General features: G+C 52.0%; 1 protein-coding gene across 1 annotated transcript; it reads left to right on the forward strand.

Annotated features, from left to right (window-relative positions):
* Positions 1-15,785: 15,785 nt before the first annotated feature.
* NGFR (nerve growth factor receptor) lies at positions 15,786-47,820 on the forward strand. Its single transcript, XM_065422765.1, has 6 exons — positions 15,786-15,803; positions 23,484-23,625; positions 34,652-35,011; positions 43,985-44,228; positions 46,943-47,103; positions 47,519-47,820. The coding sequence occupies exons 3-6, from the start codon at positions 34,726-34,728 to the stop codon at positions 47,818-47,820; spliced, it is 993 nt and encodes a 330-aa protein (XP_065278837.1). The 5' UTR covers positions 15,786-15,803; positions 23,484-23,625; positions 34,652-34,725.
* The last annotated feature ends 23,017 nt before the right edge of the window (positions 47,821-70,837 follow it).

Here is a 70,837-nt window from a genome sequence, read left to right on the forward strand (position 1 = left end):
GTGAGGGAAGCCAGGTTTCGGCTAAGAGTCAGAGACCACTTACTGCCTGGATGAGCCTCCAGTGCAGGGGATGACCAGTCCCGGGGAGACTACCCACAGAAGACCAGCTTGAAGACCAGCCCTGAGTAGGAAGGCAGGGTCTTGTCAAAGACTCCTCAGATAACCCTGTTTTTGAGTTCAGAGCATTCCTTTCCTTTTGCACCGTAATGCCTTGGCTAATTCAAGCGATCCATAGCCAGGGGGCTAAAGCACCACTGCATTGGACCCTGTGAGAAGCAGCATCTGCCCATCGAAGACCCTGTGAGTGAGTAGGCATCCGGTGCTGTACATTTGTATTGCTTTGAGGTGTATTATGGTCGCTCCTCCACCCCACTCATGGACCAAGGCCCAATTGTGCCAGGTGCTGTACAAACCCAGAGGACAATGATGGTTCCTGCCTTGAAGCGTTTATAATCTAAACCCAACCTTAGCTCTGCTTGGGCCACATTCTGTAAATCAAAAGCATGCAGCACTGACCTCAGTTCTGCGCCGATCAATGTCAACTCCCATTGACTCCAGGGGGGGTAGACGTCAGCCGGTGCTGAGCACGTGTGAGAATCCCCTCCCCGAAAACCAGAAAGAAGGTCTCTCTCGCAAGGGTGTTTTGCTAGCTGGGGGCCTGGCTCTGCTTCCGTTGAAATCAGTGGAGGTTTAGCCACTGGCTTCGGTTGGAGCCGAATCAAGGAGGGCGTAAGAGTGAATGAAAGCAGCTCAGGATTGAGCCTGGTGGCTCAGCCACACAACGATGGCAGGTTAAAAATGTGAGTTTGCAGCCCCTTTTTTCCGTGCACTAGAGGAAGCGGCTGCTCTGTGGGATGGGCCTGAAAGGGCAACACCCCCCATGTGCGGTGGGTATCATAGGGCAGGGCAGGCTATGTCTCCGCTAATCCAGGCCGTGGCCCCACCTATGCTCTGCCCCGAGGCCCCACCCTCGCTCCCCCTCCCCCCTAAGCTGGTGGGGGTCTGCTCTAGCTGGGGGGGCAGACGTGGCCAGTAGCAGCTCGGGCTGGCTAGCAGTCCAGGGGGCAGGCTGGTGCTCGGGCCGGCTGGGGTTCCCCTGGCTGGGGGGGGAGGGCTCAGGGCTCTGGCTGCCAGGGGAGGGCCTTGGGTGGAAAGGGCAGGGCTGGGGGCTAAGCCTCCGCAAAGGGGAGGTTCACCTGCCACCCTTGACACACACCCCCTCCACAAGTTGGGGTGTGGATCAGAACTCGGTGTCAGCCGCATGGCCCCTTTCTCCTTCTCGCACATATGGTGCCCTGACCTGGCTGCTTCTCTGAAACGGACAATCCCACTTTGCTTGCCCCAGATGTCATGGTGCCCACGTCAGAAATGCTTTGAGGAGGCAGTGAAGGGGGAGCAGAGAGGGAAATAAACCTGATTTAAAGAGCGGGAACCGTGAGGCCAGTGACCCAGCAGAGAGAATGAGTAATGGACGCAGAGTCAGTCATATTAATGAATCTTGCTGTCTGGAGGCTGCTGGGTTGCAGCATTTCTGTCTATGTCCAAGCAGCAGGAGGCAAGCGCTCGGCAATATACAGCTGTCCATGGGAAGATGGTGGCCTGTGATTTAATGAATCTTGTAGTAAACGATTTCAGAGCGGGAGGATGGGAATCTCATTCCAAACTGGAATCTAAGCCATTTCCTGACCGCCACTGAAGAGAATGCAGGAGAGGGTCCGCCTGCTACTAGCTACTCCTACCCGCCCCTCCTCCTGGTAGCAGATGGAGAATCAGTCCTGAGCGGAGTGAAATGTCTGTCTAGAGAGCGGTAAGGATGTGGGATGGTGCAAGGAGGAACAGTTTTCAGAGCAGATGGAGGGAAATACCAGTCAAGTGAAACCAGCTGCCGGGGAAAGTCCAAGGAGGACCAAGCTGGACCCCCTGCTCCCTGCCAAAGGGCTGTTAAGATGTAACAAAGCTCAAGGATCATTTGTAAGGTTATTTCCCCAGGTGTCAGTTGCGATCTGGTCTTTAACGAGGAAAAGACTCAGGGCAGGGAGTCTGCGGGGGCTGATTGGGGTCGTTAAAGCAAAACACTCCACCCGATAAAAGGGTGCAAAGCCCAGAAAAGGAATTAGACGGTGAAGCCCAGGGCTTTAAAGGCAGCTTGTTTGCAGAGGGCTCCTGGTGGGAATGAGAGGTGCTGGATGGTCCTTGGCACCTGGCAGGGTTTGCCCCAAGCAGAGCTAAGGTTGGGCGCGGGAGCTTTTTGGGTTGGGAAGGGAAAGGTGTCGCCTGCCTCCTGAGAAACGCTAGGGTCAACAGATCCATGGGGGCTGGACACAGCACAGCAGATGGAGTCAGAATCCAGAGCCACCACTGGGCCTTTGGCTTAGCACAGAGGACCAGCGAGAGAGAGAATGCACAGAGCAGACCCAAGGCAAAGCCAGGCCGGGGGCAGCCCAGCGGGCAGGGGAAGAAGAGCTGGCTAGGAAGGGTCTGTCTTCGGTGAAGCGTTCACCTGAGTTATTAGCACTTGGGTTGCTCCCCCTCGAGTTAGCCTCGCTCGAGCCAGAGCGGCCCCGCTGCGAGGCAACGCTCGAGCTGCTGCTGCGCTCACTTGTGTGCCGTGCTGAGACTTCTGGGAGCGCATCCCATGGTCCTTTGTGCCCAGCGGTGGCTCCAGGCACCAGCGCTCCAAGTATGTACCTGGGCGGCAAGCCGCGGGGGGCGCCCTGCTGGTCCCTGCGAGGGCGGCAGTCAGGCCGCCTTCAGTGGCTTGCCTGCGGGAGGTCCGCCGGTCCCGCGGATTTGGCGGCAATTCGGCAGCGGGTATGCTGAAACCGCGGGATCGGCGGACCTCCTGCAGGCATGCCGCCGAATCCGCGGGACCGGGGACCTCCCGCAGGCATGCCGCTGAAGGCGGCCTGACTGCCGTGCTTGGGGCGGCAAAAAAGCTAGAGCCGCCCCTGTTTGTACCGCAGCAAGCTGACCCGTTCTAGGACTTCTTTCCCAGTGAATTGTGGGAGAACTTGTCTGTCCTTTCTGGGTGCACAGGGGGGAATTGTGGGAAGGTATTGGAGGACTAGAAGCGCTTGAGTAAAGCTAACCGGCGTCCATGCTGTCAAATGATCATGTTCGGAGCTGACGGGTTGTGCTCATTTGAGTTTTAGCCTATACCCCCTTACGGGCCAGCCAAATGGAGTTAAAAGCACCCCCACTCTCAGGTGGGAAGTTTCTGTTTGTGGACAGGACTCCGGTTAGGAGAGGCAACACTCGAATCACCTTGGCAGTGAAAACAAGCCTGGTAAAGGATACAGTCTGGAAATGGGAGGCTGAACGCGCAAATATGCACGGGGGGGATAGCTCAGTGGTTTGAGCATTGGCCTGCTAAACCCAGGGTTGTGAGTTCATCCCTTGACGGGGCCATTTAGGGATTTGGGGCAAAAATCTGTCTGGGGATTGGTCCTGCTTTGAGCAGGGGGTTGGACTAGATGACCTCCTGAGGTCCCTTCCAACCCTGATATTCTCTGATTCTTTCCACTTGGAGCAAAATCCCAGAGAGCTGTTGAGGAGGCTGTGTTGTCTAGTGGTTAGAGCAAAGGACTGGGAACCAAGAGGACTCTGAGTCATTCTTGGGCGCTTTGCTACCAAGGCAATCGGTGCCTTAGAAATATTACAGATGACCTGGAGCAAGCCTCTGTGGTTCTGGCCACTAGACAGAGTAAAAGACCATTTGAAGCTGAGGTAGTTTGAAACTGGTTAGGTCACAATGGTGCAAACCCCATTTGACACATGAGGAGGGTTACATTGATGTAGCTTTGCTGGTGCACCTATCCCCCGTGAAGCCAGGCCTTTCCCTTTCCCATTAAACATAACCCAAGAACTAGGGGTCACCAATGACATTAAGAGGCAGCAGGCTTAAAACAAACAAACAAAAGAAAGTACTTCTTCACATAAGGCACAGTCAACCTGTGGAACTCCTTGCCAGGGGATGTTGTGAAGGCCAAAACTATATTGGGCTTCAAATAAAAATTAGATAAGTTCATGGAGGATAGGTCCATCAATGGCTGTTAGCCTAGATGGCCAGAGATGCAATCCATGCTCTGGGTGTCCCTAGCCTCTGATTGCCAGAAGATGGATGACAGGGGATGGATCACTTGATGATTGCCTCTTCTGTTCACTGCCTCTGGGGCAGCTGGCACTGGCCATTGTTGGAAGACAGGATACTGGGCTAGATGGACCATTGGTCTGACCCAGTATGGCCGCTCTTGTGCTCTTATGTTCTTATTAGATGGTAGAGACCAGTGCTGGTCCCTATGCTGGGTGGAACCCCCCCCCTCTCCATCCTACCTGAAGATACTTCAGAGACAAAAGAGAACAGCATAGTAGAGAAGCTAGGGTGACCAAATGTCCCGATTCTATAGGGACAGTCCCGATTTTGGGGTCTTTTTCTTATATAGGCTCCTATTACCCCCTACCCCTGTCCCGATTTTTCACACTTGCTGTCTGGTCACCCTACTAGAGCAAGCAACACCTTGATCCCCAAACTGAAGGGACAATCATGATTTAGAGCAAGTAACTCCAGAATAATTAATTCTACCCTGCCTTTCATCACAGGCTCTCTAAGCACTTTGCAAACATGCATTCAGACTCCCAAGGGACAAGGCTAGTATTATCCCCACTTTACAGAGGGGGAAACCATGACACGGAGAAGTTAGCAGCCAAAATGTCAAAAGTGGCCACTGATTTGTGGTCACAGCTTGAAACGCTTTCGGTCTGGCTTGCAGAGGCGCTGCCTCCCTCGGCTTCCAGTTTGAGATGTGCTTGGCACACCTGAAAATCAGACCTCAAGGCACCTCCCATCGGGCGGGAAACTGAGGCCACCAAAATCAGAGGTCACTATTGAAAAATGTAGCTGTGACTTGCTTTGCTCGTGACTTTGGGCCAGGAGCAGAACCCAGGAGTCCTGACTCCATGTCCAGCGCCTGCCTTTTTCCTTCGTATCTAGGCAACAAAGGACCTGAAGTTCATTTCCTTCCACCAGCAGAATTCCTGGTCTATCAACAACATAACTGAATCAATCAGTTCCCAAAACCGGGGCCGGTGAGAAGAGAGCCTGCCATACCCTTGGCATGTGGAATCGATCAATACCTTAAATAGAAAAATATTGATAATGCAATCTCCAAGCTGCTGCAGCAGACATATTTATGCCCCTAATTATACACACCATAAGGAGCGTCCCCTGAATTTAGTATGTTGTTTTTGATTTTGTAAACTCTTGTTGCTCAGGGAGGGGGAAAAAACTCATGTTCTATTTTTATGTCTCTCTATTTTACCATTGTTCTATCCCGTTCGTGAATCATCTTTCTTGGACAGATGGGTCCTAGCAGACCCCATCCTTGCTCCTTATAAGGAACTGAAGATTCATTTCATGCACTAAATGACTGTCCCTCCCCCCGGCTATACTTTAGCAATGGATCTTCGTGAAAGGATGATTTATATGAAACAAAGGGAAGACGGGAAGCCCTGAACTTAAGAGATTAACAAGTGAAAAGGGGGGAAGCATTAGGAGAAATGATAGGGCTGTCTAATGAGAACCTAAACTGGACACTCTGACATTGATGGAAATCAGAGTTTTGTTAGTTAAGAGAATGCCAGACCCCATTTACCTCCCCAAAGTGATGGGCATGGAGTACAAATTGATCTCGCTCTTGTTATTCATCCCATGATAGGTACCAGTGTTACTGAAGTCCTACAGTTATCCCCAGAGAAGCAGCGAGACATCCCAAGATCCAGCATGTGGTCCCACCTCTGCATCTCAGCCTTGATCTGCAGAGACCACCTCTAGGGATGGGAGAGGATTCCGGTCTGCCTCTGCCTTATTCGTGCAAATCCAGCAGTGTATAGGTGCTGGAATCCGGGCTGGTCCCTGATGCAGGGGGAGGTTTCCCCAGGCAGCATAACCTCCCCACACAACCCTCCCCTTTGTAAATGCAGCGTGGAACCAGGGGCAGGAAGAGGCATGTCAGAGGTGGGAAGGGGTGTGTCTGGAGTGCTAAACTCTGGTTATTCTGTGTTGCTGGACAGCTCCATTGGGAACCATTGGAGGCAGCGTAAATTAGACCAGCTCTTTATAACAGCCAGACAGTCCCTAGCCAAGCCCAGAATCTGCTTAACTTTAAGCACATGCTTAAGTCCCGTTGACTTCAACATATGTAATTTATCAGGGCCTATATGTCATTATAAATTCCTTGAGCAATTCAGACTGTTCTGTACCTACAGTATGCAGTATAGTTGTAGCTATGTCAGTCCCAGGATATTAGAGACAATGCGGGTGAGGTAATATCTTTTATTGGACCAACTTCTGTTGGCAAGCGAGACAAGAACAAAATAGATCAATCTAAAACATCAGGCAAAAAACCCTCACAGGTTGTGACTTCGGATTGCAAATACTTCTGCTGCATAAATTGGAATGCTGCAGATTTTAGGATTTCTTTTATAAAAAGAGAAAACAAATAGGAGTTTTATTTTATTTTTTTGCAAATTGTCACATCATAAAACACATTTCCATGAATAGTTCTGGTGCCACGTTCTGATTTTTGTTGGTAGTTTATAGAAAACCAATATTTCTAAAACCTGCAATTTTTTTTGACATCTGCATGGTCCTTATTAGAGCTAGATGAAACACTTCATGTGGAATGTTTTCCTTCTGGAAAATATGGATTTGTTAAAACCAAAGTTTTTTGGGGGGGGAAATGATTCTCCTACCCCCCTCCCCCATGATGTATGCAGTGTTCCCAGGATATGAGACATGGTGGGTGAGGTAATATCTTTGTATTGGACCAGCTTCTGTTGGTGAAAGAGACAAGTTTAAACTGGTCCAATAAAAGATATTACCTCACCCCCTTGTCTCTCTATATTTCCCACATGAAATTTCAAAACTGAAAGTTTTCACTTGTAATTTACTTCACGTGTTGTTTCTTTTTGGTTTAAATAGGCCAAAGCAAAAGAATGATTTTAAACTAAGTGGATTTGGATCAAAATTGTTTCTTGAGTCAGGTTGAAACTTCCTCTGGGAAACCAAATTTTGAACAACAACTTTTCATGGGGATAAAAACTGGATTTCCAACTAGCTGTTGTCTCCATTACTGATACATTTAAAGAAATGACTGGGTGTAGACAGATACCAAAACAAAGTAGCAGACCAGCATAATTTAGTATGCATTTCTGAAAATGGATGAACATTCATCCAAAAGCATCAAAAATTAAATGTCTTTCAACTCCTGTAAGTTGCAATAAAACTGGGTTTCTGTTTTGTTTTTGTTTTTTAAATTGGAACAGTTTAAAATTTGTTTTTTCAAATATATTCAGTTTAAATAAACAAAGCAGAAATCCTGTTTTTTACAATATAATTTGAAAATCAAGCATTTTAATGGAGTTATCTGATACCATTGTACTGTCTCTGGGAGCAGAATTTCATAGCTTCATACTTATTCTTTGTTTTTAGTCAGTACCCAGGGACACCAGTCTTGCACCAGAACCTCAGTGTGCTAGGCACTGTACAAATTCACACTCCCTCCTTCAAAGATTCGTAATTTCAAAGTCAGAAAGAACTAGTGCCTAATGCAGGCCAGAGGCAAATGCTTTAATTTCTTTTCTCTTGTTAGCCTAACAGCCCAACAAGGTAGGGGCTTGACCCCAGGACCTTTAACACCAAAGATCAGCTTGCTACCACTTGGGCTAAACCAATGAGTCTAAAGATGATGACTAATTTGGGGTACCTCAATGACTGGGGGCCCATTTGAGACACCTCAGCCTGATTTTTCCCCCCCAGAGTTTTCCATGACTTAGAAGCACAAATCCCATTGACCTGTCTTCTGAAGTCATATAGGCCCAGATCCTCAAAGGCTTTTAGGTACCTAACTCCCATTCGTTTCAATAGGGAAGGAGGGCTAGACACCTGTCCCTTTATAGGTTCTGGGCCGAGGTGCTTTTGGAGATCCAGAGTGTCTAAACGGGAGCTGAATTCTTCTGTCTATAAATGGTCTCACTCTCCATTTTACATGTACAATCTCAATGAAGATGGAAGTGAACCTGATGCCAAGCAACCTGATTTCATTTCAGCCCCAGCTGTGCATACTCTAGGTAGTAGTGTTATCTTTTTCCGTGTGTGTGTATCTGTATTATTTATTCATCATTATTTACAACTTACTGTAATGTGTTACAGTCTTTGGCGGGCCTGTAATTACCTATTGCTTTTGAGTAAAATCAATAAAAAGTTTGAAGGCAGGAATTCACACAGTGTTTAACGCTAGCTATTTCTGGGGGGGCTCTGAGTTCACATGGCACTCGTGCGTGGTGGGAGGAAAGCAGACCAGTGTTTTACCCCTTGTTGGTGTCTGGAGCTGGCTTGGATAAAAACTAAATTCAGAGAGAAAGACCACTCTGATGAAAACTCGCGCCAGGCACGCCGTGCACTTAGGCTCCATCCTTGAGAAATGCTTAATAGAGCACTTTGTACATACAAAGTCCTAACTAATTCACCCTTCGAATACTCCTCTGAGGTAGGTGTCTGTGGGCTTTTCTACACGGGGAGTATTCCTGAATAGCTATTCCAGAATAAGGGGCTGGCCATAAATTCTGTAACGCTTTAAGGGGTGGATGGATGGGTCTTTAATTCTGGGTGTCTGTTTCAGTGTTGCAAGGGGGTGGATCAGTCTTGAAAATCACCAAAAAAAAGTAATGTAATTTATGGACAGACCCTAACTCCCTATGAAGATGCTTTTTTCCAGAATAAGAGACCCTTATTCCGAATTAGTTTACCTAATATTCTATACAACACCATCGAAGAGTTGTTGTTGGGGGGGCCTAAATTTTGCTCTGAATTACACTGAAAGCAATGGGATCACGCCAGATTTGAGTGGAACTGTCAGCAGGGTAAAACCCAGCATCTGGCTGTCTTGCGTGCACACAAATGTAGCCACGATTTCCTGATGTGCATCTCTCTACCCATCCATTCTTCTGCCGTCTTTCTCCTCCCCTTTCTTACTGCTGTTTCATTCTCTCTCTGAACCGTGCCCTCTTATCCCCTCCCTGATGGATAAGTGCTGACTCAGTAGCTGATGAATTCAAAATGTGATGAGCCCCATACACATACAGTCTTCCTGCTGCAGCACAGGGGGGCCCTGCAGCTGGATTGCCACAGCGGGGCTGAGTTCAGCCCCTGACACTCCTTCCTTGAAGCAGGCAGACTCTCTCTCTCTCTGCGAGCTTCTCCCCCAGGAAAGCTGGCTAGAAATGACACATGGCTCATGTAAGATGAAGGAAGGGCTTCCCCTCCTCTTAGATCAACACACGCAGAGACACAGACAGCCTAACTGGCTCGCTAGCCGCACAGCTGAGCTGCTCAGATTAGTGGCGTCTGTCACTAGGAAGTGTTTTATTCTTGCCTGGTAAAGGAATGTCCCAACTAGGGTGACCAGATGTCCCGATTTTATTGGGACAGTCCTGATTTTTGGGTCTTTTTCTTATATAGCCTCCTATTACCCCCCACTCCCTGTCCCGATTTTTCACACTTGCTGTCTGGTCACCCTAGGACTCCCAACCCTGCTGTGAATGGGCCCAACTCAGCTCCCCTGAGCCAAACTCCCTCCTGAGGTTCAGGGTGTTACAAATCAGGGCCTGAATTTTGCCGCTTGAACCCCTGACTAATATATATGGGACCAGCAACATCCACCTCCCATAAAACTGTGGATCGGTGTTCAGCACCTCCTGCCTGGGTTTTAGTCCTGTGGTGTCCCTGGAGCTAATTATTTAGATGTAAATGCCCATATATAAAGTTCTGGTGGATTAACAATCACTTAGACCTGCAGTCCCATAAGGATGACTACCCAGTAGTATAAGAAAATCACAGGCAGGGACTAATGAGCTCAGCCAATCAATAAATCAAAGCAACAGCAAAGCCCCTTTTGCCCTCAACTCCTTAGCAATGTCCTGCTAAAACCCGAGCAGATGGCTTTTTGCAGTATGCCTGGAAGGCCATCAGCTTGGCAGCTATTTCAGACCAAGGGCATGGAACATGTTCGAGTCCCTCCCTCTCCAGCTCCCTCTCTCCAGTGCTTCTGATGAGCTGTCATGGGGCTGGAGGGATCCAGAATAGGGGGGACACTACCGAACCCCTGAGAGATGAGGCTTGAGCAGATGGCTGGAGCATTTTAGCGGTGGCCTTTGAAGATGCACCTCAGACCTGGGGAGAGCTGCATCTCTCTCGTCTATCTGCTTCCCTGCCCCCACAGTCGTCTCCATACGGGTTCCTTCCTGCCCCATTCCTGACTGCCCCAGCCCAAGGGAGGGTCAGGAACAGGCAGTGAAGCCAGGTCATGCTGGGGGTTCCAGGCACAGGAGGAGGGTATTGGTGGGGGCAGGGCTCACTCCAATGACTAGAAACCCTCCCTCTTTTTCAGAGGCCTCATCTCCTTGGAGACCAGCTATGCTGGATCCTAAACCTTCCCCCTTGGTCGGAGTCCCCTGGGCTCCCGTAGGACCCCAGGAAGTCAGCCAGGACCTGGGTGTTAACCCTTGGATGTCAGTCTCTTAAAGATCAAAGCCCTGAGGTTCCTTGGGGTCCAGACCCTCATCTTCCCCCCCTCCCCCCCAGTCATTAGCTTCTGACCCCTCCAGCCATTAGCTTCCATTGAGTGGTGCCCCTTGGCCTGTACGAGGAGCTTTGTCGTGACACAGAGCCAGGAAGGGCTGCCACCCCTGTGCGACAGCAAAACATGTTATTCAGCAGCCCTAGCGAACGCAGTCATCAAAGGCGCCGAAGAAGGTTACAGTGGGAGCAGAAGTTTTGACTTACTTTAGCTGTCTCCCAGCCCAAGTGCAGCTACAACCCATCTGACCGGGTGTCTCTGTCTGCCTGACTCTGCTTTACACCACTATTATATATCCCCCCCCCCGCCCCCAGGCCAATTGCTCCATCAGTGTCAGGCTGTTCGCTGAGGGTTGAGCAGAGAGCTGTACATGGGCCTAGGAAGAGGCGTCGGGCTTTCGAGTATTGATTACCCCTGGAGGGTAGAGCGTATGGGGGTTGGGGAGATCACAAATCTAACTGAAAGGGGCTCCTGCTTTCTGTCGAGTTCTGAGGATCAATCCCACAGCCTGTGAGCCGGGGCAGTCAATGCCTGAGAGGGTGGGTTATTCGAGCCCAGAACCCTGGAGAGAAAAGTGTTAGCCCAAGGGTCATGGAGACAAGAGGCCCAGTCCTCCACTCGCTCACCCCAATGTAATTCCCTTGACTCCTGATTTGCATGGGCGTGAGGGCCGAATCAGGCCCAGGGGGTTTAGTTCCAGAACCCCTGACGTTGAGGGGTTTCCCTATGATTTCCATTGTAATGCGGTCCAGACCCAGAGCTCCTTGCAGCGGCTTCTACAGTGCCTACGGCTGGGTCCCTCAGATTTGAAGGTCAGATTCAGAGGGGATGCGTCGATTACAGCTGGGGAAGTGGAAGTTCCATGTAACGTACACCCTGTGGGGCTGGGAGGAGGTGGGAGTTAAGGGGAGGAAAGATCATTTAACTGACACCTTCCTGTCAGCTTCTTTCCCTGATGTGCTGCTCATTTCCAGCCCTGGAACGTGTAAGTTACACCAGCTTAGGTGCCTCCAGACCCACCTTGCACATCACCTCTGAATGGGGGCCTCTGAGGATGCGGGGTTGTTTCAGGATCCATGACACCTGGAGTCGATTTGTAAACACCCAGAAGTTTGGAATGCATTCCCAGGGAGCAGCAAGGGACTGATATATTACTAGAGGCAGTGTGAATTTGCTTGAAGTGGGAAGCACAAGATTAGTCGTCTCCTTGTTCCGGATCTCCCCCATTGTATCCACACCCCTCTGCCCTACAACCAGACAGATCTCCCCATTGCAATCTTCTCTGCATTAGCAAAAGAAAAGCTTGGTTTATCACCCCTGCTTCCAGCTCCAATGGTTTGATCCTTGAGTGGGCACTGGGCTCACGTCTCAAAGACCAGCTCTGCCAAGCAGATACTCAACTGAGGACCCTGCTCCCAAGCTTCACCCCAGACAGACAATTGAGCGGAGCCAGCAAACCAAACTACCCTGCCCTGTGGTGGGATGCACTTGTGATGCTACGTCTGGCTGATGAAGAACAAACCGTATCCTTTGCTTAAGTTTATTTGACTTGAGCGAAAGGGGACTTTCCTAAAGATCCTTTGTAGCTGCTCATCAGAGCAGACCGAGCTGCCCAGAAGAATACAGCCGCCCCAGTCATGCTGTTTGACCCCATCTGCTTTGGCAGGTCGATAGCTCGCGTTTTGTGAGAGGAAACGCAGCCTGAACCAATCAATATGAGAAAGTCCTTACTCCAGCAGCAGCATGATGGCTAGCAATGGCAGGGAGGCAGCCCAGAGCTGTCTGCGGGGATGGACCACCTCTTCATTACAGTTAAGGAGAGGTATTTAACGTATGGGCGAATGCCCAGTCGCTGTTAGCAAGGTGAAGCCAGTCACGCTGCATATTGCAACCAGTGCTACGGTCATCATCTGAAAAACACACCCGCAGTCGTGCTACTGCCTTCAGTGGTGGGCCAGGAAGATAGATCCAACTGGAGGCAGTTCAAAGGAGAGCGTCAAAAAACAACCGGGGAGCTGCAGGGCTTGATTTGCGAGGAAAGATCAAAAGAATTTAAAGATCTTGGCTCAGCAACTGCTCCGCGGGAACCTGGTTTCCGCCTGCAAATATCGGAAGGGGGCGGAATGCATTAGGGTGGGATTAACGAGGAGCGATGGGGTGTGCGATTGGTAGGAAACCAGCGAAGGACAATAACTCGCAAGTGATGGGATGTCTTTTAGGAATGGGATATCTGCATGCTGATGCCATGGGGCGGTGAAACAGCCTCCTGCAGAGACTGAAAACGAAACGGGGCAACGGACTGGAGACTAGATGGAGGAGGGGGAAACTCCTGCACCAGCTGGGGGTGGACCTGGGATGCCCAGCAGGTCTTTGCCGTCTTTAATTTCTATAGGCCACCTCCTCTTGTTCTCACTCAGGCAAAAATCCCACAGAACTCACCTACGGGTGGGAGGGTTTGGCCTTTTTGGATGCTGCCAGGCTGTGCGTTGGGGCTGGAGAGCAGGACGGTATCTTAATTGAGGTCATTCTCCTCCTTGGGCTTGGTTTTTCATTCAGCCATTTACAGCGAACTCCAGAGAGGGGCCAGGTCCTTAACTCTGCTCTCTTAGGCCAAAATCCCATTGTAAATTAATGGAGATATCCCATCTCCTAGAACTGGAAGGAACCTTGAAAGGTCATCGAGTCCAGCCCCCTGCCTTCACTAGCAGGACCAAGTACTGATTTTTTTGCTCCAGATCCCTAAGTGGCCCCCTCAAGGATTGAACTCACAACTCTGGGTTTAGCAGGCCAATGCTCAAACCACTGAGCTATCCTTCCCCCCTCTCCCATTGTCTCCCAGTAAGGACTGGGGAGGATCGGGCACATAGGTTGGGGGTGCAGAAAGGAAGTCACAACGTTCCCCTCCTCCCCTGCCCCCACAACACACCCCCTTGAGTTTCATCCTAATTCTCCACTTTACATTAGGGATCAGTCTCACGTTCCCCCATGCCTTGCCCTGCCAGCTGGAGCCATCAGATGACTTAGAGAGCTCCTTGTCCCCTGGGGCTAGAGGACATTTTGGGAGGGGACAGGAACACCCAGTGTGTGCTGGGTAATTCTCAAACTGACATCCGTTACCAAAGCCACAATGAAGGCCGGTAATGGTGTGATGAGCACCACAGAGAGCATTGGGCCAATGTCATGCTCCGCTGAGTCGTGCTAGATGTCAGCTCCCCGCTCGGAGGCGAAAGGTTGCTGCTGAGATGGAGGCGAAGCAGCATTCACAACTGCCTCCTTTCACAAGTGCACAATTAGCTAGTCAGGGGAGGAAGCAAGACAGGGTTTTCTTTTGATAAACTCAAACTCCGAGGCAGAAGAGAAGAGCGCCCAGCCAGCATGAGGCTGCAGAAACCAGGTCTGGGCAAAGATGGGGGAACTTGCTGCGAATCCAGGAATCCACTCACCTCTTTCTTTATGTGTATTATAGTAGCACCTACTGACCCCAACTGAATTCAAGGCACCTGTGTGCTAGGGGCTGTACAAACCCATAGCAGCAGACAGCCTCTGCTCCAAACAGCTGGCAATCCAAATAGACAAAGGGAGTGTTATATTGCTCCTGCTTTACAAGTGGGGAAACTGAGGCAGCAGACCCTCGGAAATGAGCCCAGTTCTCCTGAGCCCCAGAGCAGTGTGGTAGCCCCAAGACCATCCTTCCTCGCTTGCAATGAGGGACAAGGGGAATTTTACCTTAATAATAACGGCACTACAGTGTTCTCCAGTAATGGCCCCAAACAGTGTAGTTATGATGTTTAATTAATACAGTACACTACCACAATCTCTCCAGACACTATGGTAGCACTCTGGTGAGACAGGATTCTTCCGATTCTCCCCTGCAGCATGGGCACTGTGACAAAGACTTCAGGCCCAGGGACCCTAATGCCAGCATCCCTGGCCAGGATAGGGGAATTGCTTGCCCCAGTATAGGGCACTTCTCTGGAAGTAGTTCCTCCTCTGCACCCCTTCCTGCTGCCGATGTATGGACAGGGACTGGAGGGAAAAGGAATGTGACAGGCTGGCAGTCCCTGGTTGATGTATCAGCCCCTGGGGACCGCTAGCAGCTGCAATCGCTTAGAGCAGCCTTCAAGCTGCTCTGAATTATGCCGCACACCCGAGCTGTACACAGCTGGCCTAGTTTCAGGAGGGGGGGGGAAGACACTTCCTTGCTCCCCTCCCCAAACTGTACTGGACACATCTCAGCTGTAACGGAGGGTCTGGCCCAACCATTTTGGACCATTCTTGTAGAATACCATGCTAGCTTTTAAAGGAGGGACCCTGACGCCTTTGGGACCCTTGCTGCATGACGGCAGTCTCCAGTATTCATTCCCATCTGGGCAGTCCTCTCCATACCAGCAATCTCTACTCCTGTTCTTTCTGACTTAAAAGAGGACCAGTGGGATGGGCAGGTGAAAGGGGGAATTTAGCCTGCCTCACCCAGGGGCATCAACCCGATGGTGGCGTCTCGGTGTTACTGTACTACAAATAAAGAATAAAATAGACAGGAGCAGAGATGGATAGATAGATGGGCGGGGGGGATGGATGTTGGGCTGTGGATGAGATGGATGGGTAGATAGATTTTGGGGGTGGGGAGGTGTATCCCTTAGGTGGATAATACAGAAGGACCCCCAATGAAACCAGTTTATCGGCGCGGTGCGTAGCACGTCTCCCGGAAACCCAGTCAAGTAAAGCGTGCCTCATTCAGCTCTTCCAGGGCGATGAATTTGTGTATTTCCCCGCTAATTGTCTCCCAGGCTCCTTTCCAAAGAGTCTTTGGCTGAGCAGGCAGATGCCAGCTTGTGTGTGTGTGTGTGATACTATTCCTGGGGGTGGAGGGGAAGGGGGGGGCACAGGGAGGAGGGGCAGCGGCCGTGACTTGGATTTTTGAAAAGCCACCCAGCCAGTGGGAGGGCAGCATCGATCGTTTTAATAAAACAGGGCTGAGCTTCAGGCGCAGAGGCAGGTGCTGTCCCGCAGCCAGCCGGGCTGCGTCCTTCTTCCAACCTGAGCCCGCCGGGGAGGTGAGAGGCTGCTGGGGCTGGGAGAAGCGCCTTCCCCCCCCCGGCCGCTCGCTCTTGGCTTGTCGCACACACGGGAAAGACCATGGAGAAGAAGCTGCTGCTGTTGCTACTGCTGGTCCCGGGGGTGAGTGAACCTGCGGGCTCTGGTGCCGGGGCCCGGGGGGACCGAGCGCTCGGAGAGCCCCAGAGGAGGAGGCACCCCCGGGGTGGAGGACGGGGAGGGAGGCAGGGGGGTGAGGGCCGGGCAGGGGTGGTGGGGAAGGGGGTAGGCGGGCAAAGGGATGGGGAGGGAGCGGGGGGCAGCCGGACGCAGGGAGAGAGGCGGGCAGTGTAGCGGGACAGGGAACGGGTGTCCGGGCACAGGCGGGACGGCGGGCGGGGGGCAGCCGGATCTAGGGATGGAGACAAGGGGTGTAGCGGGTCAGAGGGGACGGCTGGGCTGAAGGGGTGCGGGGGGTGCCCGGGTACAGGGGGGCAGGGGAGTGGTTAGCGGGGGAGGGGTGCGGTACCCGGGCACAGGGATGCGGAGGAGGGGTGCGAGAGGGGTACCCGGGTGCAGGGGCGAAGGGGAGTGGATAATGGGGAGGGGTGCGGTACCCGGGCACAGGGGGGCAGGGGAGTGGTTAGCGGGGTAGGGGTACAGGGGGGTACCCGGGTACAGGGGCGAAGGGGAGTGGATAATGGGGAGGGGTGCGGTACCCGGGCACAGGGGGGCAGGGGAGTGGTTAGCGGGGTAGGGGTACAGGGGGGTACCCGGGTACAGGGGCGAAGGGGAGTGTATAATGGGGAGGGGTGCGGTACCCGGGCACAGGGGGGCAGGGGAGTGGTTAGCGGGGGAGGGCTGCGGAGGTATCCGGGTACAGGGGGGCAGGGGAGTGGTTAGCTGAGAGGGGGTGCGGGTATCCGAGTACAAGAGGACGGGGTGAGCGGGGGGGTACCCGAGTACAAGAGGACGGGGGGAGGGGTGAGCGGGGAGAAGGGGGTTTGGGGTGCAGAGCGGTGGGCAGCTGGGCAAAGGGGAGGTCACAGAGAGCACGGCTGAGCTGTAACCTTCTCCCCTCTGGGCCGGGCACTTTGCCTGGGACATGCCCCGCCCGGAGGGCTCCATCCAGCCAAGGAGCTGAGCACCCACAAATGGATGCTGAGGGGCTTTAAATCAATGCAGGCGGCTGGGCTGGGGATCGTGCGGCCAAACTGGCCCCTGTGATGAACCCATCCCCCACCCCTTCCCTTCTTTTCCCTCCAGCCTATCCATCCATCCACCTCTCCCCCTCCTGTGCCCCTTTCCAGACACTCCCCTACCTCCCCCCCCCCACTACCCCATTCCCAGGGATAGGGGTGGGGGCAAAATCTCTCCTCCACCCCCAGGAGTCTGGCTGAGTATCATGGCAGCTTCCAATGTCCCTGCTCGGGGTGCTCTGGAGGCCACCCCCAACAGAGAGAGGGGAAGGTCTCAGCCCAGGGAAGGTCTCAGCCTGCAGGCACCTTTCCACAGCTGGCTCAGTGGTGGACTGCAACGAGAACATCTGCCCCTAGAAGGTAGAGAGACACCCATCAGTTCACTTCACACAGGCCACCGAACAGATGGCAATAACTTTCAGTCATCACCGAGCTGCACCGGATTGGAACCGCTTACTTAGAGCTGAAAAGCTCAGTGTCCCGTTACCAACCCCGAGCAGCAGATAAACTCCTTGGGAGGACTAGGAAGGGAAGGGGAGCTCATCGGCTCTTTGGCTTGGGCAGTGCCGTTCTCAAGTGGCAGGAGCCAGAGAGGAACTGCCCATGTGGTGCTGTGACTTGCGAATGACCCAGGCTGTAGAATTCAGATGCAGATTTCAGATGTCCCCGAAGTGGGGGGGTTGTTCTGAGCTGGTATTTTGGTTCTGCTGGTTGTGGACAGCGAGGCGAGTAGCCAGCGAATGTGTCAAGGCTGCAGGGCAGTACGGCTCCAGGATTTTGGGCCTATCTCCTGCTCAAAGTCTGCTCCAGGTCTCCTGTTCAGGGTGAAATCTTTTTCATGCCAGTGATTTACTGGTAATGTGCCCAGCTCCCATGTCCTACATATATTCAGGAGTTAATGATCAGTCATCCTCTTCCTTAAACAAACAAAACAAAACACCCCCCCACACACACCCCACACACACCAGCACAACTTAAAAAGCAATTAAAAGCTCACGGAGGTGTCACTCTCTCCTTCTTGTTCGAGCTGTCAAAATGCTTTATGGGGTTAATACCTGCGGCTTTGTCAACAGGAGTTGTGTTAATAACATGCACATTTCGCTGGACTAATTTAGACCATGTGCCCTCCTATAAATGTGTTAATCTTTATGGGAGTTTTCGGTGCTCAGGACCCGGAGCGGAAAGGGAAATGCAGGCTGGCGGGGAGGGTGGATTCTGGAACCTGGGAATGGAAGTTATATTTTCCACACCATTTAGTAGCACTGAGGGGAGGGATTGCCAAGGAGCAGGGGGCATTGCTCATTTCTTCTTACCTTTCCCGGCAAGAATTACAACAGGGGATGCAGAGTGCGAGCTGCCAGTCAGTGGCCCTCCCCGGCAATCAGATTGCGAGGGACTGGCCATATCTCACAGCTGCTCCTCTCCAAGCTTCTAGGAACCCTGGCAGAGGCTGGGGTGAGAGCCTGGCTCTTGGTAACCCACTTCCTTCGGTCCCAGCCGGCCTGAGCAGACTGGGGCCGAAAGCACAGCTGCTGTGGTCCCATTCGTTCCCAGAGCTATTCATAGTAAAAAAATGTGAGCAGCTGGTTTGTTACTCCAGCCCCAGCCTCTGGCAAGAGGAGTCACTGCCGGAAAGGATGCAGGACAATGTGGACCCAACTACTGCGGTTCTTGCTCTTCTCAGCAGGGGTCACTGTGGGGTGATGCAGGAGGTGACTAGGGTGACCAGATGTCCCCATTTTATAGGGACAGTCCCGATATTTGGGGCTTTTTCTTATATAGGCACCGATTACCCCCCCCACCCCCTGTCCCAATATTTCACACTTTCTATCTGGTCACCCTAGAGGTGAGCTGGGTATGATGGCACTTAAAGCAATTTCATTTGGAATCATTCAGGAATTTTCACACACACACACCCCGTTGTAGGCCAAAAGCCTAATGGGGAAATTGGTCAAAACTCTTTGGCGGAAATTTGCCAGTTTTACTTCAACTTTCACCAGGAAGATTCCTTGGGTCAGGATGGAATTTCTGAGCAAACCAAAAGCAAGCCCCTCACCATGTGATAGCTCAGTGGTTAGGGCATTCAGCTGGGCTGCGGGGGCGTGACCCAGGTTCGAATCAGGTAGAGGGAGACTGCCTCTGAAGCTGGTGGAATCAGGCAGAAGAAAGCTTTGAGTCAGGGTGTTTCACTGCCCTAGTCGCAGGGCTCTTGGCTTTTCTCTTTCTCCCATGTTTTGTGGACAGTTTTGAAAGGTTTCGGTTTCATTCCGAGGCGGAATGTTAACAAATTTTGAAACCTCACCATTTTTCACCAAATGGAATTATTTTCTTCCGGCCAGCCCTCATTTAATTCTTATCTTCTTCCATCAGCGGGCACTGTCGAATGATGTGACAGTGCTGGCTGTGGAGGGGGACCCCACAGCTTTTCCAGTCCCAGCTTCACCCAGCAGAGATGCCCTAGACCAGGGTTTCTCAACCCGTGGGTCGGCACCTGACATTGGGTCACCAGAATGTTACAAAGGGCCCCGTGGCAGCTCCTGTCCCACGGGGCTGGCTGGGCTCGCCTCCCTGCTCCTGGCGCGGCAGTCTCTGGAGTCCCAGTGTCGCTCAGGTTTGGCCGAGCCGTCAGGCCAGCGGGATCCGGGCAGGCTAAATTTGAGTGAGTGGTGCTGCAACCCCATGAGCCAGGTCACAACTCCACTCACACTAATTTGGTCCAGTCAGGGGGGCCAAATCTGAGCAGCGCTGCAAACCTGCAGGTTGCAATGCCTGGAGCGGAGATCCAAGCCCAGCCAGCCCCACAGCACAGGAGCTGCAGGGGCCGCCACTGTGGGGTGAGTGCCGGGCAGGACCCAACCCTCGCAGGGGGCAGGATCCGACCGAAACCACCCCAGGGCCTCCACCCCCAGACTATTTACTGGGTCGCGACAGGCCATAAGCATTTACAAATGGGTCCTGAGCCCAAAACGATTGAGAACCGCGGCCCTAAAATAATGATAAAGGAGCCTGTGAGGAGCTTGCAGTTACTACTTTACTTGCCAGGGACCCTTCCTAGCCTGGATGTGCCGGCTGGAGCATGAAGCCCCATCTCTTGGGGTCACTGGTGTGATGCAACGTTTACAAGAGGGTCTGTGCAAAGAAAAACCCATGGCACCGAGCATCAGAGCCTGGGTCAATTGACTTGAGCGCGTGGGGCTTGGGCTGCGGGACTAGAAATAGCCATGTGGGTGTTCAGGATCGGGCTGGAGGGCAGACTCTGAGCCACCCCCTTCGCAGGGTTTCAGAACCCAGAGTCCAGCCCAAGCTAGAACGTCTCCACTGCTGTTTTGAGCCCCATGAGCCGGAGTCACTTGATCCAGCCTCCGTGGGTCTTTTAGTGCAGTGGTGCCCAGAGAAAGTCATCCCAGGCCCTTGCTAGTTAACTGTGCTGCCAAATGCAGCGCCAGTGCCCACATGCTCTCAAGCGCTGGGTAATTGGAGCCCTTTGTCATTCAAATGCCTGTAATTGGCGCTCCCTTGTCTAACACCAGCATCTGTAATAGACAGAGCACAGCGTTTATCAAGTGGACACTGGGAAAGGAGGCAGCTAATTGGCTGAGGGAAGTGCCTCCTGTGCAGGGAGCTGAGCTGGCTAGCAAAGGCCCTGGGCTCCTTAGCCCAGCTCGTCTCCCTTGCGTGGCCAGGGGCGTGTGGGCAAGAGAAATTGTCGGGAAAGCGTCTTTCCTGCCTCGTTTTTTTTTTTTTTTCCTGGCAGGGTTTGTTTTGAGGGATTGTTTTCAATGCTGTATTTTCATTTCTGGTATGAATTGTATTGCTCATGAAAGGTGCAGTAGGGAGATGCTGCCTTAGAGTCCTGATGGGCTTGATAACTGTCCCAGACACCTACCCGGCACAAGAGTAAACCTACTCATTAGAGGCTGATACTATGGGAGTCAAGAGGGAGTGTGATGGTGAGAATCCAGGAGCTCCTCTCCCGGTTGCTGGGAACGTGAGTGGGACTGGGGTTCCTTCCAGTGATGCTTGCTCCATCTTGTGTAGCTGCTTCTGGCTATTGGTGGCAGATAAATGTGAATTTCCTATGTTTGCTGGAAGGAAGGAAGAACTTTTTCTCTCTTCCAACTCCACTTAGCTATTCCTCCCACACTCTCCCTGCTGCTGCTGGAGAGGTCAGATTTCTGCTACTCTACCCCTCTCCAAGTGCCATACTTTGACTCTTTCTTCATGAATAACTCCAATGCTTTCTTGTGCTGCTACCCAGAGCAGCAGACTAAAACGGACATGATTCTTGTTCCCAGAGGCCATGAAACTGACCAGCTTGTAGGTTTTACTCTGCTGCTGTTTGAAGAAGCGGTGAGCAGCAGGCGAGCTATCTGTCTGCAGACTCAGGAAGACAGTGCTGCATCCATTCCCATTTGGGAGGTTTTCTTCAGAAACCTAAAAGCTAGAAACAGAATTATTTTTTCTTAAAAAAAGTGAATCTTAAATTGCGTAGAGATTGATGATTTATGCCTCTCATCATCATCACTCCCATAACCGCATTGGCCGTTGGGGCACCATCATTGATAAGCAATCAACCGATTGTCTCCTCCCCTGATGATTGTGTGTCAGTGCTTGAGTCTCCACAAAGTCCATTCCTGTCCACTCTTTTATGTTGTCAATCTTCTTCTGTCTACCTCTTCTCTTCCCCTGTACTGTCCCTTGGAGGATGATCTTAGATAGGCCAGATGATCTTGTTATATGGCCATACCACTTCAGCTTGTGCTTCTTCATGGTCGTCAGGAGGTCTTCATATGACCCAGCGCGTTGGCTGATGATGTTACGGACCTCTTCATTAGTGATGTGGTCGAAGTAGGAGATGGTTATCAGGGGATTAATTCAGAGTATTATGAGTTGGAGCCATGCTCCACCTCGCCCTTACTTCCTGTTTTAGTCAATGGAAGCTTCCCCCCTCCACTCTGTTGTGATGCAGTTGAATAAAGCAGCAAGTTCCCAGCCTGCAGTGCTGTGAGCAGATGTATTTTTGTTGCACTGAGTGGTCGCTTTTCGAAAATACCCCACCCCCAGGAAATGTTTCCCATTCAGCACTAGCCAAGAGGATTGTTCAAGTATAGCTGTGTTTATCGATGGCCCTGCAGGACCACTGCTCAGGACAAGGAGATAGGTATTTCAGTCTCTCTCTCCCATGTATTCCTGGGCCTTTCTGTTGAGACCGTCGGCAGTTAGCGCCAGTGGCGGCTGGTTTGTGACGTGCAGAATAGAAAGTGGCGTGATGCTGCCAAACAACCGCCAGATAGTAGCATCTTTTGGTCCCTGCCTGGGCTAGATTTGCACAGGGGCCCAGAGCCTCAAAAGTATTTAGGCGCCCAACTCCCATTGGTGGAAGGTTCTGAATTGCGTTACCATGCCCTGAGCCATCCAATCCTCCCCTTCTTCTTTTTGTTACCACAGTTCATACAAACCTGCAGAATCCTTCTACCAACAAGCATTGCAGCGGGGGGGGAAAGAATAGCCTTTGCACAACGTAACCTTTGCCAACACTCGGCCGCTAGCTGTCTCTTCTAGGGAAGCGTTGCTAGGGAAGGTGCTTCACAACAAGAAGCACTTGGTGAAGTTAAAGCACCCAGCCCTCCCACTTCTCAGGAAGATTGGCCTCGCTCATCTGCCGTTTACCAAACCCACATGATGCATGTGCAGCTCTGTTCTAACCGCACAACTTGTGGCGTGTTATTGCTTCCATACACCAGGGCAGGGTTTATTTAGAAAGCAAATATTGTTGCTTCCATTAGACAGTGATGCAGCTGAATCCCTTGGCACCGTAATTACCAAGCACTTCAAAGCGTGCGCTTCCATTATCAGTCCTCGGAATTCGAGTCCTGGAGCTCAAATAAACCACGGTGCACTAGGCGTAGGGTGACCAGATGTTCCGATTTTATAGGGACAGTCCCTATAGGTGGGGCTTTGTCTTATATAGGTGCCTATTACCCCCCATCCCCTGTCCCGGTTTTTCACACAGTTTGGACACCCTAACTAGGCGAGGGTCTGGGATGGCAGTGTTTAAAACTCAGTTCGCTTTCCAGCTCTCCCACTGGCAAGTCTCTAAGCCTCTATTTATTCCCCTGTCTCCATTAGACGTCACAGGGATGGTTGGAGGGTTAGGTGGTCGATGATTGCAGAGTGCTTTGAGATCCTTCGATGAAAGGCTCTATGTGAGTGCAAATAAGGAGTGCAATAGGCACCCAGAAGAACCCAGCCCCCCCCGATGTGCTGTGCTGGCAGAGGCCTGAATCCAGGCATTTGGTTGCTCTACTAGCTGATGTCATTCTAATGCTTTTGGGGGCTTTCTTGGGGAATGGGAATTTGGGGGAGGTGGAGGGGAGGAACAACACTCTTTAATCCCTTTCTTCTCCCAAGTCTTTGATGTTAATAATAGTTGGTAGGTGAGCTCATCTTAAGCCCAGATGGTTCCAATCACGTGCATTTTAGGCGGGGGCGTTTGATCACGCTGGACACCCCTCCTGCTGGTGGGACTGAATTTAGTTAGTTTCTTATTTTCTCACCCACCCCACCCGCCCGGCAAAGAGACCGACCCGCTCATTCTGTTTCCCTCCTGTGGCAGGGGCCGGCCTGGGCCGCGAAGGAGAAGTGTCTCACCAAGAAGTACACCACCAGCGGGGAATGCTGCAGAGCCTGCAACCTGGGAGAAGGGGTAGCGCAGCCCTGTGGGGTGAATCAGACGGTCTGTGAGCCATGCCTGGACAGTAAGTAGCTTGTCCTCGATTTCACCCCCACAGCGAGCTTTGGGGGGTGGGTGGAAACCACCTGCTGCCTACTGCACTGGGGATAAAGCTGGGGGGAAGGGAGATTCCAGTGGAGGGGTGAGATGGCTGGGTTGAAAAGCCCTTTGGATCATTGGGTGTGTATTGTCTTCTCATGACTACGATACAGGGTGCACCTAGAAAAAAATGGGTATCCCCTTTGCTCTGTCCTCCCTTTTGGTACAGTCCTCACTCAGGTATCGGCTTGCACCAGATCTAGCCAATTGCTCTCACCTGCAATTTCTAATGTGCCCATTACTACAGTATCTGGTCTCCCTTTATATCATTTAAACCCATTGTATCCTGCAGCAAGTGGGATATAACAAACAGAACATACACTCCACAAACACGATAACTACTGTCACTGAAGCCTGTTAACTGAAGTTGACCGGTGTGGCCTTGGAGTCTGATCAGCCGGCTCCCAGTCTGCATGGACCAACTAACTTGCACATCCAAACGCAAAGGGGTTTATGGGATTTCTCCCCCCTAGCCCTCCTCTGAGATACCAGCCCTTTGCGTTTTCTTCTACTGGCCATTTGTGTCATTCCCTGCTTCCTTGGGGTTTCTATTCCTCTCCACACCCACTCGGCCCCTTCCCCTGGGCTTGCACCAGCTGATGGGAGTTGCTTGGTTCTCTCAGACGTTTGGGAAATTATCTCTCTCTTGCTTAGCTGTACGGGCTGCCCAATGGGATGTTTTCCAATGAGTCCCCCTGTGTCTTTTACAGTATAATAAGAAAGTGGAATTAGACTGACCGTTTAGCAGGGGATGAGAACAAGGTAGCCCCAGTAGGACAAGGAAACCGGCTGTTATATCACGGATGGATGAAGGCATTTTGTCCCCGTCGTATGCTTCGTAGGCCCCGGTAGAGTACATGTGCTAGTGATCTGGGTGCACACGTAGTGATGAAATGATTGAGCGATTATTTCTGTAGTGCCATGGCTGTGCACGGTGCTTTGCAGAGAAAATAAAAACACCAGCCCCCCCCATCCTCCACCACCAGGGTAGCTTGCCCTCCAAATATTTACCATGGCAGGATAGTGCCGAAATGCTGCTGGTTCCAACTGGTTGCAGCGAAATCCGCCCAAGCCAGAACACTGTGGTGAAGGGCTGCGTGATGGTTTGTTTCACAATTATTATTTTGACCCAGAGCAAAACTGAAAATGCTGCGGGGGGAGAAGACATCCCTGAGGACAAGGCTTCCCCAGTGGAGGAGAGATCCTTGGGGAGGGTGTCTCCTGAAAACAGTTTTTGGAAGAGAGGGGACCGGTGGAGGAAAGGGTGCTGACTGGGAGGGGGCTCTGGGCAGGTGATCTGACTTGTTAGAGGAAAAGGCTCCATGGCCAGTCACAGCTCTGCAGCACACCAGCTAAAAATATCAACCTTCCTTCAAAATCAATGAATGCCACTTAACCTCGGAGTGAACGGCAGTAAGGACTCTGGATATTGAATACCAGCCCCGCTGTCTGACCTTGGAGGAGACGCGTGTTAACACCGTGAAAAGCAGCTTCTACCAGGGAGCACACCCTGCCCTGAGAATAGGCTGGTAACTCTCTGCAGCATTCCCTTTAGGTCTCTCACCGGCTACCTCCCAGAGCAGGGATTCCACATTGATGCGCCTTTACAATCACACAGAGCACATGCGGTGTGAATCAGGTCCCGGGGAGACATGCCAGCTCTTCATTCCAGAAGGAAATGTGGATTTGGAAGAAGATAAAATAATTCCCATCCGGGTAATGGAGGGAGTGCGTATGCAGTAAATGTTGAGTGGATGTGAATGGGCGTGCACAGGTCCTTGGATCACACTTGTTTGATGGGTGTAGCATGACTCTGGCTCTGTGCTTGCACAAGTGTGTGTTGTGCCCCCACCTTTCGTGGCTGGTTCCCTGAGGATAACCGCCTACTACTGCGGCTGGTTAGTGACGTTGCTCCGTTAGCTCAAGTCTGTGCTATGGAGCTACAGGTTAACCACTCCTGGGGGTGGCTCCGCGTGCGAGTGTTTGCATGCTGTCTCCGTGGACCGTGGCTGTGTTTGTGGCGTGCGTGCTGCTGGCTTTTCCATGCGGCGGCGGCTTTGTGCGTGCGGCGTACTGGATGCCAGGCTCCCAGACTCTTTCACAGATGTCGGTATTAATCCTCACAGACACATGTTCGTTCTCCGCTCTCGGCTTTCGAGTCGTTTCCAGTCTCACAATCCCAGAGTGGAGACATGACATTTTTCTGCAAACCCCCTCTCCCCCCCCCCCCCCCCCACATCCTTCTGGCTGGGATGCATTCTCCCCTGTGGGATGGAGCCATTCCAGTTCTCATCATGTGAGTCCCTCAGGGAATGTGTGCGGGGGGGTGGGGGGGGTGGGTATTAAGAGAGCAGGATCAGAACTCGGATGCAGCACTCGAGCGACTGGGAGGTGGCTGCATCTGTCCATTAATCTGCACGTGGGTGGCTGTGTGTATAAATACATGTGTTTCTGTTTTATGTGCCCAGCTGACCTTGACATGTCTTTGGCTTGCTTTAGTCCCAGGCTGGAGTGTGTATTTCCATCCTGCTGCTAGGACTCAGGAGTAAAGGTTGGGTTTGGTCTCTGCTTTGTCACACTGGGGAGCTGAGCTACGCAACCAATCACGCATCAGCAGGGTCTTGAGATGTCCCCTTCCCCCTACCCCGGTGTCACAAAGTAATCCAGAGGCAGGAGTGGCTCGGGGTAGAGGGACTGTATGATCTAGATCAGGGGTTCTCAACCTTTTTCTTTCTGAGGCCCCCCCAATATGCTATAAAAATTCCACAGCCCACCAGTGCTGCCACAACTGGTTTTCTGCATATAAAAGCCAGGGCTGGCATTAGGGGGTAGCAAGCAGGGCAATTGCCTGGGGCCCTGTGCCACAGGGGCCACCACGAAGCTAAGTTGCTCAGGCTTCAGCTTCAGCCCCAGGTGGTGGGGCTCGGGACAGCGGGGCTTCGGCTTTCTGCCCTGGGCTCCAGTGAGTCGAACACTGGCCCTGCTTGGTGGACCCCCTGAAACCTGCTCGCAGCCCCCAGGGGGCCCCCCGGACCCCTGGTTGAGAACAGCTGATCTAGATAATAGGGCAGCAGGCTGGAAAATAGGAACTCTGGGTTCTAGTCTGACTCTGCCACTGACCTGCTGGGTGCCCTTAGGCAAGTCACGTCTCCTCTCCGTGCCTCAGTTTCCCCACCCTTTGTTTGACTTGTCTGTTTAGACTGTAAAATCTTCAAGGCACGGATTGCCTCTTACTATGTGTTTGTCCAGCACCTAACACAATGGGGCTACTTTAATGGAAATAATAAGGAAAAAACTAAGATGAGAAAAGCTATATAGATAGCTATAAACTTGGAGGTAACTATTTAAAAAACCGGAATAAAATACGGGCCGTCTCATAGCCAGGGGTGGCAGATGGGTCAGCTGGTCCCTCTGCCCGCCTTTAGGCCCTCAAGCGGGGCGGGGCTCAAGGTCATCGGGGGAGCAGAGGTGTCCAAGAGACGCTGATGGTGAAAGGGTTCCGCTCACCAGCAAGCTGGGCGCCTGCTCACATGTAAAGACGCCCTCAAGAAAGGAGAAGAATGAGTGTGACCCAATGGGGGTAGCTAGGAGCAAAGGGAAGCTGGGAGGCAGAACTTGCTGCCGTGAGCGCCATCAAGCTGTGGGACAGCCTCCCCAGTGCTTGGGGGCATTTAAAAGTAGATGGGAGAAAACACATGAAAATAGGGGACCAATCCCCTACTGCGATAGATTGGCCGAGCTGCTGTTAATAGCCTTGTTCCGTGTCTGATTGGAAGGAGCCCTCAGCCTTGATTCTGGCCTCGCTTGCACCTCTGTAAATAAGAAGCCCAGGGGGCTATGCCAGCATAAGGCTGGTGGCCGGGTCTGCAGAATCAAGCCCCTTGCCTCTCCCAGGCCAGCTTCTGAGCCCCCCTCCCTTCCCTCTTTTCTTTGTGAAATATCGGCAGTGTGGAGCGATCCGGTCTGACGCCGGTGCTGCTCCATGTGTGAGAATCCCTTGGGTTTTAATAGGAGCATCAGAGGGCTGCAAAATCACACCCACAGGATTCACCTTAGTGGATCGTAGCACTGTCAATCCACTAACCTACCGCCAAGCACTGGTTCAGACTAGTGACCCAACAAATCCACTCTCCTGCCCCTGGCAGCTGCTACTCCTCGGTGCTTCAGAGGGGGCCGAGAAAACGGCTATACTGCAGCCTAGCCAGTTGTGAAATGCTGTCCCTGGCGTGGGGTGGGCGAGACGTTCCTTCTGGGCCTCCGCAGGGGATTGGCTTACCCCAGAGCATGGCATGTGCCGCCCCTCGATCACAGCGTCCAGAATAACCGTGCGGTTGCTGGTCATTACATGATGGAGCCCTCTAATAATGCAGCCCCGCCGTTTGGCCCGGGTGACCGCCCACGGTCGCAGATTCCTCCAGTTCGCCCTGTGCCGCCTGAAAAGCCTTTCCTTTGATTTGCTCTTGACTCGCCGGCCTCGTTTAATTGCACCTGATTCGACAACAGCAAGGCGCAAAAGACCATCCGGGCAAAACTCAGTCTGTGCAGGTGGAGAAGAAAGCGTCACCGGCTGCTGGGGGGAAAGCAGGTCTCCTTTCATGTTGAAGTTCAACCTGAGTCCTGCATTAGCCCAAACGGCTTCGTTCCCCCTCCCACCGGCAGCCTCTCCCGACCGCTGTCTCATGATTTATTTATTCATCTCCTCAACATCCATCGTTACATGGGGGCCTGTTGGATTCTCTGCTGTAATTGTTCAGCTCCCATACCCTGCTGCCACTGAAAATGTACCCACTCAGCCGATATGCTTTTCCGGTCCAGCTCCCCGTTCTAATGGCATCCATCAATAATTCAGAATAATGTAAGGAATTAACCCAGGTTAATGGGAGCTGTGCACTCCAGCGTCTGACTGGGAACTGCTCAGAAAGGCACGGGAGGTGGGGGGGGGGGGGGAGCGGGACGGGCAAGAGGGAGAGAGAGAGCACAGATCTTTGTGCCGAGCTGGTGATGGGGTGGGGGTGGGGGGGTCATGGGGGTCAGGGCCTGAATAAAATAGATTGGGGAGGTCTGATCTCCAGTCTGTGTTCAGTTATGACCATGACATTGGCGACCGCGGGAGGAGCCAAGAAAGAAGAGGTGGGCAGAGAAGAGAGAGCTGCTGCTGGGATGGAAAGCTCAAATCAACAGATTTAGGAGGCGAAGAAGAATGCCTCCCCCGCCCAACACAGCCACATCCACTCCTTGAGGGGTTAAAGGGTCGGAGGAAGCGCAGGCTGGGACTGAACTGAGCCGGCGAGGATGGGAATGTGGCGAGTGGGAACGCCATGGGATGCCAGGGGGTGTGTTTGGGGGGTGCTCTCAGCCACAGAGCCGAGGATGGAAGCGTCTTTCAAGGGCCAGCAGGGGGTGGTGGTCTCCCCCCCACAGCAGCACATGGTACAGCAGGAGAGGATGATGTGGAGAATGGCAATACGGGGCCGGTGCCAGCAGGATGGTGGATGGACAGCCTGGCAGAAGAGGCTGTGCCAAGGAGGTGGAGAGATTGGCAAGATCCCCCTGGCGCGCTCACCTTTCTGGATGCTCTTACTGCTGCCAGGAGCACCCTCTTCGCCGGCACCAATGTCATCCCTTAATAGCCAAGCTAATAGTGATCAGCTGCTTCGGGCCACATGGGGACCCCTCTGCCTTTCATCACTAGCAGCATCCTCCCGGTGATCCTTCGACACCGAGAACTGATGCTGCTGAATTATTGAGGACGCTGCCTAAAACAGCGAAACATGGCTGCTTTCCGCACCTCTGAACCGGCGCGCTGTCCTGCCGAAAGAAAAAGCCCTCCGGCTGCACGGAGTTGGAGCCGCTGGGGCTTGACTGGCTGCCATCCATTCCTGGACCTCCTGGCAGATGGCCGGGACAGCTCCGAGCTATTCACTATGGCCAAGGACCCTCAAAGCTGCCTAAATCCCATTGGACCTGGGCCCAAACACCAAGGCCTGGTAGACACTATGGAGTGTCACCGTGTTATATTTATTGACATGATGCAGACCATGGGGAAGAGGAGGGGGGTACACGGCCTGTTCAATTCTGTCCAATGCACATCTGTGCGAGGAAAGATCAGCTTGTGATAAAGTCACCGGTCTGGGACGCATGTCACCTATGAGTCACACGCCTACATGGGTCAACGTGGAGTCTGTGGTTCCATTGTCTTCTCCCGCAAGGCAATGCACATCCTACCACAGAAGACATGTCTACCACTCCCTGCCAATACAGCATCATGCCACAAGCCCGTGATCTGGCCACCTCTCCTTCAGGGCTGTACAGCACTGCCAGGCAGGCCTCGGCTATCCATAACTCATTGCTTGGCACTGACTATCTTGCCAGCTCTCACCCTGTATCGAGTCTTCCGCGTTTGGTTAAGCTTATGGGAAAAGGTTGGGGTGAGACCATGCTCAGATCTCCTGGCCAGTCTGGTTACTGAGAGAGACAACTCTGGTGGATGATCTCCTAGCGATGGATGAACAGGAAGGACTGAGGCCATTAGATTTGTCAGCCACCTTTAACCCCATTGACCACGAGGTGTCACTGAGCGAGGTTGGTTCACAATGTGCTCTCCATGAAGGCTCCGGACCTTTGGAGTTCATTTCCCGCCAGCCTGAATGGGTCAGCCTTCAGGGGCCTACCTTTTCTCCTGGCTGGTGAGGAGATGAGCAGTTGGTAGGGCTGGTAGCCATGGGTGGGACTCTGGGGAACGTGTGTGATATGGTGCTTATGTTGTCGTGGGGTGGTTTGATTTGCTCGGTGGGAACTGACTGTCTGTTTCTTTATTTTTTAAAAGATTGTCAAGGGCACTGGATGGGCTGCTGCCTTCTCGAGAGGAAGGGTGGCCAAGTGGTTAGGACACAGGACTAGGGAGACCTGGATTCAAGCCCAGAACTTTGGGCCTGTCACTTAGCCTCAGTTCTCCATCTGTACCATGCACTGCCTCACCAGCGGTGTGGTGAGGCTCGGTACGTTAGAGATGGTGAGGTTATAAGATAACATGGCAATGGGGCCACCTTAGCTAGATGATAGTGCGTACAAATCCCAACAGATACATCGTCTTCCTCAGCCCCACTTCTTTGCCTTTATTCATAGAGGTTCAGGCCAGAAGAGGCGAGTCTGGCCTCCTGCCCAACCCAAGCCAGAGAACTTCATGCAGGAATTCCTGCATCCAGCTAATAATTTCTGTTCTAGCTTCATAGGGGTGTGGGCGGGATGTGTCACCCCACAGAGATCTGGCTTGTTCCTCTTCTCCCTTAGTTCTCAGCCCATGATCTAGCCGCCTCCTGTCTTCTCCTGTGAACCCACCAGTCTCCTTACTTCAATGCCCATGCTCTGCACTGGTAAGAAAGGCTCAAAGACCACAGCTCCCCCCTCAACTGCTCATTTCGAATGAAGCTGGAGTCAGATCCCGGCTCTGCCACAGACTCCCTGTCTGGCCTTGGGCAAGTCACTTAGGCTCAGATCCTCAAAGGTATTTAGATGCCCAACTCCCATGCCACTGGGAGTTAGGTGCCTAAATCCCTTTGCAGATCCAGGCTTTAGTCTCTCTGTGCCTCAGTTCCCCATCTGTACAGTGGAGATAACGCCACTGCCCTGCCTCCCAGTTTGTAGGAGGGAAAATGCACTAAAGGTCATGAGGTGCTCAGAGACTACAGCACCAGGGACCCTAAGTACCAGCGCTAGACAGGCAGCGAGCAAAGGGCAGGTTTAACCAAGACTCCGGGAGCAGGGCGGCCGTGATGGCAGCGCTCAATCTGAGCGGAGCACTTTGCGCCCTGTCATTCAGCAGGATAATTGCCGTCTCCCGCGAACGTCCTCGGGAGATCGCCCGGGTAATTAAAGATTAATACGGGGATGGATCGCTTTCAAAATGAGGGGGAGGCTGAGCCGAGGATTAGGGTTAATCTCTCTGACACCTTTCTCCCCCCTCGTCGGGGGGAGAGTCCAAGGCCCTGAGGGAGGAAGGAGGTCGGAGGCCCTGGCAGGTCAGAGCAGAGGAAATGAATTCAAAGGACGTAGATAAAGAGACAGTGACGGCAGCCCTACAGGAACTCCTCTTCCCCGGGTTAAAAATAACTTCAGACGCCGGGGTTCCTCCCGGTAGCCAGGGGGGCAGGGCGGAAGCCCCCAAGGGCTCTTCTCCTCCCAACCCACAGGGCCCCCTCTGTCTCCTGTGGGGCCGGGATAGCACGGGGCTCGGAAGGAAGCAGGCAGCCTATGCCCTGCTAGGGTCAGCTCAGAGCAGCCCATCGCCCAGCTCCTCTGCCCAGCAGGGCCTGTGGGCCAAGCCAGCCCTACCCCAGGACAGCATTGTAGCCCTTTAAACTCGCCCCTGGCCTCCAGCCTGCTGCACCTCCAGCGAAGTCTTTCTCTTGTGATTTGAGTTCAGTATCTCAGCCGGAGGTGAGGGGTTTATTACAGGAGTGGGTAGATGAGGTTCTGCAGCCTGCAATGTGCCGGGGGCCAAACTAGATGATCATGAGGGGCCCTTCTGGCCTTAGAGTCTCTGAGTCCAGGAGTCTTGGAGGTGCTGGGGAGGGGGAGAGGGAAGACAGCGTGGGATACATGTGGGGGAGATTGATTTACACCAAGGAATCAGTTCTGCAGGGTGCCGCTGAAACCGGAGACCAAGGAACCAAGGCTGGGGCGAGAGTCAGCAATTAGCATCGTACGCTCCTGTTTATATTGGACTCCTGCATCTTGATTCTGTCCTGGTCTCCATCAGTCATGGATGGGAAACAGATGCAGCTAACCAAAATGGGGTGTGTGGCCTCTGTTTGGGAAAATGGCTGTTCGGTTGGGGAATGGAGGGGAGGCAGCACCCCTCAGAAACAGCCCCTACAGGGCAAGGAGGAGAAAGCCTCCAGGGTGTTAGGAGAGGAAGGTTGGCTTTGTTGAGTTTGGCACCTAAATAGCTTTGAGAGGCTGGGCCTGTTTTTCTCACTCAGTGTCAGTTCGGGGCCTAGCACAATGGGGCCCCAATCTCAGTTGGGGCCCTCAGGCACCTACAGTAATATAAATACTAAGGAGAATGCCTGTAGCACCTTTGGGATCACAAAGCACTTGACAGGCTGCATTCAGAGGGATCCCTTACCAGAAGGCGGGTGGCCAGTTCTGGGGTGGAACACAGCAGCCCGTCAGCACCATGCAACAGCAGTCATCCCCTACGTCGACATGCTTAATGCCAGCTGCTCCCCTGCCCCTGAGACTCTGGATGGATCCAAGCCCACAGCAGGGGGCCTGCAAAGTAATGAGAGGAGGACTCCATAGCTGGGGAGGGGTTAGCAGCTGTGAGGGGCAGGTTGGGTCATAGGATGGGGTGTCCGCATTGGGAGGTGAGCAGGATTACATGTACTCCACTTAGGAAGGAACAATCAGTTGCACACATACAAAATGGGAAATGACTGCCTAGGAAGGAGTACTGTGGCAAGGGATCTGGGGGTCATAGTGCATTGCAAGCTAAATATGAGTCAACAGGGCAGCCCTGCTGCAAAAAACAAGCAAACATCATTCTGGGATGTAATAGCAGGAGTGTTGTAAGCAGGAGTATTGTGTTCAGTTCTGGGCACCACGTTTCAGGAAAGATGTGGACAAATTGGAGAAAATCCAGAGAAGAGCAACAAAAACGATTAAAAGTCTAGAAAACATGACCTATGAGGGAAGATTGAAAAAACTGGTTTCAGAGTGGTAGCCGTGTTAGTCTGTATCAGCAAAACAGGAGTACTTGTAGCACCTTAGAGACTAACACATTTATTTGGGCATAAGCTTTTGTGGACTAAAACCCACTTCATCAGATGCATGCAGTGGAAAATACAGTAGGAAGATATATATACAGAGGACATGAAAAAATGGGGGTTGCCATACCAACTCTAATGAGACTAATCAATTAAGGTGGGCTAATATCAGCAGGAGGGAAAAAAACTTTTGTAGTGATAATCAGGATGGCCCATTTCAAACAGTTGACAAGAAGGTGTGAGTAACAGTAAGGGGAAAATTAGCATGGGGAAATAGTTTTTAGTTTGTACAATGACCCATCCACTCCCAGTCTTTATTCAAGCCTAATTTAATGGTGTCCAGTTTGCAAATTAATTCCAATTCTGCAGTTTCTCGTTGGAGTCTGTTTTTGAAGTTTTTTTGTTGAAGAATTGCAACTTTCCCCACTAGGCTGCTGATTCAAATCCAGCCAGAGGGAATGGCTTGTTGAACAAGCCACTGGTCTCGGTCCAGTGCCCGCTGGACAAGGAGCTCTATCATCCCCTTAGCACCGATGAGCAGGCTGGGGAGTGAATGGGCCGTGGCGAGTTAGGAACCTCAATAGCTTTGAGGATCTGGGCCTGAGCTCCTGGAGAGAGGCAGGACAGTGTGGGGCCGTGATCTGGGGAGAGGGGACGTGGGCCTCCAGGGTTGTCAATCTGGCACCTTTCACCAGCCCTAAACACGCTTCCTAATAATAAAACCCGTAATTGCCTGGGTTTTTATAAGCTTGTGCTGCAGCTGCAGAGGGCTCTTGAATCTCCTCTTGTTCCAGTTGGGTAACAGCCACGTACAGCTAAAGAAGTTGCCTGTGCTAGGACACAACAGAGCCCCGAGTGTTTGTCCTGCCACAGCTCCTGCCTTGGGCCAGTTTGCCTTGCCACCGGTAGCTCCGTTTAGAGGGGGACTCGATATAGTTCTATAGGTCTGTGTAGGAGCAACGGTATCGTCTGGCTCTCCTGCAGGGCCGCACAGCTGTGGCAGAGGTGGAACCAGGAGCTTCCAGAGCTGCTACAGCTTGAGCTAAAACGCCAAGGCTGCCTAGTCAGGCCAGTAACAGACTCATATCCTCTGCGGATCAGCATAGGCCTGTACCACTCGCTCACCGGGGGGGTTACCCACACACTGATCTCTCGCTCACGCTCTCTCTCTCTGCTCCATTGCAGGCGTGACCTACTCGGACACCGTCAGTGCCACGGAGGCGTGCAAGCCGTGCACAGAGTGCGTGGGCCTGCAGAGCATGTCAGCTCCCTGCGTGGAGTCGGACGACGCCGTCTGCAAATGCATCTACGGCTACTACCAGGACGAGGGGAGCGGCCAATGCAAGGAATGTGACATCTGCGAGGTGGGCTACGGCCTGATGTTCCCGTGCGGGTACACTCAGAACACCGTCTGCGAGGAGTGCCCCGACGGGACCTTCTCCGATGAAGCCAACCACATGGACCCCTGCTTGCCCTGCACCATCTGTGAGGAGAACGAGATCTTGATCAAGGAGTGCACCCCGATATCCGATGCCAAGTGCAGAGGTAATGGGCCCCTGCGTCCCTGTGCTGTGGAGCGTGGATCATGGTAGTTCAAAGTAACACCTTAGGGCCAAATCCAGCCCCATTAAAGGCAATGGGAGTTTGGCCGTTAGCTTCCTTGGGCTCACGATTTGTCCCTTAGTGACTTTCAGGTCAAAAGGAATAAGTCACCCAGCACACCTTCCATTCCTACCTCTCAAAGCATTTTACCAAGGGTAGGTCAGGAGCATTAGCCTCACCTTACTGAAGGGAAAACTGAGGCACAAGGAGGGTGAAGGGATATGTTGATGGTCACACAATGAGCCAGTGTCAAAATTAGAAGGAGGCCCCAGGAGTCCTGGCGTTCAGTCCCCTGCTTTGATCACAATACCACTCAAACTGCTTAGAAAAGAACCCAGGAGTCCTGACTCCCAGTCCCAGCCCCCTAGACAATGTGGCCTCCCAGCAGACTGGGAACTTTACTTCTAAACCCCCCTCCCCACCTCTGCTCCCCACCTTTCTGGGACATAATGGTAAAGCAGGACGTGCAGGGTTTGATTGTTCCATATGGTTCTACCTGTCACTTCAGACAGATCTGGCTTCCCCAGCAATGTCGCCGTGCCAATATAGAAACAGCTCCCAGATGAGCAATGGAACCAGCCACAATGTTCTCTGACTCTGCCCCCACTGCACGGCCTTGGCAGCTATCCCTCCAAGTCAGAGAAAGCTCCGCCCGGCTAGCCCCCCTCATGCTCCCGCACCGAGCCCACCCCAGCTGCTTCCGCATCAGAGGCAGGGGAATGGGTGTACGGAAGTATGGAAATTCTTTGGCTGCCAATCTTTGTTCACCTGGGAGGTCCAGAGATTAGATCAGGGGAGTGTGAGCTTGGCCAACTCCCTTAGCAGCTTTGTGCCTCGGTTTCCCCTTGTGGATAAAGGGGATAATGGTGCTGCACCCAGCTGGTTACGGGGCTTTGGGATCTTCCAGTGAAAGACACTATAAATGCAAAGCATTATCTGTGTCCGCTATATCCCCGGGGCTGATACTGATCATCCATCAGCTTAATTCAGTGCTGAACATTATGATGAAAACTGCTACACATAGTAGAGAAAGCAGCATGGATCCTAGGCTGGGGCCACTGGAATGCCTGGGGTCCGAGTGTTGGTTCTGGACAATGGCTCTGCACACATCAGGGTAATAAAGCAGCAACCCCACGGCTAGCAGGGAAATTGGGGATGCAATACTGTCTCAGATGCAGCCCTGGGCATTTCAGGGGTTTGACGCTCAGTGGGCAGATTCCAGAAAAGCCAGCACATGTTCTGACCACGTGGCTTTGTGTCTGCTGCTTCCAGCTCTCACGTGGCTTGCAAACATCTGCCCTGCACTGGCGGCTGGTCTGGTGTGTTTCCAAGGGGTCTATGACTTCCCGGCAACGGCAGCATCTTGGCTCCAAGGTGAAGCCCGGCTCATGTGGGGAGGGATGTGCCCAGAGGCCTCTGCTGGCTGGGTTTAAAAATAATCGGCCTGCCTGGTAGTTACAGGAACCTGGAGCAAAGAGGAGACGTTTAATAGCTTCAGACGCTTTGTTTGTGGCAGTTGGAGCCTGGCAGTCCTGGCCTTCTGCAAAATGGAATTTGGCAGCCGCCGGGCCCCTAATGGGAATTAATTGAGGCGTTTAGTCGTTGCCAGGCCTGGGGGCTGCACTGCCCCAGGGGGAGCTAGTGTGCTACATTTTGGGGAGTGGGGGTGTGGAGTGGACACAGAACTTCTCTGTTTCCTGGGGCACAACGCCCAGGGACAACGTCTCCCTAAAATCCTACAGCATCTTGTTCAGGGCCTGCTGGCTCCAATGAGGCTCAGTGCCTGGCAGAACCGCGCCCGTTGGCACGCGGGATCAGTCACTGCTTCCTGAGGCTCCGCTGTGCCACCCCGCAGGAGGGATGTGGGGCCGGGCTGCATTTTGCTGGGGAATTGTGTTAAGAAGAGGGAAGTAAGGAAATCGGGAGCATGGGACAATGCTTCAATTCTCCCCTGGGATTATTGAGGAATCAAATCTCAGGACCAGGAAACAGGCCAGGGGGGGTGAGACAGAGCAAATCCACGCAGCCCTGCAGGGAATGGCAAGCTCTGGCCTGTTGGCTTCAGTCCCTCAGCTCCTTCACTACTTCTTCTAATGCCCGTGTTGAGTTCAGGTCCTGGCGCGTCACGTCAGTGGGATCCGGGATAGGGACTGAGCTCTGGGGGAAGGAATGAGCGCTCGGGGCCAGCTGGGGATCGGCTGTAATGTCAGCCTGGGACTTTGCCTCAGCCCCTCAAAGATATTTAAGCTCCTCACTTCCACCTAGGCACTCTGGGCAGAGAAGGGGTAGGCCTGGGCCTGGGAAGTTTATGGTCCGATGTAACCCACTGGTGAGTGTGAGCTACCAGTCCTGGGTCCCAGAAGAGGTGAGTCTGTTACAGCCCTAGCTAAGGCGCTTGGGCTTACACTACAGCAGCTTATGGTTTTTGGTTTGGTTTTTTTTAGCTCTGAAGGTTCCCGATTCAATCCCCCAGGGTGCCGGTCAACTAAAATTACATGCAAATTAGTACTGTAATGGTTTACACAAAATGTCACCCGTGTAGGGAAGGGATGCCATTTATCGGAGGAGCAACAATGCACATGATCTGATTCCCTTTGTTGTCATCTGGCAGTAACCTCCTGTTCCCCCAGGCTGAGTCCTCTGCCGCCCCAGCCATGCTGATGACACTTCACGGAGAGGCCCCGTTCCCCAGGGGATTTCCCAAAAGGGGCAGTCCTTTATTTAGAAAGCTCATTAGCAGACTGAATGGCACGCTGGGTTGGTGGCAGGGGTGGGGGAGGGCACCGGTTTCCTCCTTTGGTTGGAGACGTAGTTATGCTCCCTGCCCCGAGCACAGAAGTAGAGAAGAGACCATTGTGCCATGGGCGTCTCTGATTCACCGCTGCAAGGCAGGGGGAGTTCTGGGCAGCCCTTTCTGGCTGATCCCTTTACAGGGTTGAATAAATGGAGCCAGAAGTCAAGGCACAAAGGGCGGGCTTTGTTAGCAGGTTTTTATGCTCGGGGGCGCAAGGGGTGGGATCAGAGCCCAGCAGGAAATAGCCAGGAAGGCCTTCGTGGGATGCCACAGGAGGAGTCTGTTCCAGCCCAGCCGAGGGCAGTGTGCAGAGTAGGGAGGGCTGCCAGTTGCTACAAGCACTTCTTCTGAGCCAGGAGCAATCGCCAGCCTGAGAAACTACCTCTGGATCTGGGTTTGCTCTTGTGCCAGGCCCCGTGTGGTGCTCTACTTAGACAGTTCCTATGGCAAGGGTCGGTGCCTCGGCAGGCTCCATGGCCCTGCTTGCATCGTGGTTCACCCTTAGCTGGAGGGGATGGCAGAGGGGCCTGGGTGCGCATTCAGATGGGCAGGGTTTTTTTAAAGGTCCTGGAGCAAGGGTTCATCTGCAGTGTGTTTCTGACACGGCTCTCAGAGGACATTGTGGCGCGGGTGCACTCTGAGCTGGGCATGGCAGAGCAGGAACTCGGGCAGCTACCAGAAGGGGATTGCTGAGGTCTGTCCTGATTTAGAGCGCACGAGCAGCCTAGAGGAAAGATACCAAAGGTCTAGAGCCACAGGCAGCAGCATGGACCATTCCAACTGCTGGCACTAGAACCCCAGGCTGTAGCCTGGACCATTCCAACTGCTGGTGCTAGAACCCCAGGCTGCAGAATGGACCATTCCAACTGCTGGCGCTAGAACCCCAGGCTGCAGAATGGACCATTCCAACTGCTGGCGCTAGAACCCGAGGTGGCAGCATGGAACATTCCAACTGCTGATGCTTGAGCCCCAGACTGCAGTGTGGACCAATCCAATTGCTGGTGCTAGAATCCCGGGCCGCAGCATGGACCATTCCAACTGTTGGCCCTGGAACCCAAGGCTACAGTGGAATATTCCAACTGTTGGCCCTAGAACCCATAGCCTGCAGCATGGACTATTCCAAATGTCGGTGCTAGAGCTAGAAGGTGGATCGCTCCATCCTCGCGTAGCAGACAGCAAGGGCAGCATGAAAAGCCCAGGTCATCAGGCAATGGAGAAAGCAGCAGATTTGGGAGGATCGGTGGCACCAGGGAGAGTTAAAACAGAAGCCAAAGTGTCAGCTCAGCTGTCACGCTCCCCTGGCAATGGGACGCTGTAAGCCTCAGAGACTGTTTCTTGCAAGAGATTATAAAATCACAGGCCCGCAGGCATTGCCTTCGCCCCGTCCTGCTCGCCTCCCCTGCCACCTTTCATAACCTCCCCAGGACTGTTTTCTGCCTTTTCCCTGGCAACAAAGGGTTAGGACACTCCCTGCTTCACAGGTACAAGATGAGACACATTTTCTTTACCAGGCATGCCTAGGTGCGGTTCTTGGCTGAACACGGGGAACCAGCCAATAGGAAAATGTTTTCCTCCCCTCCAGAGCTGTCCCAGCAGGCTGACAGAGCAACGGGGCATGCATGGAGGACAGGAGCGTCTGGGCACAGATGGGAAGAGAACAAACTGGGAACGCTGCTGCTCACTGACTCTGAGTGAGCGTGCAGGCTACTCACTGTGTGACTCGTGCCAGTGAGCCGGAGGGAGGGGATCCAGGTGAAACAGGAACACCTCGATGTTAGCAAGGGATGACCCTAGCTCCATTGTGGACGCCATGCATGTTGCTGAGACAGGTGGCAGTCCTGTACACAGGTCTCACGCAGTAGCGTAGCTAGTGGGGTGCAGAGGAAGCAGCCGCTTCCCCTCAGCTTCTCGCGGGCGGCCCGGCTCCCCTTGCCTGGGGCTCCCCTCGCCCGCCGCGGGCACCTCCTCTACAGCACTGCCCGCCATGGGGCTGGGGCTCGGGCTCTCCCGGGGCTCTGCTCTGCACGCGCTCAGCACCCCCGGGGCTGCTCCTGCCTCCCCGGGCTGGCCCCAGATCCCCTCCCCCAGGGGGCTAGGGTCCTGCTGCGGCTTGCGCCCCTCTGCCTCCTCCGCGGGGCAGGCAGCCCCAGGGGGTTGAGGCCGTGCCACCCCTTCCCCAGCTTCCCCCTCCAGCAGCCCCCGCACCGCCCTGCCAGGCATGTTCAGCCCTCAGCCCCACTGGGTCCTGCCCTGCCGGCCCTCATGCAACCCGCCCTACCATGCAGGGGGCGGCCGCGGCCCGGGGGGACTGGGGGAGACGCAGCAAAGCCCCGCCCGGAGCTGGTGCAGGAGATGAGCGGGGCTCTCAGCCCAGGCTCCGGCATCAGCCTGCAGCGGGGAGCGGAGCCACCCCCCGCCGGCTCGGCTCAGCCCAGCCCGCTCTTAAAGGGACACGGACCCCACCGCGGCTCGGCCCGGCCTGGGGCACGTGGGGGTGTCACCTCACCCCCTGCCTGGGGGGCCCGGCGAGGGGGGTGCTCGGCACCGTAGCAGCGCAGAGGGGAGGCCAGCGCGGAGTGGACCCCATGAGGGCGGGGGGGGGGGGGGGTGCGGCGCGGCGCGGCCAGAGGAGCCAGCCAAAGAGGGGGGGGGGGGCGCGGAGCAGCCGGAGGAGGAGCCAAGGGGGGCGTGGCCAGAGGAGGAGCCGGGGGGGGCGCCTTTTTTATGTTTGCTCCCCCTGCTCTTAAAACCTGGCTACGCCACTGGTCTCACGGCAGATGTGTGTTTGCTGCGCCATAGCTGTGTCTGCAGGCTGGATAGCACAATATTCCCGTGTATTAAAATGAATGTGATGGTGAGCCCTAATTGAGGTTGGGGCCCCATTATGGTAGGCCCTGTACAGACCCAGAGTAAGAGCATCCTTGCCCTGATGAGCTAAGGGTCTGATCCGCAAAGGTATTTAGGCACCTAACTCCCATGGATTTCAGTGGGAGTTAAGCACAGAACAGCTTTGAGGCCTACAGCCTAAATCGCCAAGGAAGACAGAAGAAATGGTATTATCCCCATTGTACAGATGGGGAACTGAGGCACAGAGAGAGTGGCTCAAGTTCACACAGAACAGTCTGAGACAGGGGTAGGAACTGAACCCCTCTCTTAAGTCTTGGACCGCTGCCCACAAGCCCATCCTTCCTGTGCAGGATAAGGAGATATATATGCACAGTGCAGCACCCCGGCAACGCTGAGCTTCCGTTGCCTGGGTGGAGCTGATCCACCGAACAGCCCCTGAGGGTCGGTTACTGCTGCTGCGACGCAGCCGGGCTCCAGGCGGAAAGTAGGGCTGAGAGGAGGAACAGCAGAAAGAACATCTCTCCCCTCAGGCTCCGATCTAGTCAGATTTCATCAGCAAAGCGGGGTTGGGCCAGGCCAGCACTATGGTGAGAGATCTTGCAGGAAAAAACCTGGCCGTTCGTGATAATCACATGTGCTGTGGGCACATCTCCCAGGAGTAGGAGATGGGATGTTAACCAGTGTTCCGGCAAAACTCAAGTGGCACAGCAGTTTAATCTCCCACCATTGCAGGATTGCTCCTGACAATGTCTTCTAGTGAGTCATCCAGCCTAGATGTCAGTATCTCCAGGGATGGAGCTTCCATTGGAAGACTATCACACAGTCACATAGATCCCACTGTTGAGGGTGTTGCTCTTGATATTTATCCTGCACCATATTACTTTTTTTTTTTTTTTAACCATCCCGTTATTTCTAGTTACAACTTCTTGGACCATTCTCTTTGACCCTGAAATAGTTGTGGCTTTAGGTGGCCGGTCCCACCTTGGTTATTACTTATTCAAGAGAACTGTGTTTGGATGAGTACAATCTGACACCCTAAATTCCTTCTCTGTGTTCCCCTGGCAACGGGTATTCTTGGTTCCTCTCTTCCATAAATTGTAGGCCAGTATTGCTGTATGTAGCCAGCTCTGAGGAAGGGACTGAAGGGCAGGAACAAAATCCATTAGTGCCATAGATGATTTGTAAAAAGAATCCATTCTGAGAGATAATGTGAGGAAAATCGGCAGATCTGATTTTTATTCCCCGCTCTCCCACTTACCTGCTGGGTGATCTTTCGCACAGCACTTCCTCTTTCTCCTTTGGCATGTCTCTTTAGATTGTAAGCTCCTTGGGGCAGGGACTGTCTCTTATTAAGTGTCTGTGGACTGCCCCGTAATGGGGGGCTGTCACCTCGGGGCAACTGAAATACAAATAATAAGAACGGCCAGACTGGGTCAGACCAAAGGTCCATCTAACCCAGTATCCTGTCTACCGACAGTGGCCAATGCCAGGTGCCCCAGAGGGAATGAACAGAACAGGTGATCATCAAGTGATCCATCCCCTGTCACCCATTCCCAGCTCCTGACAAACAGAGGCTAGGGACACCATCCCTGCCCCTCCTGGCTAATAGCCACTGATGGACCTATCCTCTATGAATCTATCTAGTTCTTTTTTGAACCCTGTTATAGTCTTGGCCTTCAGAACATCCTCTGACAAGGAGTTCCACAGGTTGACTGTGCGTTGTGTGAAGAAATACTTCCTTTGGTTTGTTTTAAGCCTTCTGCCTATTCATTTCATTGGATAACCCCCTAGTTCTAAGCCTGAACCAAGGTTAATTTTAGGTGTGTTTGAGGTTGGAGCTGAACACTTTGCAGAAAAAGCTGCCTCATCTCCACCCCAGAGGAGGCTGCATTTCAGTGACGCGTGAACAGCTTCCCGGGTACATACAATACTGCAGTGGCCATTGGACGAACAGTGCTACATAGACTGTCTCTCATTCTTGCTAAGAATCTGCATTGCTGTGTGTGTTCCGTTAGTCATTGCAACTGTTTGCTGCTTCTTTGCATTCAGCCTTCCTCAGTGGTGACCCTTACCTATGAGGGAGGCCATCAGGTTACTGCAAACCGTGCTCAAATGATCACCACAGTTGCCTGCCCTGATTTTGATCTCTCCCCTGACCTGCTTCCCCCCTTGCATAGCCTCATCTATATGGTCTGCAGTCCCAAAAGCTCTGATTGTTGCTGTCTTTTCCTAGTACATCCAGGTGGGATGCATTTGCTCTGGTGCTGAGTGTACCAGGCTCCGGGTAGCCTAATAGCCATGCTGCGGATTTCCACGCGATGTTCCTAGACAACGGTGCTACAAAGGAGTGTGTTGCTTATTGATCTTCCCAGTCCAGAATCGCTCCCCGCACTGCAGACTGGGCTCCCGCTATCAGCCACTCCCAGTTTCCGTGCCGCCCATGGTATTTGGCAGTAGTGCTGCGTTTCTGAAACCCTTTGCCCTTTTCGATCTGGTTGGCGCTCCAGATTTCACGCCCTTTAGAGCGCGACAGGTCAAACCCCCGCGGTCCTTGAGCGTCAGGAAAAAAGCCTCCAATAAACAAAAACTGGCAAAGAGCAAAGGTCAAAGATGGTTCTGAGCTGGCTGGAGGCAGGATCAGCCATCCCAGGGTGGAGAAAGGGTATGGAAAAGATTCGGCTCTCTCTGGAATTACATGCCTGCATACAAAGGCTGCCACCTGCAGGGATATGTGACGCTGATGAGAAGGACTAATAAGAAAGAGTAATGGGAGGATCGGTAGATTAGTTACACAATGCGCAGCACATGATAACCAAAGCACCACCAAGGGTGCGCTATGTTTAGGGTTGGCAGACAGTGGTTAGAGATGAGTTCAGGCTGCAGAATTCAGGGGTGTTAGGCAGTGGGCTTCTCGTGTGAGCCCACCTCTGCCAGGAAGTCCCGACAGTCTTTGGGCAGGTTTAGTTACACCGGAGATAAAAGGCTCCTCTCGCCCTGAGCCCCAGCAAAGAGAGTCAACGGTGGGGATTGTGCAGTACCTGGTTTCATAGCTCACCCGTCCATGATGGCTAACACTGTTAAGGGCTCCAGAGGGGTGTGTCTGTGTGAGAAGGGGGTGGGGCCGCAGCTTGGCTCCTCCCCCTGGGTGTCAGCAGAGCTTCATTGGGAGAGTGCTGGCCTCGCCTCCCCCTTCCCTGCGGTGCCATTACTGAGTGCTAGAGAGGAGAAAAGGAGGCGGGGTGAATTGCTAACTCCATTTTTATTCCCCTTGGCAGATCTTCACCCGCGCTGGACGCCTCGGACCCCGACCCTGATGGGGTCTGACAGCCCCATGCCTTTCACCAAAGACCCGTACGATACCGAAGGCATCGCCAGCACCCTCGCAGATACAGTCACCACCGTCCTGGGTAGCTCCCAGCCAGTCGTGAGCCGCGGCACTGCCGATAACCTCATCCCTGTCTACTGCTCCATCCTGGCAGCCGTGGTGGTGGGGCTAGTGGCCTACATTGCTTTCAAAAGGTAGGCAGGGGCCAATGCCCTGGGGGATTCTAGGAACGGAGGGAGAGATCCAGGAGTGGGGAAGGCTGCCGGCCTCAGACTGAGACCCAGGGCCGTTACTGCTTCATCGGGCAGCTTTCTCTAGCAGCACCTGATCGTCTTGGGACCTGTGGTGATAATGGGTCCGATTTGGAGTTTTACACAGATTTACACTTCGCACTGGTGCAAATGACAGCACCGGAGGGGCACCTATGGGAGTTGGGCACTCGTCTCCTATGGAAGGCCAAGGGGAGTTGGGCACTCACCTGCCCTGCAGTGCAGAGCAATGGAGAATGGGGCCCTATGGGTCTCTCTCGCCTATCCTGCTCTTTCTTTAGCTCGCTCATTTCCCTTGGGGGGGTGCTTGTAATTCCGAGACATTCTGCAACGCCGTCACTTTCAGTGTCTTGCACCCTCTCACCCCCTTTGTGCACCTGGTGCCTATGCAGGTCGCAGCTGGTTCAGTGTTTGCACAGAGGGCTATGATTTCTCCACATACCCACGCACTAGAAATAATCCCTAATCGCTGTGCTTCCTAGGGAGGAGGCTGAATTCTCTGCTAAGGAAACTCCCACTGACTAATCAGTGATGCCAGCAGAGGTGCATCTATACCCCCCCCAAGACATTCCCATGTGCGCACCCACAAGCATGTTCACACATGCACACCACACAGTTTACATGTGCATATTCTCACCCAACTACCTGTGTGCACTGAGTCACTAAATTCACCTTCAGTTGCCTGTGCGCACACAATCCCATGTGCTTTTGCATTTCGCTCAGTGCAGTGATTCACACGCACACACCCACACGCTGTTTCACAGGCATTTCCAGGTGCACACACCAAAGCATATCAACACATGCATTTACATGCGTGCACGCACGGTTTAACATGCATGTATATGAGCACACACAATCACAGATGTATTATGGATCAAAATGCAGCCATTTGATTAGCCCTACACTCGCGGTCCATTATTAAAAACATTCAAGAGATCAAAGCATAGAAGCGTAGGACTGGAAGGGACCTCAAGAGGTCTTCTAGTCCAGTCCCCTGCACTCAAGGCAGGACAACCTTATGACCAACCTCAGCGAAGTTTATTGTCTAAAGACAAAATAGTACAATACGAAAAGGATGTTATGTACTGCTCCCTATTTTTATCGTAGACCCATTTACAAGATAAAAGCATGCAATATGACACCCAAGACTAACATTCACCCATTAGCTTTTTTACCTTTTTTTGTCCTGGTACCAGGGTGTGCCCCTTAGCTCCTTTTGAACAAAGCACTCCACGCCACGCCACGAAGACGTTCTCCGCGTTGTACCAGAGCAGGACACTCGTATCTCTTGATTTTGACAGGATTTATATTGGCTAATGCTAAATGCCGTATCTAGCGTTGCAAGGTATTGTGGGAGGTATCACTCTTAATGTAAGTGGGCAAGCGTGACCCTAATACAATGTAGTGCCAACATTCATATATAATGTAATGTATATACTGTTAATATGGTGGGTACTACATCATAATATCCTGTGCAATACATATAACATATACATTGGCTAACAGTATGCACACACTCCCATATGTGCACAGACTCTGGTGCATAAAGGCATGCAGGTGGCACAGGCTGGTTTTCATGTCCGTTTAAAAAAATATTTGTATGTCTAAAGGAAAGTTTATGTTTACACGAAACTCAGGTCTCTGGTGGTGCAAATTGGCACTGAATTCAGTGGAGCGCTGCCCGTTTACACTGTTGGAGAGCTTGGCCCATAGACAGTAGGAGCAATGCAGTGATTCTCCCCTGAAGGACTAATCATAGAATCATAGAATATCAGGTTTGGAAGGGACCTCAGGAGGTATCTAGTCCAACCCCCTGCTCAAAGCAGGACCAATCCCCTTCTGGCTCCAATCTTTTTTAGTCAGCCTGGCTAAACCTAGGCCCCCAAGCAAACTAAACCAATCCTGTCCTAATCACAGTGATCTCATGCAGCCTGACTCAGTGGCCGCATTCACCTCTGTAACACTACTGATTTCAGCGGAAGAGCTAGACTTGGGCTATGCTTAAAACTTGAGTCGACCTAGCTACATCACTCAGAGCTATGAAACATTTTGCGCCCTGTGCGACGTAGCGTAGACTGTAGCTGCAGATAGGTTGGCAGAAGAATTCTTCCGTTGACCTCAGTACCACCTCTCGGAGAGGTGTATTAACTGCATCGTCGGAAAAACCCGCATGGGAAGTGTCTACACTATCGCGTAGGAAGCGTCTACACTATGGCGCTACAGCTGCAGGACTATCACTGTGCCGCTGGAGTGTAGACATACCCTTGCTCCTCATTTATTCCTAGCTGAGACTTAGACAGCAAGCCCTTTGAGGCAAGGAGAGTCTCTTTGTTCTGGGATTGTACAGCGCCTAGCACCCTGTGGGGGTCTTGCTCCTAGGTGTTACTGCAATACATCATAGTAATCAGTAGCAGGATGCTGGAGCCTGGATCTCTAAGGCCAGCGGGTCTGGCTCTCTGCTGCTTTGCCCTCGTATCAACATTTATACCAGCACTGCAAAGGAAGACTGGGCACAAAGGGGCAGGACAGGGAGAATGAGGCTCTGTGACTCTGGCTGACTTACAATAAGATCCAGGTAAGAGGCTGGCCGATGTGGCTGGATCGGCTGTTTCATTCCTCTTCGCTGGTCCCTTCTGCAGGTGGAATAGCTGCAAACAGAACAAACAGGGCGCCAACAACCGCCCTGTCAACCAGACCCCCTCTCCGGAAGGAGAGAAGCTTCACAGCGACAGCGGGATCTCCGTGGACAGCCAGAGCCTTCACGACCAACAGCCACCAACACAGACCGCACAGGTGCAGGGTAAGGTTTATCCACCAAGCTGCGCTAGGGTGGGCCCGGGGCTGGGAGGAGTCTGGGGAGCACTGGTGGAGCTGGGAGGATCAGACATGGTATGGCAGGGAAGGGGAGCTGCGGGTCAGGATCGGGGTAGGAGTGGCTGGACAGGGGTTGCAGACTGGGACAGAGGGGCAGTGGGGAGCCCAGGACTGAAACAGTGGGGTGATGCTGCAAGTCCAGACTGGGGAAATGATACACAGCAGGGTACAGGTCATAGGCATCCCCCGGTTTGCCTTGGGAAATCTCCCAGTGTGTACGAAGCACCAAGCTGCCCGCCCCCGATCCTGGTGCTCTCCTGGGCTTCCTGACCCCTTCTGGTTCAGTTTCACCTCCCAAAGGCCGTAGTGACCCTGCTCTGTTCCTCCCCTTCCCTGCACAGCTCTGAAAGGAGACGGGAACCTCTACACCAGCCTGCCGCCTAACAAGCAAGAGGAGGTGGAGAAGCTGCTGAACAGTTCCCCGGAGGACACCTGGCGCCACCTGGCGGGGGAGCTGGGCTACAAGGAGGATCACATAGACTCCTTCACGCAGGAGGAGTGCCCTGTCCGGGCCCTGCTCTCCGACTGGTCCAGCAAGGACAGCGCCACCATGGACGCCCTTTATGCCGCCCTGCGCCGAATCCAGCGGGGAGACATTGTGGAGAGCTTGTACAGCGAGTCGACCGCCACGTCGCCGGTGTGAAGGGTGGGGCGGGAGAGGCACTCCCCAGCCAGCCCCTCTGCGACCCCACGGAGATACCAGCCGGCGAGAAGATGTGAAGGAAATGGGGTTCCCACCCGGGCCCCCTGCTATTTACGAACAATCCCGTATGCACTGACCTCTTATTTTCAGTATTGTCCCCTTTTTTCTATCCCCCTTTCCCCTGGCGGACTGGCCGATGCTAAAGCAGAAGGGATATAGCCAAGGCCACCAGAGGCTGTGGCCTCCCTCAGTCTTGCTGGGACCTAGGAGCGCTTGACGGCTTCGGCGCATCCGGTGTGAGCAGAACAATCTCTTGTGCACGCCCCGCCTCCCTGAACCCCAACAACACGTCTCCGGTAGCTGCAACAATGACCGCGTTTGCTCTCGCTCAGGTCTCTCCTCTTTCTTTCTCTGTCTGCTTCGTTCCCCCTCTTCCACTCCCCCTCTGAGGCTCTTCCTCTGCCCCCCACAATATCCACCCCCTTCTGTTTGCCCCAGATCACCAGTTGCTCTGGTTTGAATTGCATCTCCCAAGCCAGGAAGGACGGACCCGGCTGAATTCAGAGAGAACTGGGTGGATTTCAGGGCTAACATTTGAGTGAAGATGTTATTAACAGGGAATTGGGATGGAGGGTGGGGAGCAGAGGGATATAATTAGAAAGAGCTACCCAAGGATGCAGCATGGGGAAAAAAGGGCTCCGTCTATAGAAACACACATTTGTGCCTCTGCACTGTCCTTGGGAGTGGTGAGGGGGGAGAGGACTGTTTCTAGCAGGCAAAATCTACACTGTGAATCATGAAACATACAGCGTGCGTGTTGGCGAGAGATCCACATGCCTCCATGACACGCACATTCCTCAGGCTTGGAAGAGTTTGCCTTGGTCATTAGCAGCCAGGCTGCCTGACATGTTAAGAAACAATCTAGTTACCTAAGGAATAATGTCGTTTGCCCGTCTCGGGTGCTCGGCGGTCAATCGCCAGCACCTTCCCAGGCGCTGATCGCGCCTGGGCAGACATCACCCTTGTTAGAGCCCCCAAATTCCAGTGGAGAATAGCAACCCGCTAACGGTGCCTGGGAAAGCAGAAAACAATTGCTATCCGTCACACTGCAGGTCAGCCAACAATCGCTGTGCGGCCATGGAGAGCTGGAGCAGCTGCTGTCATCCCAGACCTCTCACATATTGTACTGGTGAGACACTAGGAGACAGGCTCTGTGCCCTTCCTCAGACCAGTGATCCACCCACTGTGGGCTACAACGTAATCACGCTGCTGCTTTAGCGGCCGACGAGCAAGGGGAAAGTGGGGATGGGCGACGTTAGTGATGGAGTCGATTCTATTCTATATGGGTTCCTAGACCATGATCATTACCATAGTAGCTGAGCTGGTACGGATGAGGCTCGAAAGGGTCGGAGGGTGATTTGGAAAAGCGCCCAGAAGCTCGGCTGTCTTCGCTGTATTATCTGAACCTCTCGGTCTCTGCAAAGCTGGAAACATCCCAAGTACAGGCTCCTTTGGGTATGTTGAGGCTTCCAAGGAAGACCCAGGAGGTAGAGAGGCAGCTGCAGCAACCTTTCTAAAGGAACAGGGGGTCAGGGAGTGTGTTCGATGGAGTTTTTCCCAGGCTCGGAAATGGATTTGGGTGAAAGGGGGTGTTGGGGGAGGGGGTGGATCTTGCTCCTTCCAAACCAGCTGGGCCCAATCCTCAGTTAGAAGTTCCTTCTTTGAAGAAGACACTAGAAAAGCACCAAATCATAGGACTCAGCTGTTTCCCACCCATTGGCGGAAGCTACCAGTTCCTGGCACTCCAGATATGTATTCCTAGGAGAGGGGAGTTCTAATGGAGCCCAGGGTCGCTGACAGCCAAGTGGTATGAGTGGCTTAGCCCTGTCCGTAGGGCTCCCTTTCATATAAAGCTCCTGATGGGAAGGGTGACTTGAAAATGCCTTTCCTTCACCACAAGGGCTCCCACACCTGCCGACAGCCATCAGGAAGTCAAGGGAACTATGCAAAGTGCTCTAGCCCTTAAGAGGCTCAGGAGACCTCTCCCAGAACTGCGGCACATCCCTGCTTTGCAAGCTTTCTCCTCCTTGCCCGAGTGGAAGTTCTACCTCCTGGACCCATCGGATTCCTAGTATGGCTGGTATGTGACGGGAAATGACAGCACAGGAGCGATAATAATATACAGGACAGTACTGGTGATCATACCTCACTCCAGATTTGGGTGGATGACTCCTGGACTGCAGCATTCCAGCATCTGCAGACCGAGCCACAGTAAAGTTTCTCGGGGGGTGCCCAGCAGCTACAAATGAGGAGTCCCTGCAAGAGGCCCCAAGGTGGAAGAACCGTCTGTGGAGCCAGGAGGCAGGAAAATACAGAATGTGAATGTTATTGTAGAACTTGCATCTGTTGTAATCAGCCCAACCAGAGAGGAACGGTTACTTACACTTCAGAGCACACCTGGGAGCGTTAGAAGCTGGAGACGGGAGGTCGTTCTTGGGTTGGCTCCTTTTGAGGGACCAATAACTGGTAGCAAAAGTTTTGATGACTTCGAAGATTGTTTCACAGCACTTTGATCTTCGGAGAGGGCCAGATTCTCTTTGCTCCCACTGAATAGCTCCTTGCTTCCCCAGGAACCCCCTGATGATGAAGACTCATTGAATAAGGGGCTATTCAAACCCAGCTGGCCAGGGAATGATTTTCCCATCCCATGAAAGTTTTCAAGTTATTGAAACATTTTCTCATCCCAAATTGAGAGGAAAAGTCTAAATGGCAATGTTTTTCGCACATCAAAAAATCTGGCAAAAGAAATTCAGATCAGGTCAAAATATTTCGTTTCAATAATTTTGAAGCATGTTGTTTTAATTTTGACCATTTTAAGGGTTTTTTTGGGGGGGGTTACTAGAATTAGCTTAAATTTTTAAGCGAAAAGCCACTTTGAACAGGAAAACTATGATTTTTCATGTAGAAAATGTCAAAATAAAACATTGATGATTTTGGAAAAAAAACAAACCCCCCAAATGTTGGGTAGAAAACTTTTGTCGAAACTGACCCTTTTCTGCAAAAAAAAAAGTTTCAATTTCAAAGAATCAGCATTTTGCAATGGACAAAAATGTTTCTTTGGAAAATTCCTGACCAGCTCTTCTATCCAATGCAAGTAAGAATCCAGCCCCAAATGTCTCCAGTTCTAGAATATTACCCTGCTTCTGCCCTCACAACATAGGATCAAATCTCATTTGATTGGTGGCTAGTGAAGAACTGTAGCAGAACTGGGGTGGGGGGAGCCCCTCACCCTTCCTCCTTTTAGACCTCTGGTCTGGCATCTTCCTCCAGACCTCAAGCCAGCAAGTCCATGTCGTATATCCGACCTGAGCTGCTAATTCATTAACAGCCTGACTCTAGCCTCCTTGCTCAGACAGCATTGCCTTGGAAAGTAGTGGGCGCACTGTCGGAGGAAGGAGTTCGTGTTCAGGGCCTGCAGTAGCCGCGTTTTGGTGATGTTCATAATTTCACAGACGAAATGAAGTCTATGGGCCACGTTCATCTCTGCTCCAAAGAGGCCGAACTTGTCCCTGAAGAGGGAAATCTGAGAGACTGAGCTACATAAGTGAAGGACATGCTGTTTGCCTCCCAGCTCCACCAGAAAGCTTATTATTAAATGAGGAAGAAAGGGGGGAAAAAACCTAAATGAGACAACTAAGAATTGTAAATAATATTGTCTTGTTTTACTCACTGCTAAATGTTTCTAAGTGTGAAGTGGATTACAGTGCTAAAGAGCAGGAGACCTTGGCTTTCTCATCAAGACTTCTGTTCAACGCTGCCTTAGCATGGGGTCTAGCTGTTACCTGTTCTTCCACAAAGCTATGATAAGTGTTATAACTGGTGCCATTCAGCTCCCATGAACTGACTGGCCTCCCAGCATCTTCCTGATGGACGGTGTGGTGGCAAAGATCCGTTTGCTCACGGCTCTGCGTTGCAGGTTGAATTTTATGTTACCAGTCTTGTATTTTTTATAATAACCTTGATTCTGGCCTTACAGAGTAAAGAGATGACAGAAGGATATTGACATAATGCACACTTTTTTTTTTTTTATGATGATGGCAGTGTTGAAAGGCCATGCGAAACTGACGAAAGCAGAGAGATTAGATCCAGGATGGAACTTCAGGCCTTTTTAAAGGGACAGGTTGAAATTTTCAAACGTACCCATGGTTATTAGATGGCACCCAAATCCCATTGAAAGTCAATAGAAGTTGAGCACTTAACTCCTTTAAGTGCTTTGGAAAATTTCACCCATTGTGCTTTAAAAGATGGGGGTGGGCGGAGGTTGCTAAGAATTGGGCTTCTAGAACGGGATTTACAAAAACGCCCGGCTACCTTCATACCTTTGAATACTTTAGGAGTACAAGTCCTATCAGCTTTCAGTGGGGCTTGAGGTTCTAGGTCACTTAAGATGCTTTGGAAAACCCCACACCCATGATGACCATATGTAGGCATGTGATTAAATGGCCTGATTTAGGGTTGAGCACTCAGCAACTGAGGTCAGTGGGGAAATGAGCACCTCTGAAAATCAGGCCACTTAACCAGGTGCCAAACTATGGACTGAGGAGCGGATCATTTAGGCCCCCGTTTCTGAAAAATGTTGCCTGTTTAGATGTATGTTTTTTTAAGTTTTAGAAAACTTAATGTGAGTGGAAATGTCCCAAATATTTTAAGCAAAAAAATGACAATGGAAAAAGGAGGGATTGGATCAAAACCTTCCTGCTTCGGTGCTGAAAATGTAAACACAATGGCCAAGGTTTTCAAAAGTGACTAGTGACTTCAGGTACCCAAGTGAGGACACCTTAAAAGGGGCTGATTTTCAGAAGGGTGGGTGCTCGGCCCTTTCTGAAAATCAGGCCCCTTTAAGGTGTCCCCAGATAACAAGCCATTTGCAAAACTCTTGGCCAGCAGCATTGAGCTAATGCATGAGAAGCAAAAACTGAAACTTACCAGTCTAGGTCAAACTGGGAGAAATATGAACAAGCGATGAAAGATTAGAAACAATAAAAAAGCACATTTGAGTCAGACAGATTTTATCTTTAACAATCTATATGGTGTTATTAGTAATGCAGGCAAGGGATTTAAAAAAAAATGTTAATAGTGACCTTATTACTCATTTTTTGTATGCAGGTACTGAAGCATCATATAAGAGATCAGGTATTCTTCACAGAACCCAGTGGTGCTTAGATATTGTACATGAAGCAACAGCTTTAATTTTTGAGTTGCCTTATATATGTGGAAGGTGATCATAGTCGTAACATACCTGTGTTGTGTTTCAGACAAAAATGCCTTGCAGAGAACTCTGAAAAGCAAATGCAGACTCATGTCTACGTTGTAGAGCTGGTTGAAATTTTTTGAACTATTGGTCCCACCAGAAAATTAGGTTTTCCTCGAAAATGAAAGTTATCACAGGAAAATTTAATTTTTCATGAAATTTTATTTTCATTTTCAAGGGAAATTTCAGAACAAAAATATTCATTTAGCTTCATTTGAGATGGCAATTTTTGTTTCGATTGTTGAAAATTTCTATTAGCATCAAAGGGAACATTTGTAGTTGAATCGGAATGAAATGAAAATTCTCAGGTTTTGTTTTAAAATTTCCTGCAAAACATTGAAACAAAACTTTAGCTGAAGATTTTCAACCAGCTCCAATATTTTGGGTTATCTCCATTTTTTAATCACATGGGAAACTTGCATGAAAACAGGATTATATTGGGGTTTTGGCTGGGATTTGCCAAGTACACACTGAAAGTCAGTGGAAGACGTCTGCGGTACACCTCTACCCCGATATAACGCTGTCCTTGGGAGCCAAACAATCTTACCGCATTATAGGTGAAACCGCATTATATCGAACTTGCTTTGATCCACCGGAGTGCGCAGCCCCACCCCCCCGGAGCGCTGCTTTACCGCGTTATATCCGAATTCGTGTTATATCGGGTCGCGTTATATCGGGGTAGAGGTGTACTTATATGGTTCCCATCACTGTGGTATCTGTGCAGGGATGGTGTCCCTAGCCTCTGTTTGCCAGAAGCTGGGAATGAGCGACAGGGGATGGATCACTTGATGATGACCTGTTCTGTTCATTCCCTCTGGGGCACCTGGCATTGGCCACTGTCAGAAGACAGGATACTGGGCTAGATGGACCTGTGGTCTGACCCAGTAGGGCCGTTCTTATGTTCTTATCTGATCACCTCCCACTCTTTAAGGCAGGGAAGTGCTATTATTCTCACTTTACAGATGGGGAAACTGAGATCCGGGGAGACTAAATGACTTGTGTCAAATCAGAGAGGAAGTTTATGGAAGAACAGGGGAAATAAACCCAGCTGTCCTGTGCTGCAGGCTAGCACTTCACCATCCTGCTTCCCCTGCAACCACATAGACCCCGTGCTCTCTCTCTCTCTCTGAGGAGTGATTTATATGTTCTGATGTCTGAGGAGGACTCTATGAGTTAATGTTCTTCCAGCTTCTTTTTTAAGAAGTCACTCAGCACCACAAAGCAGTATTTGATTATATTATTTGCACTGTGAATCCTAAAAGCAAAGAACAGAACAAAAGCATCCTCGTTAGTCACAGATCTCCAAATAATTCCCCCCTCCCCCCTGTAAAGCCTTAGGCGTCACATTGTGTTCCTTGCATGCGGGGTGAAAGGGTTAATTTAAAGCAAGGCTCCCATTTACTCCCCCACCTGCAAAAGCCTGTCCCTTGCAGCAAGAGACTAAAAAAAATGGCCCAGATGTCTGCCAGAATTCAAAGCAAGTCAGCGAGGGTCATGTACAGGGATCATATGAGGCTTAAAGCATGTGTGTGGGGCGGCCTGCCTCCGGTGGGAATAAGGGAGGACTCAGGGGTTATTTAGGGCACAGTGTGGGAACAAGGAAAGATCGGGCCGGCAAAGATGGAGCAGCTAGGGAGCCTGGCAGAAGAGGTGGGGGTGGGGAATCTCTAATGGAGGAGGGGAAGAGAGACTGTTAGGTGTAAGGGATGCCTCCGTGGGCTCCAGAAAGGATCAGGGAGCAGTGTGGCGTCAGGAAGTGTGGGAGATGGCGTCTGCGTGAGGGGGAAGGCTCCGTGCAGCGGGGTGGCTCCAATGGGCATGGGAGGACGGGCACTTTGGCAGGGAGGGATTCAGCCGTGGTAGCCACGGCGGCTCCTGCTTGAGTAGCAGCCTCCATCTCACCCAGCATATAGTCCTCTGCTTGCCGCATCCCAGTGGGACACAGGGAAAGCGACAGAGGTCAGAAGCAGGGGGTGGAGGTGTCAGGAGGAGGAGGCTCAGCAGAGGATGAATTTTTAAGCCCTGAAGAGTCTGCGTTCATGCAAATCTCTCTGTAGACAAGGCAGAAAGACCCATTCCAAGGACGAACCATTTCCATGCCGCATCAAATGCTGATGGCCTTAGCTGTCAACTGCGCATGCAAAACCCACCAGTTTGGAGAATTTGTCCCAGACTCTGAGCCCAGCCGCCCTGACGTAAATCCCAATGAAGTCCAACGGAGTTCGTCTGAATGTGCAAACCCCCTGTCATTGGGATGCCTCTGGATTTATGGCCTGTCTACACACAGAAGTGGCATTGGTTTAATTACAATCCATTTCAAAGCTATGCTGTTTTCGTGGCTATAGTGTAAACGTACCTTCAGCTCAGCTTAAAACTGGCTTCCAGTTTTACTTGCGTTGTTAAATTTACTGGTAAAAATTAAACCGTTAGAAATTAGATTTAAATGGATTGACGAGCAGCCACATTTGGTTTTTGCACAACTTAAACTAAATCGGTTTAAAGTCGCACTTTCATTTAACCGGGTGCAATTCAGTGTGCAGAGCTGGAGCTACTGAGCTCAGAAATCTCTTTCTTATCGCCGGAGCAATATTGCTAAGCGCTCAGGTCCTGACGGCCATGTAGGAGAAGCCCCTCGGTGCATCACCAAATTCCATGCTGAAGCGAGAAGCGTTCAGTATGCAAAGAAGGACTTAGGGACGTCTCACCTTCCTGTGCTGAGACAAACATAACGAGGAAAAAATAAGCCAAAGTTTATGATCTTGGAGATTTTTGTTGCTTTTTATAATGTTTTGTTGTACAAAGACAGCACGTTCCTCTTGTTAATACCTGTTATTATCCCGGCCCCTCGGGTTTCTCTGTAATAGGAGAAATGCCAATTTATTAGAAATTCTTACAATGAATAAATAGTCCTGTAATTGAACCACACAATTAGTCCTTTTGCTGTGATTGGTGTCAGCGGCTTGCAGTGGGGGTTTGGGTGGATGGCTGACCTGGCCCAGCATCAAAAGGTTGTGTCTGTGTGTCCATGAATGAACCTGTGCTTGTGTGGGCAATTATCCGGGTGTATTGTTCAGCCATGAATAAACAGCATACAGCTCTGGTGTGTCTTGGCTGGATTTTGCATGCGATTGCTTTTGCCTTTGTTGACGTGTGATCATGTAGCTGTGATTGGTAGCATGCACGTGTGAGTACATTGGTGTTTCATACTGTGTGTGTGTGTAGGCTTGTGTCCTCACTTGTGTGTCGCACTGGAATTTGGGCCTGTGGGTATGTGCTTGTTGGCCTTTGTGTTTGTATTGCTTGGACTGTCTCTCAAGATGAGGCTTTTTGGTCTAGCTGAATTGGGAACACCTGGATTTTAATTGTGGTTCTACCACTGAGTTTACTCTGAGATGCCAGTCAAGCTGCTTTAGCAGTCTGTGCCTCAGTTTCCCCAGTGAGGATGATGATATTGCTATTGGGATTGATTAGTGGAAGGTGACCTTCAAATGATTGTTAAATAGCGAGACTTGTGCTCCTTTCCCCCCCATGTTTATGAAAGATAAAAACTCTCTTAAGGCCCTTTTAAGGTGGGGGTTTGTTTGTTTTAGTTTTTTCCCCCCTGCTTGATTTTTAACCTTAGAAATATCAGAAGAATAAAGTCTGGTCTTCATTGAGTTGGAGAGAGGATGGCCTGGGAGTGTCAGAGGTGTACTGTGGGAACTCACACCTCAATTAAAGCAGCAGGTTGAGGACTCTTTAACAAAGACTTCTTTTCTCCCAATGGTTCATTGGACATGAGTGCTACAGAGATCGTACCAGAATCAGCATCTGACCGAAGATACTGCCCCGCAGGTTTCAGTCTTGTGTGTGCTCATAGTTTCACTCGTTAGCTGGTCCCCAAAGCAGCTTCTAATACAGACAAGACCTGTATTTCTAACGCTTTAAAAAAGAAGAAAGAAAGAACGAAGAAAACATTTTTCCTGCCCCCAAAACACCTTCGAGCTGCTCTTTAGCTATGAAAAAGAAGCCTACATAGACACAACCCAAATTATTATTTTGGGGCATTTTTTAGATTTGCACGGTGCTTTGACCAGCAAGGGCCCCATTGAGGTCAATGAGCACAGAACTAACCTGACAAAAACATAAGGGCAGAGTTTATTATTTGTTATGGTCCAGTTTTCCAAAGAACTCAGGGCCAGATTTTCAAAATGGCTCAGCACCCACCACAGAGGCCAGATTTTCAGTGGCCTTCTGCTCCCATTTAGACACCGAAATAAGGGCCAGATTCCCATTGTTCAGCAACTACCATGCCTAAAGGGGAGCTCAGGTCTTTGGTAAAAGCCACGGGCTCCACAGCAGACAATATGCCCTTCAGATAAAGGCAGGGCTTGGGGCAGAGTGTGTTTATAGCCATGTGGCGGTAGGACTGCGCGTGTGTTTGCGGGGCTGTGGTGTGGCTTTATGCACACAGGTTTGGTGGGGGGGCGGTTTCCACCCACAGAAGTATGTACGCAGCTCTGCTCCCAAGGTTGTAATTGGAGTCTTGAATGCAGCTGATTTTATTGTCAGCTGCCTCAGTTCCCTCTCCTTGGTGGGCGTTGTGGTGAAGCCCAGGATTATAGATCTGTCGCTCCCCTCCACTTGCACCTTCCTTCTGACACGGCAAATAACGAAATGGTGAATAACTGCGGGCGATTCATTATTTTAACCTGCTTCCCCTTAATCCCATAGGAAGGGGGTGGGCGTCTTGGAGAGGTCGGGGTGGATGGGTTGGGTTGGGCCGTGATCTGGATTTCCTTTGTCCCAAGTTTCAAGGTGACAATGCCACCTGCAAGGTTCCAAGTGAGGGTCATGGCATCCTCGCCTGCTGCTTCTCTTCCCCGGATGCAGAGCCCTGATTGGGAGAGGTGGGGGGCTAGGAGGAGACTCAGCAAGGTGGTCTTGATGTGTGGGAATTGCTGTGTAATATGCCCCCCCACCCCCCCCGGAAACGAAACCGATTTATGGTTATTGCAGGAGGGAAAATATTAACAATAAGGTCTGGAAAGGAGCCTGGGGTTCCCATTGCTGTGGTGAGAGGGGCTGGGGAAAGGGACTCGGACAACTTCCTTTCTGCTGTTTACTGCTCCCCGAGGAGCGAGAAATTGGCCCCTGGCTCAATCGCACATGTGCCGTAATGAGCTCCAGCGAGCCTCGCGTCAGGCGACTGATGGAATTTATTCGGGCGGGTGGGGAGGGCAAAGAGGGAGGCTGGGGGAGTGGTGGATTGAAGAGCACGACCCCGACCGAGCCACCCCCCCCCCCCAGCCCTTTATTGACGCTCTGGTTTTCGCTGCACCCTGTCAGCTCCTAAACCCATCAGCCCCCCGCTCTGTGCCTCAAACAAAATCCCCCCCAGCTGTGCCCTATCTTCCCTCTGCTCTCATAAGACCGTCCTGTTCCATTCCCTGTCCCAGACTTCCAGGCTACAAACGAGGTCTGATTTCTCAGATCCTCTTAATCTTGTCCCATTCCCTGCTGCCACCCTACATCAGACCATCTGCAACCGCGGCCCCTCCCCAAGCTCTGCGTCCCCAGTCTCACGCTCAATCAACAGAAAATTCCTCCTACCACCTGCCTCCTCGCGTACCTCTTCCGTCCATGCTCTCCCCTACTCACCCCTCTCAAGGCATTCTCTGTTCCCCCCTAGCCCCAGATCCTACTCTACCCATCTGCCTTAGCCAGTAACCCTTAGTCCATTCTTCCTACCACCAGCACATATACCAGGTGAAATCCCAGCCCCGGTGACATCGCTGTTAGAACTCCCATTTGACTTCATGGGGCCGGGAGGTCACCTCTTCTGTTGCTGTGTCCTCTGTCATGTCCCTTAACTCAGCTCATGGCACCATTCTCTCTAGCCACCTGCCACCCTGCATTCCCCAGTTCCCATCTGCATCCACCCAATTTGCCCAGTCCCCTCGCTCATCCCAGAAGCAAAGATCACAGAACCTTCTCCCCCCATGCACAGCCCAAGTGGTGGGCGTGACAGAGATGGGCCCAAGCCAGGACCATAGCTGACCCCTCTCTGAAGATAGATGGTCTAGTGGATGATGCACGGGGCAAGGAGTCAAGAGATCTGGGTCTAATTCCCAACTCAGCCACCGACTCCCTGTGTGACCTTGGACAAGTCACTTAATCTACTCTGGGCAAAATGCTTCTCTACCTCGTAAGGATGCTGGGAGAATTAAATAAACTTCATTATTAATTAGGGGGGTGCTCAGATAGTATGCACTTACCTAAGCACTTACCTAGCCAGCTCGACATGAGGGCAGGGGATGAATAAAGTGGGACCCTATTCTGGGCAAGTCCCTCTCACTTTGGTTCTGTGAAACCATTAAGCCCCAAATGTTCAAAAATCGTGAGTCAGGCCCGAAAATATCATGAGACCCAGGAGATTTTTTTTTAAAATGACATTATAGGTTCTTTTTGTCTTCTAGTTCCTGTGCCTTTAAGGTGCACTTGGGTCCCATTTCCAAGATTTCCTCCTCCAGGAGGGCTAGAAACTTCCTTTTTCTTTTTAAACCAAAGCAGAGATTCTCTCAAAAATAACAGGACTCCAGGTGCTGGGGCTTTACGAATAGAACTTCCTATGGCAAGGCTTGCGAGCAAATCGCATGAGTTGGCAACACGGCTTTGGGCCAGAGTTTTGCAAAGCACAACGCCCTCGTGCTTTCGTTCCTGCTGCTGGCTCCCTCTGTTCCTGGATCTCCCCGAAGCATCTGTGTTGGTCCCTCTCGACACGTTAGCGCTGACTCATGTGCACACTCATGGAATATACAGCAACTCTGAGCTGCCCCAGAAAGCAGTGGCACCAGCCGCGATTCACCCCGGTCTCCAGAATGCGCATGGCGTAGCTCAGCTCCTGACACCCAGGTGACGGTAGGAAGCGATTTGTAATCAAAGGCGAAAGTGCCCCAGCTTTGCCTCTCCCCACTGAGGCTATTACCTAGTTTTGCCAGAGGAAAATGGGGCACGGGGGTCAGAGGCTGGAGCAGAACAGCCTGGCCTCCCCATCATGCCCCCGGGCACAATCTGTCTGCCATATGTGGAGGAGAACGCACATTCCCAAATAATGCAAAGCAGGTCGCTCGCAAAGCCAGCCGTGGCGGCAGCGTGCCAAATTCGCGTCAAACTCCATCCCCAAAGGCCGGCTCAGTGTCTTATAAACACAGGGGCCGTGCAGAGGACGGCAGGATTGATGTGGTGAAATAGCAGCGTAGAGAGAGGCATATTTCCTCCTCCACTCGCCCTTTAACTCTTTTACATCCATCTTTGCTTCCATTCTGACAGGGGGCCGCTCGTTCTAATCTAAAGAACCGGATTGAAGGGGGTAGGCAAGAAAGGGCAGAGAGATCCCCCAACAATCCGCAAGGGAATCACAGAGCAGAGTCATCAAAATAGGCACGAATTGAGTTATTACTACATGGGTTACAGTAGCAACCAGAAGCGTCAGAGGAAATCAGGGCCCCGTTGTTCTAGGTGTTGACTAAACACATAGGTACGGCGACCCTGCAGCCTGCAGCTCATGTACACAGAGCTGAGCGGGCTTTAATCTAGGCCCGGGAGCTGGGAAACCATCTACATAGTAAGAGACTAGTAAGAGACAGTCCCTGCCGCACTGAGTTTATAGTCCTAATATCCTAGGACACAGGGGAACATACCTGAGCTCTGCCCAAGGGTGAAATCTCATCTCTGTGAATCTCGAGGGCAGTTTCACCACTGATTGCAGTGGGACCAGAATTTCACCCTCGCTGTCTAGTATCTCCAGGCAGCACTGACTGGGGATAGAGCACAGGACTGGGAATCAGAGAGCCAGGCTGTCATGCGCCTCTGGCACGTAGTGAGACCCTGGCCAAGTCACTTTGCCTCCCACTTTCCAGTTATAAAATGGGCCTAATAGGGCCCCACCTTTGCAAAGTGCTTCGAGCACTTCAGATGCGATGGAAGCAGTAAGTGCTGTCATCTCCTTAGGAAAACACCGGGAGATGCCATCGCGTGGCCCCTACGTCACTGCTCCCTGCAGCTGGGAACGCTCTGGCCTGGCACTTCATGCAGTCACCCAGGTTGATCTTAGAGGTCTCTCATCCCACTACAGACCCAGGCCACCTCTGCTTAGCTTGAGAGATATCCTACCTCCTAGAACTGAAAGGGACCTTGCTAGGTCATCAAGTCCAGCCCCCTGCCTTCACTAGCAGGACCAAGTACTGATTTTGCCCCAGATCCCTAAGTGGCCCCCTCAAGGATTAAACTCACAACTCTGGGTTTAGCATGCCAATGCTCAAACCACTGAGCTATCCCTCCCCCTAAAGAGGGTTACCCGGCACAGCCGAGTTTGAATGTGACTGCTTGGCAAAGGGCTCCGCCTCTCTTCCGCGGTTGCCATTATCTCTGCTCTGAGCCGACTGCGTCCAAGAACGTGCCACGTTGCTCTATCCTACCACTCTTCCCTGCTGGTCCACTCTTACCCCTCGCCAACGGGCATCTGGGAACGTTAAATCTCTCCCACTGCCCCTAGCTGAGCCTCCAGCACGGTTGTATCCAGTATCCCCACCCCATGCGGTCCCATCTGGCTAGGTCAAGGGAAGCACCGGTGTCAGCTCCTCTGTTACCCCAAGGGGGCTGCTTTCAGGACTGTTCTGAGTGCCCTGGTGAATGCTCAGCATGGCCCCGACTGTCCTCTCTGAGCACTAGTGTGACTGTATCTGGGTACATCTCCCCAATGCTCTGCCCTGACACCCAGCCTGAAACAACGTGAAATGAACCAGGGGGAGATTAAATTAAAAGGATCTAAACAACCTCTCCTCCCCCCTCTCTTCCCTGCCTCCGGGGAGGTTACGATTCCGAGAGTTGCTCAGCCCTTCGTCAGAGCAGATTGCTGCCTGGCAGCCCCATAAATGCCAAGACCTCAGAGCCGTTCATGCCAAATGCCCAGCGGGGTAGATAAAATGCGGCGCATGACTCAGCCGCTGTGAACGAAAACAAGAGCAAAGCAGTTGTGAACAGTTTCCCGGCTTCAGCTCGGTTTCGCTTTCCCCGGGCTGATGAGAAAGACGGGTTAAAAAACCAAACCCAAACACCGCCGCACAATAGCCCACTACCGGTATGTCAGCTAAATGGGCTTATCTGTGCAGCGCTAACCCACTTTGTCCTTCCGAGGAGCTCAAAATTCATCGTCACTGTATCTTAATTGAGCGTCACCAGATTGCTGGGAAGCTGGGGTTATTATCCCCATTCCACAGATAGAGAAACTGAGGCACAGAGCAGGGAAAGGACTCACTCAAAGTCCTGGAGGGAGCCAAGAATTGAACCCAAAACTCCCAAATCCTCACCCAATGCCTTAAACCCAAGACCCTAACTCAGCCAACCTCGGGGTGTCCCAAGGCCAAGCTAACATAGCCACAAGCTCCAATGTCTCTACCCGAGAGTGTTTGAAAACAAGGACACAGTGCTGGCCCACCTGAATTTGCTGCTGGCTCTCAAACGTACTGATCTGGATGGGGTTTAGTGGCATCTCAGCCCAGGTGGAAGTAATGGATGCTGCCCTCGTTGGAAACCGAATCAAGTGGGGCTTTAATTAAGGATAACATGCTAGGGAACCAGGGCCGGCTCCAGGCACCAGCGAAGGAAGCAGGTGCTTGGGGCGGCCAATGGAAAGGGGCGGCACATCCGGGTCTTCGGCGGCGGGTCCCTCAGTCCCTCTCGGAACGAAGGACCCGCCGCCGAATTGCCACCGAAGAATGAAGCGGCGCGGTAGAGCTGCCGCCGAAGTGACGCCGATCATGGCTTTATCTTCCCCCCCCCCCCTGCTTCGCCGCTTAGGGCGGCAAAAAAGCTGGAGCTGGCCCTGTAGAGAACAGCAGTGAAAATGGTTGTCTCAGGCCAATAGGCTTGATGGAGGGGGCAGGAGGCGGAACAGACCCCGTCGCTTTGGGAAATACCTCCGGGCTGAGCAATACTGGGACGGGCTTGGCAGCAGCTCCCCGCCTCGGAACTTTAATGATTTCCTTTCTTTTGGTTTGGGAGAAGGAAAGATTATTTATGGAGGCCGGGAGAAAGTGGTTTCCTTCCAGGCAGAGCCGAGGACAGAATCCTTGACAGCAGGCAGGAGACGGAAAACTCCAATTCATTTCTACCCCTTCAAAGCCAGGCCGGTGCAGCCGGGGGAGTTTTAGTCCCAGCAAAATTAAAGTATTGTTCAGAAAGGCGGAAACGCAGCCAATGGGCAGCCCCGCCGGGAACCTCTGCTAAAGGTTCCCACTATCCTTTTTGAAAGAGCACAGGGCCAGGTTTTCAAAAGATCTTGAATTTCATAGATTCTAAGGCCAGAAATTGTGAGCCTCTGGTCTGACCTCCTGCATAACATGTAGGCTCTTCGACCCAGCTCCTCAAAGGTATTCAGGCCCCTAACTTCTATTTAAATCAATGGGAGCCTAAATAGCTTTGATCCTCTGGCCTGGCCCTTATAGACTGTGCTCAAGTCACCGCTTAATCGTCTCTTTATTTAGATAAACAGATCGCGCTCCTTGAGTCTCTCACTGTAAGGCAGGTTTTTTCAATTCCCGCGGCTGCTTCAAGGATTGGCAAGCATGCCGTATAACGCTAGACTTGGGGAGAGGCCGGCTCTTCAGAAGAGTTCAGCGCTCTTGTGCAAATCTGACCGTCAGTGTCATAGCCGGAGCTGTTGGGTGTTGGGCATTTTGAGAGCCGATGGGGACCGGAACAGCTAAGTCCCTCAGAACTTTTGGAAATGACACCCCTGGAGCACAGAGCTAAATATGAGTCACTGGGTAACCTTGGGCATTGCTTTGTGACTCAGTTTCCCCACCTGCCAAATAGAGCTGTTCTTCCTACATACTGGTCTGTATCCTGTTCTGCCACTACCACACAGGGGTATCTTCAGGTTTAATTTATTAATGTCTGTAACGCCTTAGGTCTAATTAATTAATGTTGGCAGGGTGCTTCCAGATCCCCAGGTCTACCGTGTTTGTCCAAGTACCTAATATTGCTATGGCTTGATGTAAGCATGGGCTGTGGTAGCCCAACCATGGAATGGGAAAACATGGGACGACTGAGGTATTTAACACCCAAGAAAAGGCAGCTACCACAGGTGAACAGCAGCATAACTCCATAATCTACCACTAATGGAGAGCCTTGGAAGAGATCCACTGTGCTAGGCTGAACTTCACCTTCAGGGAATACAGCCTTCAAGCTGGTTCCTGTAGTCTCTCTTTGGGGGAAGGGATAGCTCAGTGGTTTGCGCATTGGCCTACTAAACTCAGGATTGTAAGCTCAATCCTTGAGGGGGCCACTTAGGGGTCTGGAGCAAAATCAGAACTTAGTCCTGCTAGTGAAGGCAGGGGGCTGGACTCAATGACCTTTCAAGGTCCCTTCCAGTTCTAGGAGATGGGATATCTCCATTAATTTATTTAGGTGAATCCCAGCGGATCTCAACAGGAGTTTTGCTTGCATGAAGATTGCAAGATTTGGCCATTGGGAATGTAACAATTTTCTGAACGTGACTTTTTTTTTTTTTTTTTAAGCAAAAGACATCAGGCCAGTTTAACACTGGAGGGTCAGCAAAACAAAGATAAATTCATCCCCCGGAAGCCAATGGACACACACCAGTGATCTCATGTCTTTGGGTGGTATGTTTCACAGGTGGAGTATCACCTGATGTGGTGAGACTGTGCAAAGCTCAGATTTTACACCCAACAGGTAAGCCAGACAGCTTTCAAAATACTTAGCTGTATACACCCAACCATACAGCTGTCTGCACCCAGCCACCCCCCACACAAACACAACTGGGGGCTGAATCCAAAAAAGAAACAACTGAGAAGTGGCGTCATTAGCTAGGATCTAGTTCCCACTCCCCAACAGGAAGGGAACAGCTCACTTTCCCCAGAGGTGCAATCCGCCCTGAAGCTCATGGAAGCACAAGTGTGCATCCCACACACTCATTTGGTTTTCTGGAGCAGCTGGAAGGCCTTTGTTCCATTTCTAATCGCTTTAAACCTGCCTTTCTCTCCGGCAGGCTCTGCAGAGACTCTTCAGTGCTGTCCTGGAAAAGCCCCAAAGCAAAAAGACCAGGTCAAAAACCAGAGAGTCTAAAACAGTTGTCAACGCACGCACAGACAAACACACAAACCCGCGTACACACGCTAACCTAACACATATACCCAAGCTGGGCTTTTTAAGAGCCTAGGGAGCCACTGCTGACTGGCCCTTGGAAACTCCCTGCCCCCCTTCTGCAGTGCTGCAGAAAAGGACCTGGGGATTACAGTGGACGAGAAACTGGATATGAGTCAGCAGTGTGCCCTTGTTGACAAGAAGGCCAACGACATATTGGGCTGTATTAGTAGGAGCATTGCCAGCAGATCGAGGGAAGTGATTATTCCCCTCTATTCGGCACTGGTGAGGCCACACCTGGAGTATTGCATACAGTTTTGGTCCCCCCACTACAGAAGGGATGGGGACAAATTGGAGAGAGTCCAGTGGAGGGCAATGAAAATGATTAGGGGGCTGGGGCACATGACTTACGAGGAGAGGCTGAGGGAACTGGGCTTGTTTAGTCTGCAGAAGAGAAGAGTGAGGGGGGATTTGATAGCAGCCTTCAACTACCTGAAAGGGGGTTCCAAAGAGGATGGAGCTCGGCTGTTCTCAGTGGTGGCAGATGACAGAACAAGGAGCAATGGTCTCAAGTGGCAGTGGGGGAGGTCTAGGTTGGATATTAGGAAACACTATTTCACTAGGAGGGTGGTGAAGCACTGGAATGGGTTACCTAAGAAGGTGGTGGAATCTCCATCCTTAGAGGTTTTTAAGGCTTGACAAAGCCCTGGCTGATTTAGTTGGTGTTGGTCCTGCTTTGAGCAGGTGGTTGGACTAGATGACCTCCTGAGGTCTTTTCCAACCCTAATATTCTATGATTCTGTGATTCTAAATTCACACAGGGACACACCTATGTACCTTTCCAGGTGTCTAAATGGTTCCCATCATCATAGTACCTCCATCTCAAGGATGGATCCTGGGAGATTTCAAAGCCAGAAGGGACAATTACATGGGCATCTAGTCTAGGGTGACCAGACGTCCCAATTTTATCGGGACTGTCCCGATATTTGCTTATTTGTCCCACGTCCCGACCTACCTTCGGTCGGGACGCAAATTGTCCCTATATTTTGCCTCCGTTCACAGGCGGACCGGAGCCTGGAGGGGGCTCGTGCCCCCCCACCCCGACTCCGCCCCGTCCTTCCCCCATTGGATCCCTCCCCAAATCCCCGCCCTGGCCCTGTGCCCCCAGCCCTGCCCCCTCACTGCCCCATTGGATCCCTCCCCAAATCCCCCCCCGGCCCTGCCTCTTCCCCAAGCACGCCACATTCCTCCTCCCCCCCACCAGGCTTGCGCTGATCAGCTGTATGGCGGCGCAAGCGCTGGAGGGAGGGGGGAGGTGGAGATGGAGCGGAGGCATGCTGGTGCTGGGGGGGGGCGGGTCGTGGAGCTCCAGCGGCCGTTTCCCCCCCCCCCTTTTTTTTCCCCCTCCGACGCTGGCTTTTTTTATTCCTCCCTCCACCCCCCCCACCCCCCGCGTCCCGATATTTCACCTGTGTGATCTGCTCACCCTAATCTAGTCTGACTGCCTGCATCACACGGGGATAGACTCTCCCCAGACCCTCAAAAAGGAGGGAAATAGTTCCCCATCTGTAGAGTGGACTTCATGAGACGGAAAGAAAGGAAGTAATTTGCCCAAAGACTCGGCCAAGGCCTGTAACAAAGCTGGCATTGAGCCCAGCCCTCTGCAGTCCAACTCGAACGCTTTAACCACAAGCCCATCCTGCCTTCACCCACCTGGGAACACCCCCATGCCTGTGGAGCCTTGGATCAGCCCTTCAGTCTGCTGGGAGTTCCCACGACAGGCGGAATTCTTCCATTTGATCATCCCAATGAGTTGTCTTTCATTTCGCAACCCCATGCTCTGGGTGGCCCTAAGCCTCTGAGTGCCAGAAGCTGGGAGTGGACTACAGAACAAGAAGCAATGGTCTCAAGTTGCAGTGGGGGAGGTCTATGTTGGATATTAGGAAACACTATTTCACTAGGAGGGTGGTGAAGCACTGGAATGGGTTACCCAGGGAGGTGGTGGAATCTTCTTCCTTAGAGGTTTTTAAGGCCCTGCTTGACAAAGCCCTGGCTGGGATGATTTAGTTGGTGTTGGTCCTGCTTTGAGCAGGGGGCTGGACTAGATGACCTCCTGAGGTCTCTTCCCACCCTAATCTTCTATGATTCTATGACAGGGAGGGATCACTGACAAATTGCTCTGTTCTGTTCATTTCCTCTGAAACATCGGTCTTCAGCCACTGTTGGAAGACAGGATACCGGGCTAAGAGGACCATTGGTCTGACCCAGTCCGGCCGTTCTTATGCTCGCGTGAGCTGGCAAAGGACACATGGCAGTCAGTGAATGTGTATGTATTTTGGGGTCATTCTCTCTCATTTGTTTCTCTTCTCTGTATTTTCCCCCATAATCCCACCGTCCTGCTGAGAGAGAGATGGAAACACCCATAAAAAGAAAGCATGCACCCTTCTCTTGGGATACGTCTATACTGCAGTCACAGGAGGAGATGATAGCAGCTTGTGTAGACATACCTGAGCTAGCTCGGGACCCAAAGCAGTGATGTTGCAGCTGAACTGGATTCAGCGTGGGCTTGCTAACAGAGTAATTACCCCGGGTTCTGGAGCCCACGCTGCTGCAGCTTCACTGATCCAAACTAGCTAGATGAAAGCCAGCTTAGGGAAGTCTATTTGAGCCGCAATCACCCCCTGTGATTACAGTACAGATATACCCATCAGCTGCAAATCCAGCTGCATTCTCACCAGGCACATTCCAGACACCCCCTTCCCAGCCGGGCGGTTGACACCTCTGACTGCAGCGTGTCCTGCCCGGCCCTGCACCGACATGATTCTGATGGGAAAGGGAAACACCTCTCAGCACCTGATGCGGCATCTTAACCAAACACGTTAATTGCCGTTGGAGGAGGAAGTTGGGAAAGACTTGAAAAGAGCAGTCAACCATTTGGGGCTTGTTTGGTGTCATTGAGCCTGGGGCATGAGGGTGAAACATGCCCGGTGAGAAACATACAAGTCCTGGCTGGTGTCTGCAAGCGGAAGGTGGGCTCCTTATAAATCAGTCTCCAGTTCAAGAAAACAGTTTTATACTTAGGACAGATTTCAGGGTTGCCAACCCTCCAGGATTGTCCTGGCGTCTCCAGGAATTAATGATTAATCTTGAATTAAAGGTGCTGTCATGCGATGAAACCTCCAGGAATACGTCCAGCCAAAATTGGCAACCCTAACACATTTAGCGAGGGCTAATAAAAGATGAACGGAAGCCTAAGCATGTGACAGACAACACTGCGCTTTGAGCACAGAGCATCATCCATACAAATTATTACTCTTATTATCTTGAGGTGACACCTATGGGACCCAGCCAGGGCTCAGGGCCTCCGGGTGCCAGGCACTGAGCATGCACACCTAATGAAAAGACAACTCCTGCCCCAAAGAGCTTACAAATTTAGTCTGTCACAAGACACACCAGGGCAGGTAGCTACAACCACTACTCAGAGGGGAGGCAGATGGCAAGGTGAGTAAAACAAACAAGCAATTACAGAGATGGATCACAAGCCAAAAGCAGAGGGAGATGACAATTAGGAGCTGTAGGCAAAGGGGGGGGAAAGGGAGGTTTCCAATGGGATTTGGGAAAAGAGGGCAGAGAGATACGGAAAAGCTGCTCTCGGGAGTAGCATAGGTGGAAGTTCTTGTGCCACCATATGTGGGAAATAGGAAGACACGGTCAATGCGGTGGGACGGAGAAAGGTGAGGGACTAGTTTAGAAACCCAAGGAGGGCAGCTTCCAACTGGATCCTGAAGCAAAAGGGAAGAAGCAGAGATGCTTCGGGTACACAAGAGGTCCAGGGTGGACCTGGGCACTGAACCCTGACTGTGCCAGCACCTTCGCCACAAGCTCATCTTTCTCTTCCGCCGCAGCCATTTGGATGTGTGCTGCTGAAAGCCTCTGCAGCGGCGTTACCGCAGGGCAGGGGCCCATTTCGGTAGGATGTGGTAACATGCCTACACACTGATGTGGGGCATTGCGTGCGTCTCCTGGGATTCAATCCCTCACCCCATATGGGAAGGAGAGGACAAAGCTCTGAGGATGCATCAGCCTACCTCTCCCGCCCCCACCCCAACCCCCATTGTGGGGAAGTTAGCTAATGAGCCCCTCCAGATGCCGGCTTACCTCCCTGACACAGCTGCAGGACACGGGCACAAGGTGTCCCCAGGCCGCAGCTGGGGCTGAAAGAGAAATGAAATGAAAGGTGAACTTGATGGATGACATGGTAGGAGCCTGAGCTCTGGAGTGGAGCAGGGGAGGGGAGCAGCGGGGTCAAGCAAAGCCTGTGGGTGAAATGAACCCCCCGGTGCAGAAGGGCAAATTACATTCTGTATATGCCCTGTCTAGATGAGCTGCTCCCATGTTAACACTTGGGCCGCCCAGTCAAGGATCACGGCTGTCCCATGCTAGGCGCAATACAGACACCTCACAAAGACAACATTTCCCTGCCCCGGAGAACCAAACCTCTCCAGTCTGCACTGCAGATCTCCGCAGCAACAAAAAAATCCCACCAGTGCCCCCACACCGGGAGAGAGAGCAGCGTATGTAACATTAGAAGCAGAGAGCCCCGTGGCCTGGAGCAGAGAGGGTAAAACTTATGCCAAATGCGTACCTCTGCCCATCGGTCAGTTTCAGGTTACTTGTGAGTAGAGAGGTGGAAATAACTGATTTTTTGGGGGTCATTGGGGGCAATTCAAAAAAAAGAATAAAAAATTACTTTCAGGTTGACCCCAAACCAATTCTTTTTTTCTTTTTTTTTTACATTTTCAGAAAGTTGAAAAAGTTGGGGGGGGAAATCATATCAGGTTGAACAAAACCATTTCCTTGACATTTCAAACTTTCAAATGGAAGGACATATCAAAACAAAAAGTCAAACCCTTTCAGCGTTCTTTGGTTTTGTTTTGAACAACATAGCAAAGCTGACAACGTTTCAGTGTCCCTGGCCCAGCATTTTCCTCTGCAAAAATGTTGTGGACGAAATATTTCCCCCAGCTCCACTGAGGAGGCAGCTAGTGTCTGGGACAGACAGCCGGCTGAGTGGAAAGCGCTCGGTACCCCCTCCGTCCGCGGCTATCACCCAGAGCACGTTGCAGAAAAGTGGAGTTGGATCATCGGTGCCGCGTTGATAAAGGGCAGGGTCATAGAGCAGTTGCCATTAGCAAGCGGCATTAAGCAACACTTACCCCGCATGAGGATCTGGTCTTAGAAATAGATTTAGCTGTGCCCAGGGCCGGTGCTACCATTAAGGCAAACTAGGCGGTTGCCTAGGGTGCCAAGATTTGGGGGCGCCAAAAAGCGGTGCCCCCAATTTTTTTTACGGCGTTCCTACGCCCCCTCCCCGAGCGCGCGGTCGCCGCTCCACTACTATCGCTTCCCAGGCTTGCGGCGCCAATCAGCTGTTTGGCACCGCAAGCCTGGGAGGGGAGGAGAATTAGAGCGGGGGCGGCGTGCTCGGGGAGGAGGTGGAGCAGAGGTGAGCTGGGGTGGGGAGCTGCCGCACGGCTCCCCGGTCCGGGGGGGTGGGGA

Source organism: Emys orbicularis, chromosome 25 (genome assembly GCF_028017835.1).
Source record: "Emys orbicularis isolate rEmyOrb1 chromosome 25, rEmyOrb1.hap1, whole genome shotgun sequence".
Lineage (NCBI taxonomy): Eukaryota > Metazoa > Chordata > Testudines > Emydidae > Emys > Emys orbicularis.

Coding starts and splice junctions, on each gene's coding strand:
- NGFR (XM_065422765.1), top strand. CDS start 34,726: ATGTCAGCTCCCTGCGTGGAGTCGGACGACGCCGTCTGCAAATGCATC. Junction 44,229..46,942: donor GCCTACATTGCTTTCAAAAG/GTAGGCAGGGGC, acceptor TCCCTTCTGCAG/GTGGAATAGCTGCAAACAGA. Junction 47,104..47,518: donor ACAGACCGCACAGGTGCAGG/GTAAGGTTTATC, acceptor TTCCCTGCACAG/CTCTGAAAGGAGACGGGAAC.